General features: G+C 31.4%; 4 protein-coding genes and 2 long non-coding RNA genes across 11 annotated transcripts; 3 read left to right on the top strand and 3 right to left on the bottom strand.

The window, feature by feature from the left end:
- Positions 1 to 20760: 20760 nt before the first annotated feature.
- Positions 20761 to 23993, bottom strand: LOC112293961 (uncharacterized). 2 transcript variants are annotated; one of them, XM_024544003.3, is made up of 6 exons: positions 23253 to 23993; positions 22875 to 23012; positions 21985 to 22464; positions 21794 to 21869; positions 21390 to 21611; positions 20761 to 21192 (listed from the first exon to the last, which is right to left on the bottom strand). In XM_024544003.3, the coding sequence occupies exons 2-6, from the start codon at positions 22931 to 22933 to the stop codon at positions 20938 to 20940; spliced, it is 1092 nt and encodes a 363-aa protein (XP_024399771.1). In that variant the 5' UTR covers positions 22934 to 23012; positions 23253 to 23993; the 3' UTR covers positions 20761 to 20937. The 2 variants fall into 2 exon arrangements, with proteins under 2 accessions (XP_024399771.1, XP_024399762.1); XM_024543994.3 differs by lacking the exon at positions 23253 to 23993 and having other exon boundaries at positions 22875 to 23237.
- Positions 23994 to 34031: 10038 nt separating this feature from the next.
- On the top strand, positions 34032 to 36751 carry LOC112294265 (uncharacterized). Its single transcript, XM_024544562.3, has 4 exons — positions 34032 to 34766; positions 35270 to 35463; positions 35722 to 36052; positions 36316 to 36751. Exons 1-4 carry the CDS (start codon positions 34683 to 34685, stop codon positions 36379 to 36381), a joined length of 675 nt encoding a protein of 224 aa, XP_024400330.1. The 5' UTR covers positions 34032 to 34682; the 3' UTR covers positions 36382 to 36751.
- A 584-nt stretch (positions 36752 to 37335) lies between these two features.
- On the top strand, positions 37336 to 38077 carry LOC141046508 (uncharacterized). 2 transcript variants are annotated; one of them, XR_016497908.1, is made up of 2 exons: positions 37336 to 37457; positions 37698 to 38077. It is a non-coding gene; the product is annotated as an uncharacterized LOC141046508 (long non-coding RNA). The 2 variants fall into 2 exon arrangements; XR_012219557.2 differs by having other exon boundaries at positions 37737 to 38077.
- A 10523-nt stretch (positions 38078 to 48600) lies between these two features.
- On the bottom strand, positions 48601 to 49048 carry LOC141044845 (uncharacterized). The gene is made up of 2 exons (XR_012216578.2): positions 48911 to 49048; positions 48601 to 48720 (listed from the first exon to the last, which is right to left on the bottom strand). It is a non-coding gene; the product is annotated as an uncharacterized LOC141044845 (long non-coding RNA).
- A 461-nt stretch (positions 49049 to 49509) lies between these two features.
- LOC112295297 (uncharacterized) lies at positions 49510 to 51886 on the top strand. 4 transcript variants are annotated; one of them, XM_024546684.3, is made up of 4 exons: positions 49510 to 49641; positions 50934 to 51090; positions 51197 to 51385; positions 51561 to 51886. In XM_024546684.3, the coding sequence occupies exons 2-4, from the start codon at positions 50941 to 50943 to the stop codon at positions 51657 to 51659; spliced, it is 438 nt and encodes a 145-aa protein (XP_024402452.1). In that variant the 5' UTR covers positions 49510 to 49641; positions 50934 to 50940; the 3' UTR covers positions 51660 to 51886. The 4 variants fall into 4 exon arrangements, with proteins under 4 accessions (XP_024402452.1, XP_024402460.1, XP_024402444.1 ...); XM_024546692.3 differs by having other exon boundaries at positions 49623 to 49839; XM_024546676.2 differs by having other exon boundaries at positions 49623 to 49703.
- A 10769-nt stretch (positions 51887 to 62655) lies between these two features.
- On the bottom strand, positions 62656 to 65723 carry LOC112278897 (THO complex subunit 1). The gene is made up of 2 exons (XM_024512784.3): positions 63565 to 65723; positions 62656 to 63355 (listed from the first exon to the last, which is right to left on the bottom strand). The coding sequence occupies exons 1-2, from the start codon at positions 65170 to 65172 to the stop codon at positions 62984 to 62986; spliced, it is 1980 nt and encodes a 659-aa protein (XP_024368552.1). The 5' UTR covers positions 65173 to 65723; the 3' UTR covers positions 62656 to 62983.
- Between the last annotated feature and the right edge of the window lie 6366 nt (positions 65724 to 72089).

Genomic DNA, 72089 nt, shown 5'->3' on the forward strand with positions numbered 1-72089 from the left:
AAGATGGCTTCACTCTTATCTCTATATATATAATTTGACTAAGAGTTACGTGGCGATGTTCTATAGGACCTCCAATATGTGTTGACTTTATAGGACACATGCTTTGACTTACAAGACAAGTTTTTCTATGTGTAGGTGACATAGTTAGCTTGGTCTTCAATCTAACACCATGTATGAGACATGGCCAACTTATTGACCAAATTTCTAACCTAAAAATTAATAATGGACACCTATAAAGTCAAAGTAAAGTCTATGAAGCTTCTATGAAACTTCCATGTCAAATATTATAAAATTAACTTATTTTTACCTACTTTTACTTACTTCTACCTATTTATACATGTAATTATTGACTTACATGCATATGTCTGTGACATGGAGGAGTTTATACAATAGCTTACAACAACCTTGCAAGAACCATGACACTACCTTTTTATGGCATAGAATTGACAAAAATAATATGCAGATAATTATTGACAATATGAAACCTTCCAAGAGGGTGATTAGGTATTCCTCTCTAATGCCAACTTTTTATTTGTTACATCAACTTAAATCCGTAAGTTGGCACCTTGGTGGCTTGGATCTTTCTGCATTTCTGTAATGATTTTTGATATTGTATATTATCTTGAGCCTTTGCCACATATTCAAGTCGATTCGGTCTTCTATATTTTAAAATTCAAGTAGTTTTATAGTGAACTAAGGCACTTTTTGGAACAACATCAACTACCACCACTACCACCAATTGTAATTGATGACCAACAAGAGTATGAAATGTACAACATTTTGGAACATTGTTACCTTTGTTGTAGCAAAGACATCCATAACTTTAGTACAAAGTTGTTTCGAAAGATTATTCCATCTACGATGTAATGTGAGAACCTACACAAAATCTCATCCATTGTCAAGAAATAATTTGGAGATACCATTATGAAGGAAATGAAGATGTTTTGCATTAATGGAGAAGAATTAACTATAACAAGATATAGATAAGATATTTGTATTATTGACTCATAGAAAGAGGTAATTGGAGCCATATTTGAAAAGTTTTTAGTAGTTTTTAGAAGTTTTTAAAATTAAAATTAAGTTGGTGGTTTATATAGGATCTACTATAAAATATTTTAAAAATAACTTAAGATGGTTATTAAGATAGGATCTATCTTTAAGAATATTTTAAAAAATTCCAAGATGATTGGACAAAGTATAAATAGGACTAGCTAGGACCATTTGGATATCCAATTAATTATGGCTTTGATGCCTTTTCTTAGTAAAGTTTGGTTTTGCCTGTTTCATTATTTCTTAGTTCTTAATAGAATTGGCTTATAAGAACTTCTTTATTCTAATTAATATTTTAAGCCAATTGTCTAAAATCAAATGAATAAACTGATGTAAAGCATGATCCTTGATGTAATGAGTGAATCTTTGTTATTGTCTATTAAGCCTTGTCATGTTCTTCAAATGCTTTTGCAAATACTTTTTAAAAAGATTCAAAGTTATTAAGATTAGAGATGTTTTTTCAAATAAAAGAGTAAATTAAGATAAGGCTTGCCATATGAGTAAGGTTCCAACTAAACTAACTCATGACTCCTTTGTTCAATAGTACTCAAATTATAGAAAAGTTGTCAATGAAATTTGATTAAAAAATCCTTGAAACTTGAAGCATTATCGAGCTAAAAAGTAGCACAATATATAAAAATAATATGAAATTTTATAAAAATTAAAATTTTAATAAAAATAAATAATAATAAAAATAATAAAAAATAAAAAATAAAATAGAATACTTTTTAATTTATTTAAATTTTTAGTTTAAATTTTGTAATTAAAGATAGAAGTTGTAAGATTTATTGATAAGTAGTTAGATTAGCTTTCATGTTAAAAGTATAATATTTTTACTTCTAGGCCATTTCATGTGGATAGATAAGGCAAATTGATAGAGGACTTCATTCCTATTGATTGAAGGTCATACCTAATGACACTTCAAGATATTGTTTAAGACCATATTAGACTTTGTGGCCTCTTCAAAGTAGCCATTCAAAGTTCAAAGGTTAGAATGTGTTAGATTTTATTGAAAGCTATAATTTTTGTACAAAAATCAAGGAATTTGGAATTTTTATGAGGAAAAAATGGATGCTTGAAGTTATAATCTTGAAATTGTACCTACTACCGTCTTCTTTTGTAAATACAAAAAATTGTGTAAGTTCTTTTGGAGATTGAAAAATGAGATTCAAAAGTTGACTTAAAGAACTATATTTTGTTTGAAGGAATTTATAAATTCTGATTTGAAATTTAAATAAATAAATAAATAAATAAAATAAAATAAAATAAACTATTGAAAGTCAGTGCTTCAAAATTGGAATTTAAAAGTGAATTCTTTTTATGGAGGTTTCAATTTGAGCCATATCTTGAATTTTAGATAAAATTTTGGTTCAAAATTTTTACAACTATAGATAACTATATTAAAAAGTTGTATATAAAATTTTATAATATTTGAGTATTGAATTTTTGAGATATGGTGGATTTAGTGCATAGGTATTTAAAAATTGGCATGTTTAGCATGTATTAGAAATTAGGTGATATCTAAAGAATTGTAATGAATCTATAATTGATTTTTTTTGTGGAGATAATTAAGGATATAAGTTGATCTATAAAAAAAATTGGGTCTAATTAAACAATTAAATTGGGAGTTATTAGGTGATACTAATCCAAAAAGAATTTTCATAAGAATAGAAGTGATTTTAGAATATCTAATTGCATCTTGAAACCTCTTATGCATCCAAGACTTCTATATTTGATATTCTTATTTTCATGAGGATAAGCTATAAAAAAAAAATTGTTTTATAAAATTACAGCTTCTTTGAGCAATTAGTAGTAGCTAGAGGTCTAATGCTTTCTTGAAGCAAATTCTCTCTTCTACAATAGCATGTATCATCAAATTTTTTGGAATATTAATCCAAGGCTCCTTATTTAGTTGAATATGTAAATATTCTCATTGAGATATATGTATCATTGCTTCCTTGGATATAAAAGCTTAAAAAAATAGTTGCATCACAAGCTAAATTGCTTTAGGTCTAGCATCATGTCACGGCCATAATCATGTAAGCTAATAATTACATATAGAAATAGGTAGAAGTAAGTAAAAGTAGATAAAAGTAAGTTAATTCTATAATATTTAATATAGAAGCTTCCTAGAAACTTCTTAGATGCTGCTTTGACTTCATAGGTGTCTTTAATTCACTTTTTGGATTAGAAACGTAGTCAACAAGTTGGCCATGTGCCACACATGTTGTTAGCTTGAAGATCAAGCTAACTATGTGGCCCACACGTAGAAAAACTTGCCTTGTAAGTCAAGGCATGTGTCCTACAAAGTCAACACATATTGGAGGTCCTATAGAACATCGCCACGTAGCCCCTAGTTAGATAGTATATATAGAGACAAGAGTGAAGGCTTCTTCAGTCTTGTCAACTCCTTTCTTGCTTCTAGTCCAGGTTCAAGAGTCTTTAGTTTCTTGTCTTGTGGCAATAGCCATTCCACTTTTCTTTTAATATACCTACTTGTTTATATTTTGACTTATTATATCGAGATAGCCTTTTTGTGTATATTTTCCCTCATCGAGTCTTTGTCCTTGACAGATTGACAAGAGTACACTTACAATATCAGAGCTTTGTTTTTTCTTGAGTAAGAGTGGATTACCCCTTTCTCTTGACAAGACATAAGCGTATTAGAAGTTTGTGGATTACCCACTTCTAAACTGATATTGTTCTTAGTATCTTCTTTCTTATCAAGTCTTTCTTTTCCTTTGTCTTGAGCAATATCAAACAAATTTTTCTTCTTAGTGTCATTATGGCAGAGCTTGTTGAAATGAAGAGTACAATGGCACAAATGCAAGAGCAAATGAGGGAGTTAATGCTTGCGATGCATCAACTCAATTCACCAACACAGAAAAAAACAAGAATAGCAGAAAGTGGGAATATAGAGATGATCGGAGCTGCTTCAACATCTACAACAAATCACGTTCGTTCTCCAATTGTACAACACCCTGTAAGCACTAGAGAACCAAGAATTGCCTTACCCGAGAAATTTGATGGTACGAGATCAAAGTTTCGAGGATTCATCAATCAAGTACAATTGGCAATTGAACTTCAACCGCAAAGCTATCCAACTCCAGAATCACAAGTCAGGTTTATTGGCACTCTACTTTCTGGTTCTGCATTATCGTGGTTTTTGTCTTTTCTTGAACAACAAAATCCAATATTGGACAATTTGGAAGCTTTTTTGGTGGAGTTTCGATCTATGTATGGTGAACACGATGCAACTTGTGTTGCAACAAATAAGATCCGAATTCTGCGACAAGAAAATCGCTCAGTAACAGTGTATGCTTCACAATTTTGACAACTTACAATTGACATCAAGTGGGATGATGCTGCACTCATCAGTCAATTTCTTTATGGATTGCAATACGAAGTAAAGAAATTGATGCTCAACTTACCTGATCCTCAAACTTTGAGTCAAGCAATCGATTTTGCGGTAAAATGTGATAATCGATTTTTCAAATTTCGATCCGAGAATCATTCACGAGAACCTCAACGTTATTACTCAATGACAACATCAACATCTTCGCCAAACGTACATTCGGAAGTAGAAGACATGCAAATTGACGAGGTACGTTTTAAACTCCTAACTGAGCAAAAAAAGATTCGTCGTCGTCAAGAAGGATTATGTTTATATTGTGGAGAACCTAAGCACACTGCTCAATATTGTCCAAAGAAACAACGCAACTATAAAATGAGGGGTACGACGGTCAAAGAAGACAACATGTCAAAAAACGGATTCGTCCAGCTACAATAGGGACCGTGCAGCTGGAACCTTGTACAATTCCTAATAAAGGTCCTATCCTCTCCTCAAAACCCTCTCCTTGTTTTATAATAGACTTATATTTAGGACCAAAGAATTACAAAGCCTTTGCTTTATTAGATTCGGGAGCCTCAGCATGTTTTTTAGATGAACAATTTGTTAAAAGTCGTAAAATACCTTTTGTATGGAAACCTAAACCAGTACATATAGAAGTCATAGATGGTCGTCCTTTGTCTTCTGGAGATGTCACTCATGAAACTCATCCTATAAAAGTAATAATAGACGGTCATGATAGCTACATAGCTTTTAACATAATTAAATCCCCGTCCAATCCAATTATTTTAGGTTTATTTTGGCTAGAAAAATATAACCCTCGAATAGATTGGAATTCGCGTAAACTTGACTTTTTCCAGAGCATTATTAATAGTTCTACCAACCAAGTAAAAAATTATAAGTCTAGTATAGTAAAACCCGTACTGATAGGTGCAAAAACATTTATATACGCAGCAAAAGAAGGATCAACTTTTGCTATTTATGCTGCACCTATTTCTGAAAACGTAAAGACTTCAAGTGGCATTCCAAGTCAATATCAGGAGTATCAAGACGTTTTTGAGAAAAAGAATGCAGATATTCTTCCTGAGCATCGCCCATATGATTGTTCAATCGACCTCAAGGAAGGAACTCAGCCACCATTTGGACCAATTTATAGTTTATCGCAAGATGAGATGGCTGAACTCAAGACATATATTGACGAGAATTTAGTGAAGAATTTCATATGCCATTCAAAATCTCCAACAGGAGCTCCAATTCTATTCGTAAAGAAAAAAGATGGATCTTTACGAATGTGTGTTGATTATCGAGGACTCAACAAGATCACAATCAAGAACAGGTATCCATTACCTTTGATATCAAGACTCCTTGACCAGTTGAATCAAGCTAAGATCTATACAAAAATAGATCTAAGAGGAGCATATAACCCTAATATGGATCAAAGAAGGAGATGAATGGAAGACTACGTTTCGAACCAGGTATGGACATTTCGAATACAATGTCATGCCCTTTGGACTCACGAATGCACCAGCTGCTTTTCAACATCTCATGAATGATGTATTTCGTGAATTCTTAGACAATTTTGTCGTCTGCTATCTAGACGATATCCTGATCTATTCTAAGAAAATCGAAGAACATGAAATACATGTTCGTCAAGTATTACAAAAACTTAGAGATGCAAGATTGTACGCCAAGATGGAAAAGTGTGTATTTCACACTACTCAAGTTGACTTTTTAGGATACATCATTTCAAATGATGGTCTTATGATGGATTCTAAGAAAGTCCAAACAATTATGGATTGGAAGATTCCAAGGACAATAAGAGATGTCCAATGTTTCTTGGGATTTGCCAATTACTATCAGATCTTCATCAAAGATTTCTCATGAGTTGCAGCTCCACTTACACGCTTGACTAGTAAAGATAAATTCCAATGGAATCAAGAAGCGGAAGCAGCATTTGAAGCCTTGAAGACATCGTTTGTCTCTGCACCAGTCTTATATCGTGTTGACTTTTCTAAGGCATTTTTTATGGAAACAGATGCATCAGATTTTGCCTTGAGTGCAGTTTTATCACAAATGGGAACAGATGACAAACTTCATCCAATAGCTTTTCATTCAAGAAAATTCTCAGCAGCCGAGATCAATTATGAGATCCACGATAAAGAACTTCTTGCGATCATGGATTCCTTTCAAGAATGGCGTCATTATCTAGAAGGCGCTTCTAGTCCAGTCACTGTGTATACAGATCACAAGAACCTCGAGTATTTCATGTCAGCACGCGTGTTGAATCGTTGTCAAGCTCGTTGGAGTATGTCTTTGTCAAGATTCGAGTTCATTATCACTTATCGGCCAGGAAAACAACAAGGTTTATCCAATGCCCTATCTAGACGTTCTTATTTTGTACCAAAAGAAGGAGATGCAGCTTTTGAGCAACAAAGAACGGTCCTCTTGAAATAGGAGCAATTTCATCTCCGAGTAATGAAATCAACATTGACTGTTGATTCAACTTTTCTTAAGCAAATCCAGTCCAGTATGTCCTCAGACCCTCTTGTTCATGATATCGAGAATAATTCTTCCAAGTCTCATGATCCTTCTAAGTTCGAGTTCAAGAATAATCTATTATATTTTGAAGGACACCTATATGTTCCAGAAGGAGAAGCACGTTTACGTGTTCTTCAAGCACGTCATGACTTTCCAGCAGCAGGGCACTTTGGATATAATAAGACTTTGGAACTCATATCAAGAGATTTTTGGTGGCCACAAATGTGGAAGTCAGTCAAAGACTTTGTACAATCATGTGATATTTGTTCAAGATCAAAAATTCCTCGTCATCGACCTTACGAACTTCTTCAGCCATTACCTATACCAGAATAACCATGGTCTTCTGTTTCTATGGATTTCATCACAGATCTTCCAAGCTCAAGATCTTATGATTCTATATTTGTGATAGTAGATCGTTTCACCAAGATGGCACATTTTGTGCCATGTACAAAATCTATCACAGGTGAAGAAACAGCTAAGCTTTTCATTGATAATATCTATCGCTATTATGGATTACCTAAAGATATCATATCAGATAGGGGAACTCAATTTGTGTCAAGATTCTGGAGGACCCTTTTCAAGATTTTAAAAGTGGACATAAAGCTATCTTCGGCTTTCCATCCTCAAACTGATGGACAAACAGAGCGCGTAAACCAAGTCTTGGAGCAATATTTAAGGTGTAATATCAACTATTAACAAGATGATTGGACAACCCTTCTGCCATTGGTAGAGTTTGCTTATAATAATACGGTACATTCTTCCACGCAACAAACACCTTTCTTTGCCAATTATAGCTATCATCCACGACTTGATACTTTTGATTTTTCAAAAGTTGATAATCTTGCAGCAGAAGATATGGCAAATCGGTTGTCAGAGTTACATGCAATAATGAAGACGCAATTGAAGGAAGCTCAAGAACAACAAAAGATAAATGCAGATCTATATCGTAAGGAGCAACCACAAATCAACGTGGGTGATAAGGTATGGCTACTTCGTCGCAATATCAAGACTACTCAACCTTGTGACAAGTTGGACTATCGTAGGCTTGGCCCCTTTTCTGTTTCTGAACAGATCAACCCAGTTGCATATCGGTTACATCTACCGGAGTCAATGAAGATCCAACCTGTATTCCACGTACCTCTTCTTGAACCATATAAGACAGTGAATATACAAGGAAGAAGACAAATGCCACCGCCTCCTATAGAAGTAGATAATAATGAAGAATTTGAGGTGGAAGAGATATTAGACTCAAGGCGGCGCCAAAATAAGCTGGAATATCTTGTTCATTGGCGCGGATATGATATTAGTGAACGCACATGGGAGCCATCCAGGAATCTAGCAAATGCATGAGCTAAAGTCAAAGTTTTTCATCAACGACATCCATCAAAATCAAGATGAAAATCTCTCTTATAAAAGAGACAAGATTGAGGCAAGATAACATTCAATTTCCTATCCTTGTTTGTAACTTCTTTGCATTTGTGACGCTAATTAGATGGAGAGCCAACAACCAGCGGATTCAACTCAAGAACCTTCGTTTGTTGACCTGTCGGACGAGATATTACGATTGTGACAACCTTCAAGACGACGCAATCGAGATGAAGACCCTCAAGAACGACATGTTCTTCCTCAAATAGATGGTGAGATACAACGCGTTTGGTATCACGACCTTGGAAGAGATTCTCGATGTTTGGTGATATTACTGGAGATAGGAACGACTGCTGATGGTGTTTCAAATGTATTATTTGAAAGAAATTATGAAGGCCTCAATAATGATCAAATAACAGGGTGGTCTTCTCGTCCTGGAATGGGACACTATCGATGGCTAAGAGGACCCATCAACTACCTTCGAAGAGAACAGAGATCAGAGTATGTAGCAAATACAATTCGTCGCATATTAGACTTTCTCAATATATAATCACCGCTCCTCCAGGAACTCATCCCTACAAGGGGAGGTAATGTCACGGATATACATATAATTACCTACAAGAGTCAATAAAAGTATATAAAAGTAGATAAAAGTAGGTTAATTGTATAATATCTTCTAGAGAAGCTTCATAGACGTTGCTTTGACCTTATAGGAGTCCATAGTTGACTTTTAGGTTAGAAACTTGGTCAACAAGTTAGCCATGTGCCACACATGTTGGTAGCTTGAAAGACAAGCTAACTACGTAGTCCTTTCATAGAAAACTTGCCTTGCAAGCAAAGACATGTGGCCTAGAAAGTCAATACATATTAGAGGTCTTATAGAATATTGCCATGTGGCTTCTAGTTAGATAGTATATATAGAGGCAAGAGTGAAGCTCTCTTCACTCTTGTCAACTCCTTTCTTGCTTCTAGTCTAGTTTCAAGGGTCTTTAGTTTTCCTGTCTTTTGGCAATAGCCATTCGAGTTTCTCTTTCAATATATATATTTGTTTATTTACCTCTCTTTGAGTGAAGGCTCACTTGTCTGAATTGTTTTTCATCGAGTTCTTGTCCTTGACAGTTGTATCCGAGTCTCTATCTAGGATTGCTTAATTATATCTCTTATATTGTAATTTTCTTATTGAATTTTGTTATTATAATGCCTTTTTCTTTTCCAACTGACTTCTTAAAAGTAACTCATAGTAGCTCCAAAACAGTACTTGATGTGACTATAATAATTAATTTCTAATTAAACAGTGGCTATCAATATACTACTAAAGAATAAACTAACACTTACTTTGATATCAATAAAATGAGACTAGATTATCTTGAAGATCTAACACCTTTCCAATTCATAGCAATATAAATTCCATCACAATATAAGATCATATAGACTAGAATAAAATTGAACATAACTAAAAAAATAAAATATGAAAGGCAAAATAGAGCAAAAGAAAAGAAAATAGAATTAAAAAAAAGATGCAAAATCAAGCTTTATTGAGAGAAAGGGACCAAAGCCATACCTAATTGGTTATCAAAATGGCCCTGGTCAATTTTATTTATATTTTATTCAACCATCTTGGAACTTTCTAGAATGTTCTTAATTATAGATCCTACCTAGATAACTGTCTTAAGTCTTTTTTAGAATGTTCTATTGTAGATCCTACATAGACCACCAACTTAGCTCTAATTCTAAAAACTTCTAAAAACTTCTCAAATATGGCTCCAACTACCTATTCTTATGTATTGATAATATAATAATCTTATCTATATTCTATTGTATACAATATAAAAGACCTATTATTATCATAATTTCATCTTGAAATACTCGATGAAGCCATCAATCTAATTGTGAAGTATAATAATTGATTATTTTAATGCTGTTAAGATGAATGCTCATAAAATTTGACAAAATAATACATTGGAAATTTATACTCTATTACTTCAACAAATGTATTGCTTCCACACTCCAAAGCTAAAGATATGTAAATTGATGCAGTACAATTCAAACCTCTTATAGCAGAAGAAAAGAACTACAAATTTGAATAAAGTCTATGTTTGTATTATAGTGAAGAAGACTACAAATTTATGAACCATTTGAAGAAACAATGTATACTTAGGACTAAAAGCACAATCATTGAAGAAAACAAAGAAGGCCAACTACAATAGGAATCGTGTGGCTAGACATTCCAACACCTTAAGTTCATTAAGGTCCTTCTCTTTTTATCCAACTTGCTGGTTGTTTGATTATATTTTTATTTCTTTGTCCACAAAAACTCCAAAAAAAATGTCTTATTAGATTTAGAAGCATGTACTTGCATTATTAATGAGGAGTCCTTTAAACTTCATAAAATTCTTCTAGTACAAAAGTCAAAACCTATATATATATAAAAGTAATAGATGTTTGATATTTATCTTTAGGCAATATTACTCATGAGACCATACGACTAGAAATATCATTATAGGCCATAGTAGTAAAATAGTATTCGATATTATTAGAACCTCATTCAATCCTATTATTCTAAGTTTTTTGTAGTTGAAAAGATATAATCCATTTATAGACTGGAGGTTGCATAAGATTGAATTTTCTATAAAATCTCTTTAGACAAAACCTATCAAGAAGTCATCAATAACAAAGGCTTTATTTTTTGGAGCAAAGAATTTTATAAAGATTATTAAAAAAGAAATGTCATTTTTTATTATGAAATTTCAGCTCATGAAGAAACAAGCTTAGTAATAGCTATCTTAGAGCAATATAAAGAGTTTCAAGCTGTCTTCAAAAAAAAATATTGATATATTGCTAGAGCATTGACTATATGATTGCGCCATCAATCTTCAAGAAAGGGCTCAATCACTATTTGGCCTTATCTACAATCTATTACAAAACAAGTTTTTAGTATGAAAGAATTATATTGACAAAAATCTTACAAAGAACTTCATTTTTCATTTCAAATTTCCACCAAGTACACTCATATTTTTTTTGAAGAAAAAAGATAGATCTTTGTAAATGTATGTTGATTATTGCAATGTCAAAAAAATAATGGTGAAGAATCATTACCTATTACCATTGATATCAAGGCTTTTGGAACAACTCAATCAAGCCAAGAACTACACCAAAATAGATCTTTGTAGAGCATATAATTTTATGTGGATTAAAAAAAGAGATGAATTGAAGATAGTATTTTAGATAAAGTATAGTAATTTTAAATATAATGTCATGTCTTTTGGATTGAAAAATACTCTAGTTATATTCTAAAATTTGATAAATAATATTTTTTAAGAATTTTTAGGTAAATTTGTTGTTTTTTATCTTAATGATATCTTAATCTACTTAAAGATTCTTGAAGAACATGAACATGTTAGATTAGTCTTGCAAAAGTTATAAGATATAAGATTATATGCCAATTTTAAAAAATATATATTCTATGAATAAAAAGTAGAATTTTTTGGATATATTATATCCAATGAAGACTTATTGACGGATTCAAAGAAAGTTTAAGTTGTAATAAAGTAAGCAACTTCAAAGATAATACAAAATATATAATTTTTTTTATAGAATATTAATTTTTATTAGATATTTATCAAGATTTATTCCCAAGTTATTAATCTTTTTACTCGATTGACATCTAAAGACAAATTGGAATGGAAATCTCGAGCACAAAAGGCTTTTTAGGATTTGAAGGCAACTTTTACTATAGCTCTAATCTTAATGTATCTCAATTTTACAAAGGCCTTGTATTTGGAGATTGTTACTTTTGACTTTGCATTAAGAGTTGTATCATTACACATGAAAAAAGATAGAAAGCTCCATCTTATTATGTTCTATTTTAGAAAGGTTTTAGTTATAAAATTAATTATTAGATTCATAATAAAAAAACTTCTTGTAATTATAGACTGTTTCTAAGAATGGCATCAGTTGCTGGAAGGCACTACACATCTTGTAACTTTATATATATATCAACTATTCTAGCTCTTGTAACCTTTGTAAGAGCATCTTTAAGATGAATCTGGATTTTTTTCAAGAGAAGAAATGTCTATGCTACTATCAATTCAAATAAGAAAGCTTTGAAGATGATGTTCAAGTTTTAGAAAAAGAAGTAATATTACAAATATTCAATAAGAAGATTTTTAAAATATTATTAAAATATGCTATTAGATAAAAAAGATTCTAAAAGATTCTTAAGATTCCAATAAGAGATTTTAAAAAGATACTTAAAATATTCTAAAAAATTTTAGAAAGTTCTAGAAGATTAAAGAAGTTGTCCAAGAAGCTCTCTAAAATTGCTTTGTCTTCAAGTAGCATAAGAACTTCTCATGAAGCTTCCTAATATCTAGTATATATTAGAATTGAAGTTGAGGGGATTCTCAATGTCAACAATAATTCTCTTAGAGCTTTAGATCACAACTTTTGGTATTGATCTTGTACTCATTTGGTTTAATCAAGTTTTTGCTAACTTTTTTGTTGAAATTCTTTTGTTTCAACTTCTTGATTGGTCTCCTATATAAGTTATTTGTGGCAATTGAAGCAATGGTTCAAAATAGGATTTTTAATTTTAATTTTATTCTAATTAAATAGTTATTAAATAATTTAATTTATAAAAGAAGCTATTAAATTTCAATATCTTAATAAATTTTATGTACAAAAATATATTAGATTTCTAAGTAAAAGTTTATTAAGTAAAAATTTGATTGATTAAGTCTTAATTAATATCCCTCATTTATACAAATAGAGTTATTTTTTTATCTTGCAATTTTTTAGTTATTTTATTATTATCAAATTTTTGTAATCATCTATTATATCTCTTATTTATATCATTTTCAATTTATATTTTTTTCTTGTATTATTAAAAAATTACTAAATTTATATTTTTTTATTCATTTTAATAATTCTAATTTTAAAGACTTGGTTAGTTAGTTTTTTCTTTTCTTTTCTTCTTCTTCTTTTTCTTCTTCTTCTTCTAAGAGATCTATTTGTTTTATACATGTGCATTTCTTGTAATAAAGGTCTAAAAGAAAGAGCTGTATTTATTGTAATTTTCATTATTTTATTCTACAAATATAACTTTTTATACATATTTTTTAATTTTAGTTCAATTTTAGAACTTTTTGTCTCTTGCTACTACAAAGAAATCACCTCTTCTAATTGGACAGTCAAATTGTAATCTCTGGGGATACTATACTAACATGATCTTTTAAACCACAAATATTTTTTGATCATATTTGACTAAGTTGTTTTCTTCAAACCTTATCTAAAGTTCAAATTATAGCCAATCCTTCTTTCTTCTTTGAATTTGTGCTAACATTTTTTTTCTTTTAATCAAAAAATATGAATAAGTAATCTTGAATATTTTAATAGCATTATTTTTCTAATTTAATTATATTAATCTAAAATAAATTTTCACATTCAATACAACAGACAAACAAACCAAAAATTTAAAAATCATATCTAATAAACAAATAAAGAAAGATTAAGAAACAAAGTAAAAGCTGTACCTCTAAATGTGAATAACTGAAACCCAACTGCCTCCTTTTGACTACATTGTACTCCTCCAGAAAAACCCACACACACATAAACAAACAAACAATAAATAAATAAATAAATAAACAAACAAATGGTTCAGAGTGACAGAATCCACTGCGGTAAGGTAACTCAAAACAGCAGACCAAATAGCTCCGCTTGACTATACTGCGCTCCTAAAATAAATCTACATATAACACACACACTCTCTCTCTCTCTCTCTCGATATATATATATATATATTTGCATACATACACAGAGACACACACACGAGACAGACAAAACAACATACAACTCTCTCTCTCGATATATATATATATATATATATATACACTTACACACATATATTTATACACAGAGACACACAAACAGAGACGTTCAGACAGACACAGCGTGTGTGTAAATGTGAGTGAGTGAGTGACTGACTATGTGAGTCAGCGAGATGATTAATTATTTGATTAAATAATGGGGGTAAAGGCAGAGAATAGCTTTTGGTGATTGCCAGCCCCCAACAGGCGGCTGAAGGCAGAAGTGTCGGGGGAGGAGGAAAGGCCTGCAACACCTCCTCCTCCTCCGGATTCAGTGCCACTTTCACACTCTCACTCACACTCACTCACTCATTCACAATCCAGAGGGACTGCTTCTGAAAGCACCGCAGTGAGGGCCGTGATTGGGTCATCAATGTCGAGGTTTCACTCTTCATTGCCGCACTCACAATCACTGTAAGATCCGGGACAGTCCTTGCCTCTGCCACTCATCGATCCTTGCAGCTGGGGGCCACAAGCTCCCATATTTTTTCCTCTCGCGTACGCTCGTTCACAATCCAGTATTACATCATTATTATTATTATTGTGATGATTCATATTATTGTTTTTTTTGTTATTAATAATGTTCTTGCTTTATTAAAATGTGGGTCGTAGTCGGAAGACACTGGAGAAACCAGCACCCTATTTGCGGTAAGTGACTGTCTGCACAACTGAGAGAGAGGGGAGTGCTCAGTAGCTCAAACTGGGCAGTGACTGGCTGGCATCACCGTCTACATGACCCCGTGTTTTGCCATCAAACTTGTATAAGTTCTGAATGGTCAGGAATATACACATATATTTTATATATAAATGTGTATATATATATATATATATATATATATATATTTTTCTTTTTTCTTTTTGCTTTTTTCTTTTTTCTTTTTTCTTCTAGTAGCTGACAGTTTCCGATGCTGTGCGGCGGTCGACCTGAAGTGCTCCAGAAGACAACAGCCAAGGGGTATGACAACCACAACACGTGCATCTGCAGAAGTCACCTGCCAAAGTTTCTTCGCGGAGCAGAAAGAGTAATGGATCCATGGTGAAGTTGATTTAGAATGGACCATGAGTGACACGTACAAACGATCTCGCCTCTCAGTGGAGCGTGATCTTGTACACAGATGGCTTCCTGAGTTGCTAACATATCCTCTGCAATCTCAATAACCCTTTCTTTCCTGTCAAGCATGCCCTGTACTTCTGGGCTACCAACAAAATTCCAAGCCCAACAATCAAGGGGATTGCTATCGGAGAGAAGAGTTCCTCATTAGCTGGATACAAGTCCCTGGAGTGAAGAATAATTCTTCGTGACTCATGGTTGGGCGTGAGATGCCACATTGTTTTTGTGCAATGGTTTTTGACAGTTTCAAAGCGAGTGTTGTAGGTTAAAGGCTGCTTGAACTTTTGAATTCATAACTCAAGTTCGTCAGCTCTTTATGCATTATCCTCTGCACAAGGATTTATGTTCTGATATAATATGAACGGTATCTGGTAACCCAGTTGGGTTTGTTGTTTTAAGCTTGGAGAATTCGGCCTCCATGACCTCATTACCCAGCTCCACCACATCCAGCAGCGGAGGATCTTTACAAGGATGTAATGTCTATTGTGAATCTAGGCTGGGCGTGGACAGCAGGAGGAAACGAATTAACCAACTAAGGAACAAACCAGGGTGTTAAACCCGCAATAATTTGCAATAAGGTGGCATATCTGAACTCAGGAACAAGATGCTGGCAAGACGTTAGCAAGACGTTATAATGTGATTTGAAATTTGGTCCAAATAGAACTTCAAATGCTATGTCTCTCTCGAGTATCCACTTCAGTACTGACCCATAAAACTAATGCAACATGCACTCGCATCAAATTGAATGGGTTACTTTTCGAATTGATCCTTCTGATCTGGATTCTGACAAAGCCCTTGCATTCACGGAAGACAGAGTACAGCTTCACACTTTCGCGATCCACAATCGTATGCATAATTGCGGAAATAGGCCTCATACCATCGTGCAAGTGCTCATTGAAGCAAAGTGGTTCTAAATGCCATGTCATTCCTTTTGCAAATACCTTCTCAAAATCGCTCGATACTTTGAGAAAATCAATAAATGAGGGTGCTTACACAGCATTGAAATGCTGAATTGTAACATTATTTCATCCATCATTTTTTTGGCAAACCACTGAGTTATTTACGAGTTTCAGTATAAAAACACAATATTTTCAACTTATTTTTTTCCTGCAGAATTGTTGCAATCTTCGCCGGGAGGTTGGTGCTTTTGTTGCCATAAAAAAAAAAAAAAAAAAAAAAAAAAAGAATATCACTATACATATCCTGAAATACTTAAGGATGCATTTATTGAAATCCTATTGGGGACGTAAGTTTTTATTTTTCTGAAATCAGAATGTTGCATTAACAAAGAACAAGCTATGCTACAGCATGTGTTGTGCTATACAGCTCAACACAAAATTCTTGGATTTTGAAGAAGTTAATATTAAAAGCGTTGTCGACATCGTCAGTGATATCCGCCATAGCCGTTGACTGGTGAAACCTTCAATACCAGCAACGTGGGAAATGCTACGTTTCAGAATACGTTGATTAATGATGTAACCACTTGGCACTATAGCATACGAACATCTGGGCAGACATTCTGCAGGAAGCAAGTGCCCTGGAATTTGTAACTACCAGCACAGAGCCTCACATAGAAACTACTTAAGCTGGAGGATCCAGGATCTACTGGATTACCTTCAATGATATTTTTCTCTGGACCCAGTGGGTAGCTGATTTATATTAGATATATATATATATATATAGACACACACCATATTTGAGTTTTGATCTCTTCGGATGCCTTTTCCTTCAAATTTGAGTGATAACGGACCAGATTTCTTCAGGCTGGTACCAGCATCTTAGCCATGCAGAATTTCATCATCTGATCAGAGGAAGCCTTTCTCACCAAACTGTCACTTGGGCTATGCTAGTAACGAAGACAAGCTTGTCGTGAGATCTGATCATATAAAATTAATTCAATCAATTCTTTCTCCAAGAAGTAGTTTACGACCGAACATCAACTCTGAGCTTCGCCTTAAATGTTTTCACCCAGCAGTGCATAAGCATCTGTCTAATTTAACCAGCTCCAGGTCGGCAGAGGCATCCGCACGTCACATTAGGCGGGAAAACCATGAGTCAATGCTGTGTATTCTGGGTGCTCGGGGGATCACACCTCTCATATTTAGTGATACGATGCAAGAGTGATTTTCACTGCATGCAAGTTTTGAAAGATGTTGTGGCATGAATTGATTCTAATGGGAGATCGGAGCGCAGTATGTGATCTCAACACGTTATCCAGAATAGAAAATAGGTGAGAATCTAACCTTGCGTGAGAACCAGGTACGCGCTAAGGGGAAAATAAAAATAAATAACTCGTAGGAGTTTTGGACTGCAAAAAAGACTCGTCCACGTATCATCAGTTAGCATTGGGGACACACGTTTCTCTTGTTGACCATCCGAGACATAATCATCGGAGCACAAGTTCATCGGACTAAATCTCACATTTTAGGAAGCTTCGATGTTTCTAATAAGTCGGAACTCAGTGCTTTCAATTTTGCGGAACAGACCTTTGTCTGCACAGTTTGTCTGCACCCTGCTGTTCATACACAATCCTCATGGCTTCACTACAAGATATATACATCACAAGTTTATTATCATTCCAATCTCAGTCCAGAGTTGTATTTGTTATGGAAACGTTTCCTTATTCGTTTGTATTCAGGTTTGTGTGTTTTGTAGCGTTGTGGTGCACACCGGATTCATTCAGGGGATCATTTATTCCTTTTTAGCTAGTGTTACATCTATGCCATCCTGTCTGAGGTCCCCTCGTGAGAGGGCTTAGACAGGATGGCATGGGTGTAACACTAGGTAAAAGGATTAAATGATCTCTTATCATGTCAGTACACACTCAGGGATCTCAAAGCACTGATGCAGAGACATGAAGCCGCATGATGAGCTTTGAAGCTGGGAGGAGTTTATGTGCATTGTAGCGTTGTGGTGTACACCGTTTCATTTGAGGGATTATACCATTTTCTTTTAGCTAGTGTTGCATCCTTGCCCATCCTTTCTAAGATCCCCTGGTGGGAAGGCTGAGGATGCACACTATCTAAAAGAATATGGAATGATCACTTCAAAGATTATTACGCACTCTGGGATCTCAAAAAGCACCAATGCAGAGACATCAAGGCGCCCGAAGAGCTTTGAAACTGGGAGGAGTATATGTACATTGTAGCGTTGTGGTGCACACCGTTCCCATCAAGGAGATCATATCTTTTCTTTTAGCTATTGTTGCACGCATGCCCATCCTGTCAAAGGTCCCCTGGTGGGAAAGGCTGAGGATGCAACACTAGCTAGAAAAAATGGAATGATCACTTCATATACTGCTACGCACTCCTGGATCTCAAAGCAATAACGCAGACACAAGTAATCAGAGATTAAATTGTTCTGGTGGCCATCGTTCATCTCGTATTTTCCTTTTCCGCATTGAAGAGCGCTAACCATGCATACAAAGAGAATTTACTCATGTGTTACTGACATTTGTCATCATTGAAGTATTGGCCAGACTGTGGCAGCAACGAACATGCACGATGCTCAGACATCAATCGACAGTCAACTTCTGCGGGAGTTATCGGTCAGACTCGAACCATGTCCCAGACAAAAACAGAGACAAAGATGTGATAATAGGGCACTAATTTTACGAAAGATTGGTGAACCCAGATGTGCAGGTATACGTTACTGTTGTACGGAAACGTTCGAGGCAGTGTGGGATTGCGCGTAAGAGAGATCTACAGCAGAGGCTCCCCATATTCAAAGACAAACCTAATGCGCTCAACAAAACAAACCAGTGCTGAAGGATTAATTTCCAGCATTACCGTAATCGAGTCGGAAAACTTCCCCACCTACTCGGTACACGCACCCAGAACGTGAAAAGCTCGTAGACTGCGCAGAATTTTGCGTGCGGAGAAACTAAGACAGCCCCTACTCGCGCTCTTCATCACGGCTGCAGCATTTTCCGACACTCATTCAATAAACTAACTCCACCACAGCTGATTAGCTGTGATGGAGAATGTCCATGTGTGTAGGGATCGTGGCAAGGTCTGCAAAAATTGAGAAAAACACGGCCGCAAAACGTAACGTCTGATTGGAGGAGCTGTCCCCCAGATCTGCATCAGCTGGCAATTGCCTCGGCGTTGCGAGCGAGTGCAGGATTGCAAAATGTCGGACGGAATTTCCCACGAAAACATTCAGAATTCCGAAGGGAATCCCCGATACCCGCAACGAGCTCAAATCCGCGTCCGACCCCAGAAAATGCAACGAAAATTCGCACAGTCGGGGGGATTGGGGGGGATTGGGGGGGAGGGGGGGGGCAGACAAAAGAGCGCCGACGCGTTGCCGATCCTCTTGAGTTTGCAAGTTCGGCCGACGGACACTCACCGACCAATCGACGAACGAAAAACGGGACACGTTTTCGTTCGATGGTCAGAAAAGGACTTGTCAAAAGGTCAACGAACTCAGCAAGGAAATTAATCTGAGCTGAGCTGGACCAATCATGTGCGTCCACGTGGAATATAAAAACGCTTTGGTGGGTTTGCGGAGTTTGACAAATGTGTCAAATGTCTCTTTGGAATACAAAATTAAAGCATCCCTCCACATTCCATGCCCCCCTCTCTTTTCATACTGGGTTGACTTTGATACTTGCCACCACAAGTGGTGTGAGTTGGAATGTACTTATTGGGTGATACATGCTTTTTGCTTTTTTCACATGTTTTTATTTTTAATATATGCATATGTGTATTATCTGTTATATAAAATAGTTTAGGTGTATGATAAAGACATAAAGAAACCTTTTCATGGGTCAAACATAGATGAACAAGAGAATGAATAGATGACAGTACCATGTATTGCCAGGTTTTTTTTAGTAATTATATATTTATAGAGGAATGTTAAATTGTCCAAAATGATCCACCCGTCCTAACCATCATGAAAAGAAAAAAAATGAACTTTAGATTCATTTCTCCACTGTTGGATCTGCAACCAATAAAAACCAACCACATTCATCATAATTACCATGTTCTTCATCATAATTACCATGTTCTTCATCATAAGTGGTTCTGTTAAATAAAAGTATGGGTTTATTTCACATTCCCAAACATGTATAAATAAATATATATATAAAATGTATAGAAAATATGTACAAAAATTGGTAAAATTACATTCTTTTTGTTTGAAGTGGTGGTTGTCACATGTACAGGAGCTTTTTTGGAAGAACAAAACAACAAGAATTCAACATTGTCTGTAGTACTCTTTTTTCGAACTTAAGGAATTTGTTATAGTAACCATGAAAGAGAAAGTGGAACTCAATTCATTTTTATCATTTTTTTTTTGAGTGTAATGTTTTATAGATATCTATCAAATTGTATATTTGTGAGATTTTTTTGGATGTGTAGGTGTAGATGTATGTATGACATATGTTCATTTACTGTTGAGGATCCAAAAGGTTAAAATTAACAAGAATATAAGTAAAGAATAAACTTTAAGTCGGTTTTTGTATCTTACGATAATTAGAATTTTGTACAAAATAGTCTGCTGTGTACAGATTATATTGAATTGTATATATCAATTCACATGGCAAACAATTAGCAATGAATTGTTGACTAGCAGTGTTCAAACATTAGAAGTTTAGGTTGGAACTGGGAAATCACTGAGCTGGGCTGATCTTCGATGAGCTGCATGAGCAACCGAGGTCACGCGTTCAAACACTCGGAGAATGATTCGCACCACTCCTCTTGAACAAACTCCGGCACTCCATCGCTGAAGCTGACGTCGAACTGATCGAGATCGAATGGGTCAACTAGGTCTGCAGAGATGTCGGACTGCGGGTCGGTACTGGAGATGCTTCGCTGCTCGACATCGAAGTTTGTATTATCGCTATCGTGGCTGCTCTGAGGTGACATCTCAGAACCCACACTTTCGCCTGAAAGAGATTCGCCTTCATCGACCTGAATGACAGAAGAGATGTTTTTTTTCAGTCTAGGCGACGTGACCACAGGTTTCCAAGGCTTTTATTTTATTTTTTTCTTTCAATAGTCAATTTGATGGTTAAATAATAAAGAAAAAATTATTAATGAAGTAACGGTTATCTATCAAGTGGCCACGTCGCTTGATGCATTTGAACGGACAATCCATAAGACATTACCTTTTTGCAGAGGCCGGAGATGTGATTGCCATTTGGCAATGTTCCAGTTCCATAATAGGGTGACCCCTGCGCTCGTGCCTGTCGAGCCTGCTCCAGCTCCTTTCTCAGTTCCTCGACCTTCTTCGCCAGATCACTCTTTTCGACCTGGTATTTTTTGACTAGCTGTTCGGCCAAGATTGACTTGCGAGAGAGAGTTGAGTTCTCCAGCCGCAACTGAGCAGTCTGTAAGAGAGAGGAGTTGAAATCAGACAAAAGACGATCCATTAAGTATCCCCACAATAACATCACTGTTGAGTTCCCACTGTTCCTCCTTGACGTGATAGCTCGATGGGTATATAATTCGACCCAAATAACATGTAAATCTCGTGTCCAAATGTCCAATGGGTTTCAGAGAATTATCGCACCAAAATCTCAAGCTCGTCCAAACGCCCTTGCTTCCTCAGTCTAGATCTTTGAGCCGATGCACGATTCGAGGACATTCTGTGCCAACAACCATCAAAAAGATCTCAATTCCTCATTCATCGCTTTAGAGTTAGCTTAGAAACCTGTCGATACCTTCCCGAAAGGAACGAAGAAGGACAAGAAGAAGACGCACCTTCGTTTCCGTTTCTCGTCAATGAGAACAGGCGCCTCATCATCCATCTCGGAGTCATGTTGGGCATGGCCCTGGTCTTTGGAGGCAGATTTGCGAGCTTTTCTACTTTTTGGTAAAGACTCGACTGCATTGGAAACATTCTCGACGGTACCCTCACAAGACGTTTCGGATGCCACTGTTGCAGACTTCTTAGGTGTAGAGTCTTTTCCTGCGCAGAATCCATCCTTAGTGATATCAAGCCATGCCGAAAGGACTCCTGACGACCCAAGCGCGTCAGCCCCGGCATCGCCAACATCCTCAGGGTCAAGCTTCTTCACTGCCGAGGAATACTCTTTGACAATGTCAGCCAAGGCATCATCCGACAAGCTCGATGGCTCTGGCAGCAACTCATCGTCAACCATGGGTAGGTCGATGACATCGTCCACACTTGGATAGCTATCAACATATATATTGTAATCAGGCTCTTGATACGCAAGGTCCCTGATTGCAAAAGCAATGAACGGCCATTAGAGATGATACGCACAACCCTCTTCTTTCCAAGACTGTGGCTATGACCATAATGCAGATATAAATCAAGGGCAGCTCCAATCATTTGAACCGCTGCAAACAACTGAAGCAATATTGACCGAGACTAGGCTGGGGATGGAAGTAGGATCGAATGACAGGTGTGCTTGCGTTCATAGAAACCAGTGACATAGATCCTTCGAGCCATTTCTGAAACTTTCATGAAGTGCAAAGACCTCCAAGACTGCTTGCTCTAAGGCATTGAAAGACCACGAAAAGAACTCTTGTGTGAACTTTCTTCATAAACTTAGTATCTAACTTGTTTAAATAATGTGAACATGCACCGACATTACAGAACCAGCAAGAGTGTTGAGGGCCAGGCCAACCGAAGCAGATCGGGAATACATATCGTGGCCGGCCGTTGCTCAATCAAACCGTGACACATTGTGCTCGAACAAGCTCACGCTTCGCTTAACCTTTCCACCAATGTCCTCCACGCCTGGGCTTCCGTTCAAGTAGGGAAGCTATGCACAAGTGATAGCCAAGTATAAGACCAGGGAGCACCTTCTTACGATTGTTACACACTAGGAAGTAATCGTTCTTGCCATCACAGGAAAGAGACTACAATCAGTCACAACTCCAAACACGGGAACTACCCTCAGATATGCTCACAGCATTCCAATGTCCATACAATCACGACTGTACCAGACCTAGCCTATCCTCCCACTGTGACTGGAACCGCATGCCCAACAATCAAAACATACCTCGAAATTTTCGTCTGCAATAATAGACCTCGCACGCCCCTCTTCAACCCCCGCGTCTTTTTCAAACAAACAGATTATTTCTTTCAAGTCGTATTGAACATAACATATTCCAAGTTCTTTAATTCGCAGATGCTGACACAAATCCCTCTCATTCGTCCCCAACGAAACCCCGATGAGTCCGAATCCAGATTCTCTGCCTGAGTTCGTACCCTCAAGTGACTTGTGCTTCTCACCTTCAAGTTCAATTCAAGCGGATGAAGGTACAGTCCACCTATCAACTTTCATTTGTCAGTTCACTGAAAGTGTTCAATTCCTTTCCGAAAACCACAGGACTCATCCGAACAGGTGCGGTTGCAGGGGAATTTATACGTTTCCAGCCGTCCGTTCGGGAACTTCATCCGAGCCCTCCGTCCCGATCCAACGAATTCGCTGATGTGAGAAGTAATTATTAGACGATCCCATATCCGCTGCTAAAGTTACCAGAGCCCGTCGTCTAAATGTGCTAGACACTGTGCGCAACCATTTTATAAACACTTCAGTTCTGAAGTTCAAAAACACTGTTACAATGCACACGAGTTCTAGATCTCCACAGATGAGTTCTTAACCGCCAAATCCGGTGCTCAGAAGGGGTCACCTCTCATCGCCACAAGCAAATTCCTAGCGTTTGGTTCACCTCGAGGCTCACCTGCAAGTGAGGCAAAAATAAGGAATGGCCAAAACCAGGCAGCTAAGGTGGATTCCAGCAGATGGGTCGAGTCCAGCAGGTCGCCACCAGCGCCGAGGAGAGGGTTGCAGACGTGGTGGGGGGGAAGGGGGGGAGATCCAGAAATGAATGGCAGAGAAGGAGGACAAGTGGGGAGGTGGGCTCCACGGTGTCCTGACGCTGTCGTCCAGCTGCAACACAGTCCAAGGATCATTCTATTGTTAGCTTCCCCTGCTTCGCTCGCTCCCTCCCTTCGATGATTGTAGCATCTGGGAATTGGCGCTGTTGCAGCTGGTGCTCGGCACAAGTGGCCACACGCACCAGTCAAACCAAGACCCCCCCCCCCACCCACATTGTCCCATCTCCCTAAATATATCACAGTCTACCAACCCCGGAGAATACTGAACGAGGACCCGGTTCGAGCCAGCCAGGGTAGTGATATGTTGTGATCTGGTAGCGCGAAGCAGCAGTGCTATTGCGAGTGTGTCCCATGCCCGAACCTGCTTGGCAACTTGGCATGCAGTATAAAGCAAAAAAGTAGAATGAAAATGAGAAGGAAGAAGAAGAAGAAGGAGAAGAACTGGAGCAGTCTTCTTCCGAGCTTGGAAAAGCAATGGAGACAGTAATGCTTCGGTGGAGGAGGAACAATGGGTGGGTGTTGCGAAGACTGAGGAGACTGCGGAGTTTGTTTTGTCGGCATTACGGCGGCTTGTCTGCTTATCCCTGTTAGGAATTGGGGTTAGCCGGTGTCAGCAGACGGGTATTTTGAGTTTTTATTTTTTATTTTTTTTTATTTGTTTATTTTTTTACTTTGAATTTGTTTTTGGGAGAGTTAGAGAATTTGTGACATTTATGATATTCATGATATTTGATATTTGAGAATGATTTATTAAGATATCATAAATATCACAAATATCACAATAATTATGATATTTGTGATGTTTATGATATTTATAATATTTGTGATATTCATGATAGTTAATATTTGAGAATGATATTTTTTAGTGAAAAATAGAATAGATTTAAGATCCTTCAATTGTTCATAATTCTTTTTATCAAAATCACCATCTAAGAAGTATGTGCTAAATCTCCAACTAAAAATATAATTAATTTATGAAGAAAGAATATCTTACCTTTAATGTGGTTTAAGCTCCTTAATCTAAAGAAAATATATATAAGATTGATCATCTATTTGATAAAGATATGAATTTTTAAAATTATATTAATATTCTAAATTTAAGGTTTATTGATTCTAACATTTTTAAATTGTTTTTGGACTCAATACATTTATACAAATTATATTCTTTATAAATTATTATTAGTCTATTCAATAATTACCTTTAGGAGTTAAAGACTTGTGGCAAGCACATTATTTTAACATTGTAAGAAAAAAAAAATGAAATAAGTTTAAAATACATATTTGGATGTAGTTTTTTAAAAAATAAAACTTATATATTTATTAATATTTGATATTTTTAATTTTTTAGATTTTAAATAATATAAATATATTATATTATATATGTATAATAAATTGATAATTTGACTTTAATATTATCTACATATATTTTTAAAATTTTATCCAGCTAAAATCAATAAAATGATAGATGTAATATTTTTAGCTATAAAAAAATCTTCAACTATTTGGACTTTTTCTAATTTTCATATTAATTTTTTTAACTTTGCTATATTTGATAATTATTAATTAAAATCAAAATTTTAAATAAATTTTTAATTTTTAAGTTTTTTTTGATAAATACAAGATATTTTAAAATAACTTGCTAATCTAATACTTTGCAAAAAAATTAAAGAGTTACAATTCAAGTCATAGTGACAACTTCTAAGTTTCAAAAACTTATTCATCAAGGTCAATTATAATGTAAATTGATACAATATATATCAAAGCTTTCAATGAATAAGAAAAAACTCAACACTGTCAAGAAAGATTGTGCTTATATTGTAGAGAACCTAAGCCCACTGCTTAATATATAAAAGACATAAATGATTGTTTGTTGTCTTTTTGAGATATTATCCATTAAATTATTCCTTTAAATCTAATAGTTAATAGTTTTAATAGCTTTATAATATTTAATGTTATTAGATCTCTCTCTAATTTAATTATTTTACATTTTATTGTGGCTTGAAAAATATAACCCTTGAATAGATTGGATTTTTTGTAACTTTGATTTTTCTAATAATATAATCTAGACTTCTATTATCAAAGTAAAAATTTATAAGTCTAGAATAATTAAATCCTTCTTGGTAGGTGCAAGAACTTTCATGCATATTGCAAAAGATGAGTCACGTTTTGTTATTTATGCCACACTCATTTTTTATGGTAGAAAGACTTTAAGTGGTATTCTAAGCCAATATTAAAATTATTAAGATATATTTGAAAAGAAGAATGCAAATATTCTTCTAAAGCATTGTTTTTATGATTGTTCAATTGATTATTAAGAAAAATCTCAATTGCTATTTCTACCAATTTATTATTTATTACAAAAGAAGTTGGTTGTACTCAAAAAATATATTGATAAGAACCTAGCTAAAATCTTCATATGCCATTCAAAATCTCTAATAAGAATTTTTATCTTATTTATTAGCAAAAAAAATATACATAGATTATTAATGACTCAACTAGATTATCATCAAGTATAGGTATTTCTTATCTTTGATTTCAATACTTTTGGATCAATCAAATCAAGCCAAGATCTTTTTTTTTTTTAAAAAAAAAAAAAAAAAAAAAAAAAAAATCTGCAAAAAAGATACAACTTGGTATACATCAAAGAAGGAAGTGAATGAAAGATTTCATTTTGAACCAAGTATGATATTTTAAATATAATATCATATCTCTTGGATTTCAAAATATATTAGTTATTTTTTAATATCTAATGAATGATATTTTTTGAAAATTTTAGATAATTTTATAATTTATTATTTAAACTACATCTTAATATATTTTAAGAATGCAAAAGAGCACGAATTTCATGATTTTTGTATGTTATAAAAACTTAAAGATGTAGGATTATATGCAAAAGTAAAGAAGTCTGTATTTTATACAACTCAAGTTGACTTCTTGGAATACATCATTTCAAATGATGGCCTTATGATGAATTCTAAGAAAATTCAAACTATCAAGGATTAGAAGATTTATAAAACAATAAGAGATGACTAATATTTTTTTGCAATTTGCTTATTATTATTGAATCTTTATCAAAAACAATTCTCAAGTTGCAACTCTACTTACTCATTTGACTTATGAAGATAAACTTGAGTAAAGTAAAGAAGAAAAAGCATCATTTAAAGTTTTAAAGATAACTATTATTTTATACCAATCTTATATTGCCTGGACTTTTTTAAGGCATTTTTGATAGAAATAAATATATTAGACTTTGCATTAGATGTAATATTTTCATAAATAGGAGCAAATGACAAACTTCATCTAGCAGCTTTTTATTTGCATTTTTTTTCAACATCCAAAATCAACTACCAAATCCATGATAAAGAACTTCTTGTAATTATAGATTCATTTTAAGAATTGCATCATTATTTAGAAGGTGCTTCAAATCCAATTACAATATATATAAATCACAAGGACCTCAAGTATTTTATGTTAGTATGTATTTTAAATTATTGCTAAGCTTATTAGAGCATGATTTTGTTAAGATTTGAATTTAAGGTCACTTATTGATAAAAAAACAAAAAAAATTCGTATAATGTTCTTTTTAGATGTTCTTATTTTACACAAAAAAAGTGTAGCTTTTAATCAAAAAAAAAAAAAAAAAAAAAAAAAAAAATTGAAGTGTGAGCAATTTTGTCTTTGGACAATAAAATCAACGTTGATTGTTGATTCATTATTTATTTAGCAAATACAATCAAATAAATCTTTGGATCTTTATATTCATGATATTAAAAATAACCTATTTAAATCTTATGATACTTTATAGTTTTAATTTAAAAATAATCCATTTTATTTCAAAATATGCTTATATATTTCAAAATATGAAACACAATTATATACTCTTCAAGCTTATAACAACTTCCTAGTGGCAAAATATTTAGATACAATAAGACTTTTGAATATACATATATATATATATATTTTTGTGGTATCAAATGTAAATATTATTAAAGACTTTATATAATTATGTAATATTTATTGAAAAAAAAAATCATCATCAATCTTATGGTCTTTCTTAGCCATTATTTATATTAAAACAACCATACTCTTCTATTTCTATGGATTTGATTACAAATCTTTTATTTCAAGTTCATATGACTTTATATTTATGATAGTAGATTGTTCCTTTAAGATGGCATATTTTGTATTATATTCAAAAACTATCAAATATAGAAAAAAATTTAAACTTTTTTTAATAATATCTATCACTATTATGAATTGTCAAAAAATATTATATAAAGATATTATTTAAAGATTGAGTAAAAAAATATAATGAGGATGGAAATAAAACTATCTTTGACTCTCTATCTTTAAATTAATGGATAAATAAAATGGATTGATTAAATTTTGGACTAATATTTGAGGTGTACCATCAAATATCATCAATATGATTGGATAATTTTTTTATCATTAGCAAAATTTGCTTAAAATAATACAATATATTTTTCTACTCAATAAATATATTTTTTGTTGATTAAAGTTATCATCCATAATTTGATAGTTTTAACTTCTCCGAAGTCAATAATTCTATGGCAAAGGATTGGATGAATTATTTATCAAAGCTACATGTAACAATAAAAGGTCAATTAAAAAAAGTTTAAGAACAAAAAAATAGCAATAAAAATACTTATAAAAAGAAAAAAAATTAATTTCATGTTGTTTTATTATAATACAACCATTAGATAAAAAATTAAAAGAAAGATTATATTATAGAAGAGCTCAAATAAAAAATTTCTAGCAAATTATCTTAGAAATATAAATAATATATAAGAAATTATTAAAAATTAAAAAAAAATAATGTTGTTTTTTTATAAAATAGACTTCTATTTATTTTGAAGGACTATAAATAAGAGAAATAAAAGTGCATTAGAAAATATTTAATATAGAAATCTTTAAAAAGGAGTTAAAAGTGATATTTACTTTCAAAAATTATCTTAAGAAACTTAGAATTACTACTTGAAGACGACCGGTTATGAATCTAGATCAAAATCAAACCTTGAGGCACAAAATTGCATACATATAGCAATTTTAAAATTTTTTAGTTGATTGAAGAGTGAAATTAAAAATAAAATAAAATAAAATAAAAACTTCTAAAATATTTTTTAGGTATTTATATTGAGTGATCTGAGTTTGTATTGACTTTACTAAGCCTTTGGTAAGTTAAGGTTTTTTTGGAAGTGACTTTGAATGTTAAAAAATACAAAGGGTTCATATTTTATATAATTTTACATAATTGTGTGAGATTGGTAGATGATCTACTAGTAAAAATTTGTGATTGTGTGATAAGTGTTGTTTTAAACTTGTATTATAAGTTTAAGCTTGACCTGATGATTTATTGGAAGTTTATCAAAGTTAAAATATACTAGGAGCTTAAGAATTAGAATTTAGAAGACTAGTAAGGATTTCTAAGATATTCAACAATGTACCAATTGGATTAATTTATTTTTAAAAAAATTAATAATTTAATTAATTTTTTAAAAATTTAATAATTTTGAAAGAAATTAAACAATTAAATTAAAAGATATTAGTGGTGGGAGTTTGACATCAAGATTAGAAAAAGAGACTAGCCAATATCTGAGCAGATTTTAGGATTTATCTTTTATTTGGTATATTTAATCTTTTTTAAATTGGTTGTATATATTATCAAATTATTAATTAAGAGGTGTGTAAATTTTGAGTTGAATTAATAGTTAAATTATTAATTATTAAAGTTTCAATCTATTGTAGGATTAATTAAGATTTAAGATTTGATTAGAATTTGAATTAATATTTAGGATTTTATTAGAATTTAGCTTAAGATTTTATATTTGAGATTTGATTAAAATTAATTTAAGATTTTATTGGGATTTTTTTAGGATTACATTAGAATTTTATTATGACTCAATAGATATGATATTTTCACTATTTTTTGAAGATTTTTTTTGATATTTTTGATATTTTTTATTATATTATTTCTTTAGGATTTTTTCGTATATATTTTTAAAATTTTAATTTATGATTTTTTTATGATTTATTTGTGATTTTTTAAATATTTTTTTAAAGTTCAATTAAAATATGATTAATAATATTAAGATTTAATTAGAATTTTGTTAAGATTCTATTAGAATTATTAGGACTTTATTATTATAATTTCTATTTCATCTTCTATAGTCAAGTATCCAATGCAATCTTAAGCAAACTTTAAAGAATACAATATGATTAATAAAGTATGGTTATTTTGTTGTAATATAAAGATTAGTTGCCCTTGTGATAAGTTGAATTATTGTAGACTTGAACTATTTCTTATTTGTGAAAAAATCAATCTAATTGCTTTTTGATTACACATATTGAAATTTATGAAGATCCACCTTGTGTTTTACTTTTTTTTTTTTTTTTTTTTTTTTTTTTGAGTCATACAAGATAGTGGATGTACTAAGAAGAAGGCAATATCACCTCCTCTTGTAGAAGAAGATAATAATCAAGAATTTAAGATTGATAAAGTCTTAGATTTAAGGTATCATTAATATAAGTTGAAATATCTTATACATTGGCACATATGTCATATTAATAAATGCACTTAGAAGCCAATAAAAAATCTTGTAAATGCAATAAGAAAGATTAATGTATTTTGTTGACAACATCTAGCAAAATTAAGATGAAGACTGAAACAATTATTGCTATAAAAGAAACAAAGTTTAGTGAAGAATATATTCTATCATCTATCTTTATTTATAGTTTTAGTACATTTATAGAAATAAGAAGATAAAAAATCAATACCTAGCATATTCAATTCATGAATTATTTTTTGTTGAGTTATCGAACAATGCATTAAGATTGTCACAACCTTTAAGAAGAGATAATAGAAATAAAAATCTTCAAAAATGACATATTCTGCTTTGAATAGATTGTAAGATATAATATGATTGGTATCACAAGCTTAAAAGAGACTTTAATGTTTGGTAATCTTACAAGAGGTAAAAACCACCTTCAATGGTATTTCTATTGTTCTTTTTTGAAAAAAAGTTGTGAAGGCCTTAACAATGATCAAATATCAAGGTGGTTCTCTTGTCTTGATCTAAGACACTATTGATGGCAAAAAAGATCTATCAACTATCTTTAAAGGAAATAAAGATCAAAATATATGATAAATATAATTTATTATATGTTGGACTTTCTTAATATATGATGATTGCTCTTTGTAGAACTTGGTTCTAGAAAGAAAGGAAATTTTATTGATGTATAATTACTTAAATAAAAAATATTAGGTAGAAAATAAATGAGATTAGATTTTATAATATCTTATAGATAAGCTTTTTATAAGCTTCATATATGCTCATTTGACTTTATATGGCTTGGTAGTTTATTGGTTAAAAGCTTAGTTAACAAGTTGGCTACATGTTGTATATATTGACAACTTATGGTACAAGTTGGCCATGTAATACATATAAGAAAAGTCTCTAGTCTTCTTATCTTTGGTACTTTTAGACTATTTAATCAACAATTCTACTTAAAATTATTTCTTTTGATGAAGTTTGTTTAATTATGTCAACAAACATTCTTATTAGTGATGTTAAAATTTATATTTATAATGAATCTAGAAAAATTAAATTCAAAAAAATTCTTTTATTATAAATATATATATATATATATATATATATATTAAAGTAAGCCATTGTTTTACTAAAATGACCTACCTTCTTTTTTCCTAGTCCTACTTCCTTCATTTCCAACTTTCATTCCAATCTTCTTTATTCTTTGCCTCCACTTCTTCTATTTCAAACCTTCATTCCAACCTTCCTTGTTACTTGCCCTTATTCCCTTTATTTCCAATGCTCATCATGATCTCTTTTGTTTCCAATTTCAGTTGTCAATCTTGTCACTAATCCAATTATAATTTTAAGAGTCTATCTTAAATTTAAAGAAGAGGTCAAAGAGGAAGAAAAGATATGGTATAATAGAAAATGAAGATGACCTAAAAAATATATCAATTAGTCTAAATTCATCATCCAATGGCTCCACAATACTTAGTGCTTCATTTATAAACACCAACTAGGAATTCGGTTTCATCAAAAAAACATATTCTCAATCATTTGTAAATACTGATTGGTAATCTATATTTAACTTTTTAGCATATTCATATATCTTATTTTTTATGGAATAGAGACCAAATATCTACTTTTGAATACTTCATTGGCATCCTTGTATTATTTTCCAGATTCATCTTCAAGTAATATGATCCACCAATGCTCTTGTTCATCTTCATTATATATTATAGCACATCTTTTTTTCTTCTCTAATTCTTTCTTTTTTGAATTCACCACAAACTCTCAAAACTATAACAAAGTCAATGATGGGGCTAACAACTAGAATTGGGAATGGAAGAGATTAAGATGAGTATTAGGAATATGGAGCTAGGGCTGGGAATAGAAGAAGTAGGATTGAAAACAAGAAAGGTGGATTGATTTAATAAAATAATGGATTACTTTTATATTTTTGTATATATATATATATATAAAGAAAAAGTATAATTATGTATATAATAAGCACAACATGATTTTTTAATAGCATGCTATTTTGGAAATATAAAAATTTTAGAAGTAATTTCAAGATATTTTTGGTAGCCTTAAATACATAAAGAAGTAAAAACATTTGTTCAATCATGTGATATTTATTTTAAAGCAAAGACTCCATGTCATTGACTTTATGTAATTCTTCAATTCCTACCTATTTCAAAGTAGCCATGGTCATCTATTTTAATCCATCATGGATCTTTTAATTTTAAATTCTTATTACTCTATCTTTGTAATAGTAGATTATTTTACTAAAATAATATTTTTATACTATTTTCAAAAATAATTACTAGTAAAGAAATAACTAAATTCTTATTAGATAATATTTATTGATATCATAGACTTTTAAATGACATTATATTTGATTGTAGGTCTTAATTTATATCAAAATTTTAGAAGACACTTTTTAACATAATATAAGTTGATAATAAGTTATCTTCAACTTTTTATCATCAAATTAATGGAAAAATGAAATATGTGAAAAAAATATTGGAATAATATTTATAATGCACCATTAAGACAATTTGACAACTTTCTTGCCATTAGTAGAGTTTTCATATCATAATATAATATATTCTATTATTCTTTAAACTCTATTTTAAAAAAATTATGATTACCATCTACAATTTGATACTTTTGATTTTTAAAAGATAAAAATCTATAAACAAAGGATTTAGCAAATAGAATGAAGGAGCTTCAAATTTAACAATTAGCTCTCTCATTTCATCATTTTTCAAGGTTCCATATTGAAAGTAGAGGCTTCACTATTATAATAAAAATACAAATCCTCTTACCACACATATAAATTCTCTTTGCTTCATATGATACCCAGTATTTAATTAATTAATTATTATATTTATGTATATAAATTTAATTGATTTAATTTAAAATTATTCATTACTTTTATAAAGCACATGAAACTCTCTTTGTTTAATAAAAAACCTAATTTTTATAATAAGGAAGATTAGGTATAAAGACAGAGAAGCCTTGTCATTGGTAAAGATCAAATCTACAACCACTAGCAAAAAGCTTTGCATAATCTGCAAAAAGACCTCTAATTTATTACCTATAAATATCTTTTCCATGTCCAACTGCACAAATTTCTGGTAGTATTATACAAAGACATACATACATAGAAAATAAAAATAAATAAAAATTATCATTTTTGTTATTCTATATAGAAAGATAATTAAACGAATTTCCGACAAACAAGAATCGTAGAACAAGAGTAGAGCAACCAGGGAAACTTTCACAGACTGCCCGAAGGCAGGAGGAGAAGAAAAGTTTTTTCTCCGGGCTGCCCGCGCGGGGTCTACTCGCGCGGGGAGTGGGAAGGACGTTACCGCAGCAGAAGCAGCAGAACCAGCAGCAGCGTAGTAGTAGTAGCAGTGGGATTGATTGCGCAACGGTCGAAAAATCCCCCTCCCCCGCGCACTCTCTTGCGCAATTTGCGTCTCAATATCGTTGCATCCCCCTCCCGTTTTCCTCTTTCGAACGCACTGCTTCTCCATTTTCTTGTTTATTGATTTATTTGTCCCATAGCAACTTTCTGTTTGTGATCCCAACCTCCGACATTCTCCAATCCGTCGTTCTTGTAAGTCGGTGTCGTTCTCACACCACTCGATTCCTCCGCGAACTGACTGCGCATTCCTCACTATGAGATTCCGAAGCTTGGCTCGTAATGTGGGTTATCGAGTTGTTTTAGAGATTCAGCTTGCAGGTTGATTGTCGCGGCATTGGCACTTTCAGAGGATACAATTCTGGTGTGATTTTGTGCAGCGGAGTGGTTACTCTTGTTGGGTCCATGGATTAGGTTTTTGGTTGCGGGTGCCGGTGCCGGTGGTGAAAGAAAGAGGCGTTGAGGGAATTGGGGTGAACGCGTGTTGGTGACGTTGATTCTTGTAGTGGGATGTTGTCGCTGGATATTGCGTTTTGGAGATTGGGATTTTGAGATTTGTGGTGCGTGTTTTCGTGAATGAGATTCGGGGGGTGGAGTAAGCATGCCACGATGCTCAGGGGCTACGGCGTGGTGTGATCATTACGATGTTTTGCAAACATGCGCAGTCGTGCTCCTTTATATGCAGGTTCATTTTCCCTTCCTTGGATCTGCTGCTTGTGCTTTTGCCCCTTTCATGTTGGGGTTTGAGTGTCTGAGCTCTGGAGTGTGAGTGCGTCATTTCAATCCAAGCAACAATTGATGGCCATGAATGTGTAAATGTAGTAGCCTTTCAGTCCTGCGGCTGAATAGTTAAATGATTTCCATTTTTCCATGTTTTGTATATTCGGTTGAGTATTTTCTGCATGTGCCCGGATATACATATCATACGTCGGTATCCACATCCTCTATGTGTTTCCCATTGTAGTTTCTAGCATCGGGTTACGAGGACTAATTTCTCAGGGTGGATTGCAGTAGGTAGAGTCTGTCATTTAAGTCACGACGTCATTGTTTCAGCTTATACACACTCGTTTGGGGACGATGTAGGTGATTTTCTTCATCCTTTTATGCAATTGTCTCTTACCAATCATGAGTTGATACTTGTTCTGAGAGCCAGATACTTGGCTGATCTGGAAGTGACTGTGGGTGTAGGTGGGTTGTGCATTTGTCGGATCGTTGGGGGTTGTTCATACAGGAATTGTGTTGGCCAACTTGGCACTTGCATTATTCGCCTTGATTGCTATCGAAAGTGGTAGTCAAAGCCTAGGTCGGGCTTATGCTGGGTTTTTGTCTCTTTCTCTCCTCCTTGACATCGTTTGGTTCTGCTTATTCGCCAACGAAATCAGGTGTGTATCCTCGTACAAGTGTCCACGTTCGCTGCTTCTATCTCTGCACTATGCTAGTGGTCGATTTCAGATTTATGTCGTAAGTTGATTTAGCTTGTCTGTCTTGCAGATAGCATGTGACTTGACATTCAGGAAAATCTTTTGTGCTGATGGCTAATATTAATATCGTTACAGTCAGGTGGTTGGCCAGCTGTCTTTGTCATTAAGTAATCTGTTTTCCTTTAATGAACTATGCTTCGTGGTTGTGAGAAACTGCAGGGACTTCTGGAATGATACTCAGTTGGGAAAATTTGGAGCCCTCTCTGTAAAGCTAACGTTCTGGATGCAAGTTTCTGGAAGCGGACTACGCCTGATTTCCTCCTTTCTGTGGTGCCAGATGTACAGACTTGGTACAGATTCAGAGACATTGGGTCCACAGGGGCCCGTCGATTTTGGTAGAAGAACTCCAATATTCGCTTCTTTTAATCTGGATGATCCAACACTAGGGGACGACACAGAGTCTGAAGTGCTTGGAGGTTCGATTTATGACACAGCTACCTTTTCGTCTCTTTTCGAGAATTTCAGTCGTCAGGATTACCCTGACATCGAGGTGAGCATCGAACATAATGCCTTGTTACGAAATTTAAGCCATGTCGATTTATTTTCATAACAGCACTTTAGTAGAATTGCTGTCCAACTTCCCATCGGACAATTTTGCTTGTGTTTGTGTAGTATTCTGCATACTACCTAATGGGCTCAAAGTCTTTAACTACTAGATAAGGTTCACTCAATTTCATTCGGAAAATGTTATTGAGAGCTTTAGTGGGCCAATAACTTACCTCTTTGTGTGCAAATGACTACGTTGTGTTGTAGAACAACGGCCATATGTCAGAGGACGAGAGCTCACTCCAAAAACCGCTGATATATTGTGGATCCTGATTACGGGATTGATCATCTCCATTCAAATTTGTAAGAGACATTCTTTTCAGACGGGGATAAGGATAACTGCCGTGTATCAATTATAGCACATTAGATCATCTATTATGTTGACTTCGCATGTACTTTTCTTGGGATGGGCCTATTATGTTCAGCTATCCATGTTTTCAGCTGACTTGATTTTCCACAAGTGATTCACTATGAAGTGGGTTCTGGTGGTCTGTGTCGAATAGATGTAACATAGTTTTCTTCTTACAATCAAAGGGAAACTTCATAGAGGAATTGGGTGTTCTTTTCTTTCTTTTTTTATTCCCCAATTTGTGATAAAACTACTGCAATAGCAAAATGTGAACCTTTTGTCTTCACGGAAAAAGACTTCCTGAAAAATGCATGATGAAAAATGTGAGAATTGGAATCCAAATGATTTTCAAAGTTAAAAAGCTATATCCCGGTTTAGATGAAAAGAAAATTTCACACAATGATGAATGTGCACAGAGATGCTAGAATTGTTTTGCTTACATAGGGTAATGAAGGAATATGACCTCCGCTTTCCACCTCCCTCGTAAAAACCTTCAAAATATTCTCTGAGCTTTTAAATAGTATGATCTTTATTTTTTGGCCTAGCTGTAGATGTTCAATTAAGGCAATAGAAAGCTAATCTAATTCCACAAAGATCACTTAGTACCAGATTCTCAATTGGAAAATTTGTGATCAGACAGAATTTCAGACTGAAGGGAATATCTGTTGCTCATGCTCCACGCTACTTAGAAGAGTTAGGCCTCTGGCAGTTGCATGTGGCACACTCAAGGCGATAATCCTTCGCATAACATTTTCAACGTCTCTTTTACTTATGGTCACAAGCTATCCCTATAAAAACTTATCAATTACTTCAACGTTGAGTACCTTCAGGAGAATCGAAAGTGCGAGCCATTTTCTCCCTATTCCTTTTGCTGTTGATTTTTTTTTTTTTTTTTTTTTTTTTTTAATATTCTTGTGCAACAGAACCCAAGTGCAGAAGACTAAAAGAAGATTTCCAAGATATTATAACTCAGGAACTTATAAACAAGCATTTGAAGAAGGTGAGGCAGCTTACTCCATTGTCAACCACCCTCCATTTCTTTTAGACTTATAGGATGGGATATTTTTGATAAGCCAGTGATCTATTGTTGACCAATTTTGACATTTTGTAGTTGGAAATAGGGCTTGGTCTATGATTTTAAACTGCAAGCAATATAAACAATTCTACATACTCAAAATTGATAAGTGCAAACTATCAAAAATCAGTTTTTGCATTAATAAGAGTTGTACATATGTTGTAGTTGATTGTGCATCAATAAATTAGAGAATTATTGGAGTAGGATTGGAAGATGGAGGATGTGTGATATTCTTTGAAAGATGAACAAAAACAAGGCAGAATGGTGGAAAAAATCCAACTTGAACATGGTGGATTACTTACAATAGGATGTTTGAATTTTTTACATCCATAAATTGTAAAAAATTAGATAAAGTTTGATAGCATAATTAGGTGCCACACATCATAGTTTTACAATAGTTGGATTCTTGGTTCTATAACCTACGAGCAATCAAAATTAGATTGGTTTATATGTTGGAAATGGATTGAAGAGAATCTTCAGCTAAAGCATTTATTTAAATTCCATTTATGAGCCAAATTATTTGAAAATACTTAGAATCCTCCTAATTTCTATTTTTCTATATAGAGGTATTTATTTTGATTTTTATACCTATTAATTATATATTATAATTCTTAAATTATATGAAATAGGTTATCTATCTTAGATAAACTAGGCTCAAGTGAGGTGGTACAACTTTGAAAGTCTCTTTAGGAATCATGTCAAAAACACCAAGTCCATCTTGGTAGAAATTCATTTATTTATTTTATTTTAATGTATAATTTTTTAAAATATGTAATGAACTCATAGTACTAAAACAATACAATAGTATTATAAACATTTTTGTTTCTCAAACAAACATGCTTAATCTCTCTTCTTTCTATTTGAAGTATCAATGTAAGCTTTATTACAAGGATTTTTTTTTTGGATGTGCCATGCTATTTTACAACAATTCCAAAATTGTTCTACTTAGATTCATTGTATTATGATTTAAATATTGATTTTTATTGTAAGAATAATTATTCACCAACTACATTCATAAAGTGTTAGAAATATAGTATCATTTATTATCAAATTCATATCCATCTATTAGATGAAGTCTATAAATAAATACATGTCAAACTATTGTATTGAAATCCTATACTCTTGAATCTCAATCTATTTATTTATACGTATTGCATCTAGAGTGGTAATAAGTTAAATATTTTATTATTTCATGTTTCTTCAATCGTTCCTTTGATTCATCTTATTATTTCTATTTGATATCAAAGTAGATATTTTTGCCTTGTGTATGTATTTATTTTATTTTATTTTATTTTTTTAAGCATTATTGTTTTATTAATTTATTTTTTTACTTCTTTGTTATTAAAAAAAATTGACTTATTTCTTTGTTCATCAAAGTTTTTCTTTTATAATACAATAGCATCTATAGACACTATCTTTGTTTCTCATTTCTATCCAAATTCTCTTCCTACTTATGATAAGCTCTTATATAAAAGGTTGTTTTTTTTTTTTTTTTTTTTTTTTTTTTTAATCGAATTTCCATCTTTTTTTTTTCTTCTCTTCAATGCTTTTACCTCTATTACTTTTTGAACATTTTGTATTGCATCTTTATATCTACAAAACAACACAAAATGATTATTTATAAGAGTACAAATTCAAATGAAACTATGTTGAAAGGATCCAAAAACTACAAACATTAGACCATAACAAAACAAAGTATTTTTGAAAAAAAAAAATCTATGAGATTTTACTGAATCTAAACACAACTTTTTTACAAATAATAATAATAAAGAAAAGGATGTAGGAGCAAAAGACTTCACTTCTATTTTAGAAGAATTTGGTGTTGATTACAAAGAAAAGACATGAACCAAGGTTTTTTTACAACTTTTCATTATTCTAAATCTATACAATATCATCTTCAATATTCAAGATTCCAAAATTACTTGGAATCACTTCAAAACATGTTTTTAACCAACACTATTTTTGTTACCATGGTTATACTAAATCAATAAGATCACTTATAAATGAGTAAACAATAAGATATTACTTCTATTATGTAATATATTAATGATATTATTAGTGATCTAAAAGCTATAAACTTAATGCAACCTCTAGTAGTCATAGTTCATAAAATACTAAATTTTTTATCAAAATATTTTGAAAAACTTGTGATTCACTTATAAAATAAAATAGTCTTACTTTCTTTAGAAGACATGGAATTATTTGAATATGAAAGAAATCTTACTTAGTAAATCTCAAGAACTTGTTAATAAAGCTTTTATAGTACAAATTTGAAATCTCTATCATAATAAACACCAATAAGGTGTCAAGGACATGAACTAAAAGATGATGCATAAACCAATGAAATCTATATCAGAGAAAAAGTCACAAAATAGAAATAAAGAAGTACATATATTAAAAAGAAACTAGAATGGCTTATTGCCAAAAGAGAAGAAAACTTGAGACTCTTGAAACTAGATTAGAAGCAAGAAAGAAGTTGACAACAGTGAAGAGGGCTTCATTCTTGTCTCTATATATACTATCTAACTAAGGACTACGTGGCAATGTTCTATAGGACCTTCAATATGTGTTGACTTTGTAAGATACATGCCTTGACTTATAAGGCAAGTTTTTCTATAAATTTGCCACATAGTTAACTTGTTCTTTAAGCTACCAATATGTATGGTACATGATTAATTTATTGACCAAGTTTCTAACCTAAAAGTCAACAATGGACATCTATAAAGTCAAAGCAATGTCTAAAATTCTAGGAAGCTTTCTTAAAAGTTATTATAGAATTAACTTATTTTTACCTATTTTTATCTACTTCTACCTATTTATATAGATAATTATTGGCTTACATGCATATGTCTGTGACATTATCTCTCTTTCTAGGAACAAATTCTATGAGAAGCAGTCATCATATGTTGAAAAAATCTATGATGCAATGAATTATATTTGCCACATACTTAGATCTTTATTCTCTTCAAAGATGGTTGATAGGGCCTTTCAACCATCGATAGTGTCACATATCAAGGCAGGAAGACCACCTTATTATTTGGTCATTGTTGATGCTTTTATAACTCCCTTCAAATAAAATATTTAAAATACCATCAAGAGTTGTTCCTACCTCTAATAAAATTACCATTTATTGGGAGTCTCTTCCAAAATCATGATACCAAATGTGTTGTATCTGACCATCTATTTGAAGAAAAATATGTCGTTCTTGAGGATCTTCATCTTGATCATGTCATCTTGAAAGTTGTGACAATCGTAATGTCTTCTTCAACAAGTCAACAAATGAAGGCTCTTCAGTCAAATTTGCTAGTTATTGGTTTTCCATCTCTTCAATGTCACAAATATAAAGAAGCTACAAATAAGGATTAAAAATAGAATGTTATTTTATATAAATCTTATTTCTTTTATAAGAAAGGTCTTCATCTTAATTTTGATGGATGTCGTTGATAAAAAGCCTCCACTTTCTTTGTTGCATTTGTAAGATTCTTTGTTGGCTTCCATGTGTGTTCACTAATATTGTATCCATGCCAATGAATAAAATATTTCAACTTATTTTGGCATTGCCTTGAGTCTAAGACTTCTTTCACTTTAAATTCTTCATTATTGTCTACTTCTATAGGAGGAAGTGGTACTTGTCTTCTTCTTGATATGTCCACTATATTGTATGGTTCAAGAAGAGATACATGGAATATTAGATAGATTTTCATTAACTCTAGTAGATATAAATGATATACAACTGGATTAATTTGTACAGAAATAAGAAATAGTCCAAGCCATGATAGTCTAACTTATCACAAGGATGAGTAGTCCTGATATTGTGACAAAGTAACTATACCTTGTCATCCATGTCGAATGGTAGTTGTTCCTTTTGATAGACATCTATTTTGATCTTTTGTTGATTTTGAGCTTTTTTTAACTGTGCCTTTATTGTTGCATGTAGCTTTGATAAATAATTTTTTAAATCTTCCATCGTAGGATTATCAGCTTTTAAAAAGTCAAAAGTATCCAGTTGTGGATGATAACCATGATTGGCAAAGAAAAGTGGTTCTTTTATAGAAGAATATATTATGTTATTATAAGCAAACTCTACCAATGGCAAAAGAGTTGTCCAATCATCTTGTTGGTAGTTGATGATATATCTTAAATAATATTCCAAAACTTGATTAATACACTCCATTTTTCCATTAGTTTGAAGTTAAAATACCAAAGATAATTTTATATCCACTTTTAAAATCTTAAAAAGAATCCACCAAAATCTTGATACAAATTGAGTTTCTATATTTGATATGATATCTTTAGATAATCCATGATAGCGATAGATATTTTCAAGAAAGAGTTTAGCTATTTCTTTACCTATGATAGATTTTGTATAAGGTACAAAATGTATCATCTTAGTAAAACAATCTACTATCATGAATATAGAATCATAAGAACCTAAGATTGGAAGATCCATGATGAAATCCATAGAAACAGAAGACCATAGTTGTTCTAGAATGAATAATGATTGAAGAAGTCCATAAGGTCGATGACAAGGAGTTTTTGAACTTGAAAAAATTTTACATGACTAAAAAAAGTCTTTCACACCTTTCCACATTTGTGGCCACTAAAAATCTCTAAATATAAGTTTCAAAGTCTTGTTGTATCTAAAATATCCTGCTACTGGAAAGTCGTGACATATTTGAAGAACACGTAATCATGCTTCTCTTTTTAGAACATATAATCGACCTTCAAAATAGAATAAGTTATTTTTGAACTCAAACTTAGAAGTATCTTGGGATTTAGAAGAAGGATTTTTGATATTATGAATAAGATGATCAAAAGATATACTTGATTGGATTTGTTTCACAAGGGTGGAATTAATAATCAATGTTGATTTCATTACTCAAAGATGAAAATACTTTGGTTTCAAGAAAAATCATTTTTTGTTGATCAAAAGATGCATCTCCTTTTTTTGGTGCAATATAAGAACGTCTAGAAAGGGCATTTGATAAACCTTGTTGTTTTTCGAGTGGATATGTGATCTTGAAATCAAATCATGATAAAGACATGTTCCAAAAAGCTTAGCGATGATTCAAAACATGTGCTAACATAAAGTACTCAAGATTCTTGTGGTCTGTATATATAGTGACTGGATTGGAAGTGCCTTCTAAATGATGACATCATTCTTGAAATGAATCCATGATTGCAAGAAGTTCTTTGTTGTGGATTTCATAGTTAATCTCGACTGTTGAATTTTTTTTGGAATGAAAAGCTATTAGATGAAGTTTATCTTGTGTTCTCATTTGTGATAATATGGCACCCAAAGCAAAGTTTGATGCCTTTGTTTCCATAAAAAATGCCTTAGAAAAAATGATGCAATACAAGATTGGCACAAAAATAAAAGTTGATTTTAAAGCTTCAAAAGATGTTTCAGCTTCTCTACTCTACTCAAGTTTGTTATTGCAAGTCAAATGTGCAAGTGGGGCTATAATTCGAGAAAAGTCTTTAATAAAGATTTGATAATAGTTGATAAAGCCTAAAAAGTATTGAACATCTCTTATCATTTTTGGAATCTTCTAATCTATAATAGTTTGAACTTTCTCAAGATCCATCACAAGTCCATCATTTGAAATGATGTATCCTAAGAAGTCGACTTGAGTAGTGTAGAATATATACTTTTCTATCTTGGCATAGAGTCCCCCATCTCTTAATTTTTGTAATACACAATAAATATGAAGTTCATGTTCATTTGTATTTTCAAAATAGATTAAGATATTGTCTAGATAATAAATAAAAAAATTGTTCAAAAATTCTCAAATAACATTATTCATTAGATGTTGAAAATTTGCCAATGCATTTGTAAGTCCAAAAAGCATGACATTGTATTCAAAATATCCATACTTAGTTTAAAACATAGTCTTCTATTCATCTCATTCTTTAATATGTACTAGATTGTATGCTCCATGTAGATCTATTTTTGTATAGATCTTAGCTTGATTGAGTTGATCGAGAAGTCCAGATATCAAAGGTAGAAGCTATCTATTTTTAATGGTGATCTTGTTGAGTCCTCAATAATCAACACACATCCACAATGATCTATTTTACTTCTTCACAAATAAGATTGGAGCTCCTACTGGCAATTCGGAATGACGTATGAAATTCTTAGCCAAATTCTCTTCAATATATTCCTTAAGTTCAGTTAATTCATTTTGTGATAAATTATAGATTGGTCCAAATGGTAGTTGTGTTTCTTCTTGAAGGTCAATTGAGTAGTCATAGAGATGATGTTTTGGAAGAGTATCCACATTCTTCTTTTCAAATACATCTTGAAACTCTTGATATTGGCTTAGAATGCCACTTGAAGTCTTTGCATCATTAGAAATAGGTGTGGCATAAATGACACAAGATAATCCTTCTTTTGCACTATGCAAAAAAGCTCTTACATCTACAAACATATGTTTTATTGTTCTAGACTTATGAATTTCTACTGGATTAATTTCACTCTTAATTATACTTTTAGAAAAGTCAAGAGTACAAGAAATCCAATCTATGGAAGGATTATACTTTTTTAACCATGATAAATCTAAAATGAATAGATTAGAAGGAGATCTAATTATATTAAAGATTATGCAACTACTATGACTATGTATTGCTACATCTATAGGAAGTGTTTCATAAGTAATATCTCCAAAAGATAATGGATGACCATCTATAACTTGTACATGAATAAGTTTAGTTTTTTGTACTAATAGTATTTTATGACTTTTAACAAATTTTACGTCTAAGAAACAAGCTGAGGCTCTTGAATCTATCAAAGTAGAGGCTTTATAATTATTAGGTTCTAAATATACATCTATTATAAAATAAGAAGAAGGTTTTGAAGAGAAGATATGATCTTCATTAGAAATTATATGAGATTTCAGCTTCACAGTCTTTATTGTAGCTAGACAAATTTGTTTTCAGATACATTGTCTTCTTTGACAACCATGTTCTTTATTTTGTGGTTTTGTCACTTTTTTGGATAATGTTGAGCACTGTATTTAGATTCTCTATAATATAAGCACAATCTTTTTTAATGGCGATAAGTCTTTTCTTGCTCAGTAAGAGGTTTAAAATGTATCACATTAATTTGTATATCCTCTACTTCTAAATGTATGTGTTGGAGAGATATTGGTGTTGCCATCAAATTGTAGTAACATTGAGACTCACTTATGTGATTCTCAAATCGAAATTTAAAAAGTTGATTATCGCACTTCAAAGCAAAGTCAATTGCTTGACTCAATGTTTGAGGATCAAGTAAGTTGAGCATCAATTTCTTTACTTCATATTATAATCTATAGAAAAATTGGCTAATAAATGCAACATCATCCCATTTGATATCAATTACAAGTTGTCAAAATTGTGAAGCATATAATGTTATAGATTAATTGTCTTATTATAAAATATAGATATTGTTGATTGCAATACAAGTTGTATCATGTTCTCTATACATGGACCAAAATTCTATCAAAAATTCCTCCAGATTATCCAATATTGGATCTTGTTAGTCAAAAAAAGATGAAAACCATGATAGTGCTGAATCTGAGAGAAGTGTACCAATGAATCTAACTTGTGATCTTAGAGTTGGATAGCTTTGAGATTGAAGTTCAATCACAATTTTTACTTCATTGATAAATCTTCAAAATTTAGATCTTGTACCATCAAACTTCTCTAATAAGGCAATTCTTGGTTCTTTAACACTTGAAAGATGTTCCATTATGGATAGAAGGACATGATTTGGTGCAAATGTTGAAGCAACTCTAATCAAATTTAATATCCTCACTTCCTATCACTCTTCTTGATCGTTGTGGTAGTAAGCTAAGTTGATGCATTGCAAGCATAAACTCCTTGAATTGTTCTTGCATTTGTACCATTGCACTCTTTATTTCAACAAGCTCTATTATAATAATACTCAGAATAATATCTAATACTACTCAAGATAAATAGAAGAAAGGACTTGAGGACAAAGAAAATACTAAGAATAATATTAGTTTACAAGAAGATAATCTGCAACTTCTAACAGACTTATGTCTTATTATGAAAAAGGGATAATCCACTCTTAATTAAGATAAGATAAAGTATTGATTTTGTAAATATACTCTTCTCAATCTATTAAAGAAATGAATTAAAAGATGATGCATAAATCAATGAAATCCATGTCAAAAAAAAAGTGATAAAATAGAAATAAGAAAGTGTGTATATTAAAAAGAAATTGGAATGGCTTATTGCCAAAAGACAAGAAAACTTGAGACTATTAAAATTGGACTAGAAGCAAAAAAGGAATTGATAAGAGTGAAGTCGGCTTCATTCTTGTCTCTATATATACTATCTAACTAGGAGCTAGGTGGCGATATTCTATAGGACCTCCAATATATGTTGACTTTATAGGACACATGCCTTTACTTACAAGGCAAGTTTTTCTATAAGTTCACCACATAGTTAGCTTGTTCTTCAAGCTACCAATATGTGTGGCACATAGTTAACTTGTTGATCAAGTTTCTAACCTAAAAGTCAATAATAGACAATTATATAGTCAAAGTAGCATCTGAAGCTTCTATAAAGTTTCTTTAGAAGATATTATAGAATTAACTTACTTTTATTTACTTCTATCTACTTCTATCTATTTATATAGATAATTATTGGCTTATATGCATGACACAAGGACATTTGCATCACCAAGGTTGGAATTGAGGTGGAGCAAATGGACTTCAATAATCTTGCTACTACCAATAGAGACTATGACAAGGCTCATGCATTTGTTGTTGATGTAGAAAAGAAAGACACACATCAAATATCTATCATTCATCAATTAATATAATTTTTTACCAAGGCTATATAAACTCCAACTTCAATGCTTGCCAAAATATTGAGAATCTAAATTGGTTCTCTTTTACATCAACAATCCAAACAATTATAGTATCAATATTACTAAAGAATTCTATAGAGATCCTACTTTATTTGATCTATAAAGTAATGAAAGTATCATTGAAGCCTTTGAATTATTAAAAATTAATAATAAAGATGATAGTGAATGGATTCTAGACCTCCATGCTTCAAAACACTTTATTGGAGACTATTTTGCTTTTGATTAGATAAATCACACTCATAGTAACACAATAAATTTAATTGGAGACAATATCTATGTAATTGCATGACAAAGGTTCGTAAATTTATCTATGCTTATTAAAGAAATAAAAATCCTCAAAAAAGTTTGCTATGTCTATAGTCTTAGAAATTTATATAGAAAAAATAATCTATATTACATAGAAGAAACAATCTATCTTCTATATAATAATCTATCTATGATACAAATCACAAATATTAGCTATTTTTATATTTCGGACTCAAATAATGCATTGTTACATGTGCCAATAAACCACATAGAATCATAAGCAAAGATAGAAGGAATTATAAAAATAAAATATATAAATTTGAAAAATTACCTATACATAACTTTAATACTAATGCTGAAATAAAACTAATAGAGGTACCTAGGCAAAATGAAAAATTCTTTAAACTTGAAATACCTCACAAATCTGTTAATTCTCTTATCTATCTTTGGTACTTGTATTTGAGGTGCTTGTACTACAACATCCTTGAATATTTAAAAAAAAAAAAATAGTTTGAGGAATTCTTTGTTTTTCAACAAAAACTCAAACATGTAGTTATTGTTATTACAAAAAACAAACTAGAATCCAAATTTCTAAGGTAGCAACAACTAAGGCTACAAAACCTCTACAACTTATACTTATTGATATGTGTGATTTTCTTCCAATCAAATCCTTAACTCACTAATATAATTTTATTGTATTTATTGATGACTTCTTTAAAGTAAATTGAATCTATTTTATAATCACAATGGATGAATTTCTTGAAATGTTCAAGAAATTGCATATGTTGGTTGAGAGAAAAATCTCCAATCGCATTTAGTCACTTTGATCTATTCAAAGAAATAAGTTTATGTTGTAGGAATTCACTAAGTACCTACAAGAATAAGTTATTATGCATCAGCTATTTGTTGCTTGGACATTCCAACAAAACAAAGTATCAAAAAAGAAAAATAGAACTATCTTAAATAAGGTACAAACCATGTTGATAAATTAGAGCATATATTTATTTCTCTGGACTAAAGTTGCCTATAGTATTGTTCAACTTCTAAATTACAACCCTATCCAAGCAAACCAAGATATGCCTCTTAACTATCTTTTCTACTAAATAAAGTTAAATATTAGCTCAATAAAAATATTTGGGTGTTTCTACTTCATAGGAAAGAATAATATACAAAGATACAAACTTGAGTCTAGATCAAAATTCAAAATCTATCTAAGAATTGATGAAGAATCAAAAGTTTATAAAGTATATTTTTTTACCTTTTGTAAAATCTAAGTCACTCTTAATGACTTCTTTGATAAAACTAGTTTTGCAAGGTTAGGTCCCACAACAACAATCTTTAGTGTTGAATCCCTCCAAATACTTTATTTCTAAGGGACGACACTTAGTCACACTAGTGACAACAAAGATGCTAGAGTTGAAGGCATATTATTCTCCACTATCACTATACTACTCTATGACAACCACAAAGATTAAGGATCTTCTATATTCACTTCAAACTCTACTTCACCAAATCCTCCAACATCAAATTTGGGCCTCCTATCTATCTCTTAAAACACTCCTATACCATCTCCAATATTGTACTTTATGACCTATCATATGAAATTTAAAAACATTGGTAATTTATTTGATTAAAAGAAAGTGAAGTAATCATAATCCTATTTACATTTAAAATAGTATGTATAAATTCCTACAACCTTTAATAACTTTGGATATAACATAATGCAACATTTCACAAATTTTACTTAGATCATAAATATTAATGTTTAAAATTGTTGAAAAAATTGTTAAAAAATTAATAATAATGAATTCTAAATTGAAGTATCTTTTTATCCACTTCATTAGCACTTTGCTAGCAACCTTGTAGTATTCTTTCATATCCAAACCAATCCAATCTTCAATCCAACAGTGGCTATAATATTATTTATTTGAAAAAAATCACTTCATGAAATTACCACCGTTGCTCTCTATTAAATTTCAGATTTGATACAAAAATTATAAATACAGGTTTGACTGTCACTCTTGATTTTCTTTAACAGATTTCAATTTCATTCACTGAGTTCTGCACCAGAATACCACTTTGTTATTATTATTACTTTTGTATTTACATTCTGCAAAAGCCACCTCCATATCCTCGAGGCTAAATGAATTGCTTTGATTCAGATGTTTTAGTTTCTAAATAACTTGCATATCCACTCTCACATACACACATACACACAATTGAAGTGATAAAAGGTTAAGAAATACGTAACTGGACTTCAAGCGTTTGTGAATCTCGCCGCAGCAACTTCACATCTCCAGTGCGAAGCGCTTGAATCACTTGCTCGCATGACACAAGCAAACACAAAAGTTAGTATCACATTAGATCATGAGAGTATCCTGAATCATGTTGTATGGATAGCATTACAACCTGCGAGAGAGCTTGAGAGGAACCCCGTTCTTTGGTCTCATCTTGCAATCACAACGAGAGAGAGATCGAGAAAGAGAGAGCGAGAGAGCGAGAGCGATCACTGAGACACATGTATTTTGTCGAAATGAAGCCTTGAAAGAAACCATAAATAACTGTGTTGAACAACTGATGCAGATTCTTCGACAGCCTCTGCAGAAAAGCGCGGACACCTGCTACAACAATTCGAGAACTAAAGCCTTCCAAGCGCCAAGAGTCATCGATATGAACCTTTTGCCGAAGTGGGGTCGAAAATTTAAAATTGGAACGAACTTCGACCGGTGGTGAAAAGATTTGAAAGTGACAAATCAAGAGATGCGGTATCTTTTCAAGTATTCTTAGGGAGTCTGGAACAATATCCACTTCTCAAGCATGGTGTCCCTTGACAAATTGGGCGACGAATGAGGATGAACAGGCTCCCGGGCCTACACCGAATCTTTTTGAAGCCGGGTACCAGGGAGGCAACTCCTCTGCTTCACTCACACTTGGTGGCCAAGGCTAAGATAATTCAATCGCGCTCTGCGGAGGAAGAAGCACGTGAGCGTTTCCACTGCCATTTCTCTCCGGTTTGGTGATTAGAAGCGTCTGTCGGTCACCAGGTGGGCAGTCTTATGTACTTGATCTTCGAGCCAGAATTGAAAGGGAGTTGGCTTAGATTTTGGCAGTGTATTATGCATTTAATTTTTCGGTGCAATTCTGATTCGAGTTTCGCTCGGTTCCAGCTACATGGAGTTGGTATGATTACAGTGTACAGCGGAACTGTGTCGAAGTTGTTTTGAATTTGGTTAGAGGAGGAGAATAAGTGTGCGTGTCTTTCGTGGGGTTAATTATAAACCCGGTGTGGTCATCTAGAGGAGGAAATTGTCATCGGAATACGGGATTGAAATGAGAGCAATTTCTGAGCAGTTAGCCTGTGGATGTCTTCACCGCGCGAGAGGCTCAGATTTTCGTGGGTTTTGGTGAAAGTGAGAGTATTCGGGATTGGGTGGGATTGTTTCGATTCGCATTTACGCATGCCCTCGCCGCGTTTATGCCTCTAGCTTGCCCGTCTTATGAATAGGTATCAACTGTGATGTCTTCTATTTCAGATAACTATGTCGAGTTTGTTAACGCGTGTATGAACTCCCAATTTAAGAATACACGCGAGGTTTTATAAAGGGTTCTCAAGTATATTGTCACATTTTTTAGTTGGTTCAAGTAGAGTTGTACTCCTGCACTCTGTTCCTGTATTTGTCAGCCTCTCTGCTAGGGGTATTTACAGAGTGTACCTGGTCAAATTTTGCGCCATGAACGAGTAGATGACGGTAGCGTCGGAAGCACAGCCACATCACACTAAGTCCTGAATCTCAACGCAAAGTAGATTCCCAAGTTAATAAATACTTCACAAATTATTTTGAAAGGAAAAGGGTGATTCTTGTTTCAATTTGGGTTGCAAATCGTGAGGAACTCAACCCTTAGCAAAGTTTCGACTCTTAGATTACGGAAGAACAAATATGTTTTTATGTGAATGGAGCCTTTGAAATTGAAGTGCAATGTGATGCTATTACTCTAAGTTAATTAGAGATATATAATGAGGCGGGACTTGGGACTTGCTGTAATGCTGCCCTTACGGCTATGTATTGTCACATTCCCTTGTGCTCATCTTCCATTTCTTATTTTTTCTCACCTGCGATAGACGTCTTCACGTTTTCTAATGACAAGAAGGTTCTAGCTTATTCATGCTTTGCTTGACAGCGATTGGTGCCTAAGAAAACACGAGATTCATTCTCTAATGCTTTTTACCGGCTATCCTCTGATCCACAACATAATATATTTTTATACTTTCACAGCACCAGAATGGCAGCCAACAGTGCAAAGTCAGCTAGACCTGTCGAGGGAAGGAAAGGCGCTAAAGATGAAAGTATCGCCAAGGCTGCAGGCGTTGTTGTTGCTAGCGGCATAGCTTGGAGCTTGTTCAGATCGATCACCAGTAGGGGGGAACAGCAGGTGCATATTCATTAACACGCCACACTGCAGCCTTTCAAGAACTGTCCTAATAATTGTAATGTACCCAGCCCCTAACGAGATTCGAACCGAATTGTTGTGGTCACAGAATAACGGTGACACATTGAGCAAAGAGGTGAAGCTGAATGCCGGAGATGCTGCGCTTGGGGTAAGTAGTACAAGGGGCACATCAGATCCTGCTGGAAGAAAAATTTCAAATTTCGGGTATAAGGCAGCCGGAAAGACTGTTCAAGTGCATGATGGCGATACTCTGTGGGGGCTTGCGATGAAGCATAATGTGCGCTCTCTTCCAAATCTCTCTTTTCTGATGGGATTTAATTAGCATTTTTGTTGACCTTTGCATGTTGTCTTTCGCTCAGTTGTGGTGAAGCACACGAAGTGTATTTTGCCAGTTCATACATTGAATTTGATTGAGATTTGTTGAGTGTGTTTTGCCATGATTCTGAATTCAGGTTTCGGTGGATGCGTTGATAGCGATTAACGGAATCAAAGACGGAGACAGTATAATTGTTGGGGACACGATCATCCTTCCAAAAGCTCTAAAACCTTGAGCTTGTTATGGCACAGAAAGGCTTTAAATACTTCATTAAATTCTGTCATTCGGGATAGCAACTTTTCTGGTGGATGTTATCATGTTGTTGCATCCTTTTGGTATTGTCCTCTATGTGGCTTTACGATAATCGGCAATATTTTAGTTCATCTGCATTGTTCTCAGTAGGTGTTGTATTAAGGATTCCTTTTGAAACTGTTGTACAATAAAAAGAAGTGTTTATGAGTACTTCGTCGTCTTCAACGCTGTCTGGTCACTCTAAAACTCTTCGTATTATTTATGAGGCTACTCTAAAACTCTTCATGTTGTTTATGAGTACTAGTGGGGTTGGAATCTTTGACCGTGTTATCAAATTATCCTTGAGGTGAATCTCAATTATGAATACTAATTTTTTTCTTCTTAATTTTTTATTCGTTATAGTATCATTATGATAACCCAAAATATTTTTTTTAGTATCATTTGAAAGATAAAAGAATTATCTTTACAAATTTTTATTTTTAGAATTTATCTTTTTTATTTAATAAGTAAAAATATAAAAAATTTAATGTACCTTTTTTTAGATGTATTCTTCTTTTGTTGTTATTCTTATGTTTCTTATTTCTTTAATTTCTTTTATAATTATGATTCTTAACCACAACACTGATTGTAAATAATTCTTCAATGATGCCACTTTGAAATTTAGATAAAGAGATGAATCTTGCCTTTACACTTGGTTATCCTTATTTTTATCTAAATTTCATACTTCTAGCTTGTCTCGTTTTCAAAAAAGATGGATGTTAATAGAATTTCTTAGTTTTTTTTTTTTTTTTTTTTTTTTATAATTTTATTTTAAGTACTTGATTTTCTTTTAATTTGTTTATTCTTCCAATCTAATCAAAAGATTAATGAAAGTTGCAATAAGAGGCCATAATAATGACTTTTAATGATTTTGTAGGCAATAATCGTACTTAGAAATAAGAAAATCTTAATGAACTAAGAGCAACTGGAATTTAAGTGATTTTTAAGAACAAAGAGTTATTTTCAGCTTTAATAGTAAGTCCTAGCTTTAGCAGTAGCTTTAATTGATACTTTTAACTTTGGTTTCAGTTTTGATCTAGAACAATGTGGAACACTATTGTATTCTTGACTTGAATAAAAGAATTCATAATCTTTAAAACACATTATTTTTATACTTTTTTATATGTTTATTTCTATTATATATTTCTTCTTTTTTAGTTATTTTTTAATATATAGATTTAATTATATCATCAATAGAAAAATATAGAAGTAAAAGAATTGTCAATTTATAAGTTAAGATTTTTATACTCTTTATTATTGCTAGTATGTATTTGTTTATATTATAAGATTTCTTATTTTTATTTTTTGTGAGTATTTTATTTGAATAATATTAAGAATTTGTTGTTTAAGTAGGTGCAAAATAAATATCTATTAAAAAGTGGAAATATAAGAGAATTCTAACCAAAAAATGATATTTATAGGAGAAGAATCAAATCCCTAGTATACCAAAGTGCATGACAACTAAAAAAGCCATTTAAAGGTAGTTATATAGGAATTATTATAAACTTTTAGAAAATAGTAAATTTTAAATAAAAAAAATCTTAAAACTAAAAAATAGAAAAATAAAAAATAAAAATTTAAAATAAAAATTCATAAATTTTACTTGATGGAGAAGAAATAAATAAAAAAATGATATACATATTTAATACAATTGAAAAAAGATGTCTTCGAATTACAATAGATGGAAGTGATTAGATAAGATAAATTTAAAGATAATAAAATAGAACAAATCAAACTATTAGACTTATTAATTGATATAGATGTTGATAAGAATTAATTTTTAATTAAAAGTCAAATAAATTTTGGCTTATTGCAGAGAAAAATGTAATTAAAAAAATAACACTAAATCTTAGAATTTAAAAGAAAAAAAGAAAAACTCCTCTTTTACCAATATTTTAGACTTGTTTAATTTATAATAGAATCAACTATCTAGTTTTTGACTAAAGAGACTAAGGACTATAGACAATAGCAAGAATCTTTTTAAAACACAAATACAAGATATCAAGTAGAGCTTATAAGTTGAAGTAGTTGATTGCACATTCTACTATTGAATAAAAATCTATTATGCCATATAAATTGCACAAGACTTGGCATAATGGTGGATTAAAGCTTAGAAGACTATATTCTTAAATCTATTCATTTTTTAAAATAAATATTAATTTTAATTATAATATAATCTTTTAAATATAAATAATAAGAATTAAAATTAGTTATTAGAAGGTAATTTTAAATAAAACTAATTTTAGATATAATTTAATATTATTAAATTTAAATAATTTATTAAAAAATTGTTATAGATATCTAATGAGAAGATTCTAAAAATATTCTTAGAATATTCTATTAGATTCTAAAAGGTTCTATAATATTTTAGAAAGATTTTAAAAATATTTTAAAAGATTTTAGATGGTTTTTAGAATATTCTAGAAAATTCTAAAAAGTTCTGGGAAGATTAAGGAAGTTGTTTGAAAAGCTTCTTATAATTGCTTCATCATCAAGTAATATGGAAACTTCTTGAGAAGCTTCCTAATACCTAGTATATATTGGAGTCAAGACTGAGGAGATCCTCAAACTTGACATCACATCTTTTAAAGTTTTAGCTTGCTTCTTTTTGTATTGCTCTTATATTCATTTGATTTAATCTAATAGAAGTTTTTTTCAGCTTTCTTATTAACTTTCTTATTGAAACTCTTCTATTTAACTTCTTGTTTAGTCTCTTGTATCATATATCTGTGATAGTTTGTCGAGATTGACTTTCTTATCAATACTAAAACTTAATCCATCTTGATAGAGAGTAGATTATCTCTCTTTTTGAAGACATCTAAGTACTTTAGAGGTTACGAAGTATCCTTCTCTAAACTGATATTATTTAAGAAACTCCTTTTATCTCTTTCATGATGGTTGGAAGTGAAGATGCTAATATGGTTGAGTCTCTCAAGTCCAAGTTAGATATTATTATGAATACACTGAATGCTTTAATTTCTAAAATTATTGAAATTAAGAGATTTTTTGCAAGATTTCATGATGATGCAAGATTTGGAGCAAGTCAACATGTAATGCAATCACTTTCTTAAGCTTCTACAACCAAAGAGGTGGTAGCACCTGTACTTCAACAAAAAAATTTATCTATTCAATAATATAAAGAGCCTCAGATTAGACTTCTAATAAAATTTAATGGCACATGCTCAAAGTTTCAAGGATTTATTAATCAAATTTGATTAATAACTTTTTTAGAATCTGAGCACTATCCAACAAAAGAGTTGTGAATTTTTTTAGTTGGAACCTTGCTTATAAGACAAGCCTTATCTTAATTTTTTCCTTTATTTTAAAAAAATCTCCAAACTTGAAAAAAATTTGGAGTCTTTTTAGAAGTATTTGTAAAGCATTTGGAGAACATGACAAGGCCTGATCAAAGACAACAAAGATTTGCTCATTACATCAAGAGTCACACTCTAAATCAGTTTATGCTTTTGATTTTAGGCAATTGGCTTATAACATTAATTTGGATAAATAAGCTTTTACAAGATAATTCTATTGAGAAGTAAGAGATGATGTAAAAAACCTATTTCTATCATTATTTAATTCTCAAAAACTCAATGAAGCTATTTTTGAAGTTGTAAGGTGTGATAATTGATTATTTCAATGTTGCTAAGATCAACAGTCATGGACTTTGACAAAACAATGTACTAAAAATTTGTACTTTGTTGTTTCAACAAATACATTACTTCCACACTTTGGAGCCAAAGATATAAAAATTGATGTGATATGATTTAATCTTCTTATACCAATGAAAAAAAAACATCAATTTCAAGAAGTTGTATGCTTATATTATAGTAAAGAAGATAACAAATCTAAGAATTGTCTAAAGAAACAACATATAATCAAGACTAATAGTGCAATTATTTAGAAAAATGAGGAAGCCCAACTACAATAAGAACCAAGTGGCTAAACATTTCAACACCTCAAATTCATCAAGTTCCATCTTTTTCTATCCAACTTACTTGTTGTTTTACTATACCTTTATTTTTTGGCCCACAAAAACTTCAAAGAAATACCTTATTTGATTTAAGAGCATTATCTTGTTTTTTAGATGAGGAATTTTTTAAACTTCATAAAATTCTTCTAATACAGAAGTCAAAACCTATATATGTAGAAGTAATAGATAGTCGACCTTTATCTTTAAATAATATTATTCATGAGATCATACTACTAGAAATATCATTTGAGGGCCATAGTAGCAAAATAATATTTAATATTATTAAAACCTCATCCAATCCTATCATTTTAGAACTTTCATAGTTTAAAAAATATAATCTATTTATAGATTAAAGATTTAATAAGATTGGATTTCTTATGGAATTCCTTCAAGTAAAACCTATCAAAAAGTCATGAACAATGAAGCCCTTATTTTTTAGAGCAAAGACATTTATGAAGATGGCTAAGAAAGAAATGCCATTTTTTATTTAAGCAATTCTAGCTCACAAAGAAACAAGCTTGCTAATAGTTATTTTAGAATAATATATAAAAAATTCAAGATGTTTTCAAAAAAAAAATGCTAATATATTACTAAAGCATTGACTGTATGATTATATCATCAATCCTCAAGAAGGGATTCAACTACTATTTGGCCCAATCTACAACCTACAATAGAATAAGCTTTTGGCATTGAAAGATTATATCAAATAAATCTTACAAAGAACTTTATTTAATATTTTAAATCTCTAAATGGTGCACCAATACTTTTTATAAAGAAAAACGATGGAACTTTTCAAATATCTATTAATTATTGTCACCTCAATAAAATAACAAAGAAGAATCATTATCCATTATCATTAACATTAAGGCTTTTGGAACAACTCGGTCAAACTAAGATCTATAACAAAATAGATCTCTTTGGAGTATATAATTTGGTATAGATTAAAGAAGGAGATGAATGGAAGATAGTATTTTGGATAAGATATGGACATTTCAGATATAATGTTATGCTTTTTAGATTGACAAATGCTCCACCTATATTCAAGCATTTAATGAATAATATTTTTTGAGAATTTTTAAATAAGTTTATTATCTATTACCTTGATGATATCTTAATCTACTCAAAGACTTTTAAAGAACATAAAGAATATGTGAAAATAATCTTGAAAATTTATAAGATATAAGATTGTATACCAAATTGGAAAAATATGTATTCCATCAACAAAAAATGGAATTTTTTGGATATATTATATCCAATGAAGGCTTATTGATGGACTCAAAGAAAGTTTAAGTTGAAATAGAATGAAAAATTCTAAAGATAATATAGAATATATAATGTTTCTTTAGATTTGCTAAATATTATTAAATATTTATTAAGAATTAGTCCTAAGTTGTTATTCTTCTCACTTAGTTGACATCCAAAAATAAATTAGAATAGGCACTTCAAGCATAAAGGACTTTTCAAGATTTAAAGTAGTTTTTATCATAGTTCCAATCTTATTGCATGCAGATTTTACAAAGGCCTTCTATTTAAAATTGATGCTTTTGACTTTGTATTGAGAGCTATACTATCACAGATGGAAAAGAATGGGAAGTTCCACCCAATTGCATTCTATACTAAAAAGTTTTCAACTCAGAAGATCAATTATGAGATTCATGATAAAGAACTTCTTGTAATTGTAGATTTTTTTTTAATAACGGCATTACTTATTAGAAGGTACTATACATCCTATGACTTTAAATACAGATTATAAAAATGTGGAGTATTTTATATTAACTTAGATTTTGAATTTCCACCAAATTCATTGAAATATTTCATTATCTTGTTTTGAATTTGTGATTACAATTTGGCCAAGAAAGCAACAAGGACTACTAGATACTTTATCAAAGTGATCATATCTTCATTCAAAGGCCAAAGAAGTAATATTTGATCAGCAATATACTACTTTCTTGAAGCAAAAATAATTTTGTCTTTAAGCTACTTCTATGGTTATATGTTTTGATTCAAGTTTTCTTGAATAAATTTGTATAGCATAAGTGAAGGACTCATTAATTTGAAATATCAAGTAGAGTACTAAGAATGACAAATTCAAATTTATAGAAGATCTTTTGTATTTTGAGTATCATTTACATATTCTAGAAGAATTGATGTAACTTCGTATTCTACAATCTCAACATGATTTTCTAGCTACAAGATATTTTGGATTTAATATTGGAGCTTGTCTTTCAAGATTTTTGGTGGTCTCAAATGTAGAAGATCATGAAAGACTTTGTCTTCTTGTATAATATTTGTTCAAGATCCAAAAATTTCCAATATTATTCTTATAGACTTCTATAGATACTATCAATTCCAAAGCAACCATGGTCTTTAGTATCAATAGATTTCATCATTAGTATGTTGCCATTAGCTATATTTGATGCTATCTACGTTTTTGTAGATGAACTTACAAAGATGGCAAATTTTATTCCATACAAAAAAATAATTTTTGAAGAAAAAATAGAAAGTTTCTTTCTTATATATATATATATATATATATACATTGATATCATGGCTTACTTGATAACATCATTTTTTATCAAGGAACTTAATTTATATCAAAGTTTTAAAAATCATTTTTTAAAATATTCAAGGTAGATACTAAACTTTCTTTTGTCTTTTATCTTCAAATAGATAGTCAAACAAAATGAGTCAATGAAGTTTTGGAGTAGCATTTAAAATGTACCATCAACTATCAACAAGATAATTAGACCTTGTATTTATTTGTAGTAGAGTTTCTTTATAATAATACTCTTCATGCTTCAACTCATCAAATATAATTTTATTTCAATTATGATTATCATCCGAAGCTTGATTTGTTAGGTACATCAAAAGATGAAAATTTAGCAACTAAAGATCTTACAAAAAAATTGTTATAGCTCTGGACAACTTTGAAGCTCCATTTACAAGCAGCATAAGATTCTTACAAAGTATCTTCAAATAAATTTAGAAAAGAATTCCTTACTTTTTAAATTAAAGATAAAGTATGCCTTCTTTAAAAAAATATCAAGACCAATCAATCTTAGAATAAGTTTGACTATCAAAAACTAAGGCCATTTTGTATTCAAAAACAAGTCAATCTAGTCACTTATCTGTTGGAATTACTTGTATCTATGAAGGTACATCCAATCTTTCATGTTTTTTTTTTAGAAGCTTATTCAAAATTAACTATTACAAGAAAAATACAACTATCACTACTTTGCATTGAAATAGATTATCATATGGATTATGAGGTAGAAAAGATCTTTGATTCTTGACAAAGAAGAAGTAAGTTAAAATATTTTATTCATTGGCACAGCTATGATATCAATGAGTATATGTGGAAATCAGCAAAAAATATAATTAATGCACTACAATAATATAAGAACATCATTGATACTATCTTCAAAAACCTAAACATATTTTAAGATGACTTTTTTATAAAGTTATTTTTAGAATATTATATGTAATAAAGAAAACAGATATGAAATCAATACTCCTTGTGGAACTTGGAATTAGAAGAAGTGATATTAAAGACATCTAGTAAGAAGATTTTAAGAATATTCTTAGAATATCATATTAGATTTTAGAAGATTTTATAAGATTCTAAAAATATCTTTAAAATATTTTGAACAATTTTAGGTGGTTTTTAAAATATTTGAGCAAATTCTAGGAAGTTTTATGAGGATTAAAGAATTCTAAAAAGCTTTTTAGGATTGCTTCAAGCAATATGAAAACTTCTCGAGAAGCTTTCTATGGTTGCTTCATCTTTAAACAATATAGAAACTTTTTAAGAAGCTTCCAAATACCTAGTATACATTGGAATCAAGGTTGAGGGGATTCTCACTCTTGAGAATACATCTTTTGAAGCTCTAGCTCACCTCTTTTGGTATTGATCTTATATTCATTTGATTCAATCAAGTTCTTGTTAGCTTTTTTGTTGAAACTCTTCCATTCAACTTCTTGTTTGGTTTCTTATATAGTGTATCCATGACAAAAAGAATCTAATATATGCTTATATTAATTTAAAAAACTAACAACATTCACATGGATGCTTATTTATATAGTAATATCTACCAAAGTTATAGTAGCTATCCAATATAAATAATTATCTTAACATATTTATAAGAAAAATTAAAATAAATGAGGCTGAATAATAATTATTAGATAATAACCATCCTAAAGCTTTTATTATTATAGGTTTTTAATGGTCAAAAAACTACTATAGATAAAATCAAATAGATAATATGGTAGCTTAGATTGTACGGTAGATAATATTATTGACTTTTATTAGGAAGAAAAAAAATAAAAAAACATATTATTGTGTCTTATTAAAATAATAATTTTAAAGACAAAAGATATCCTTTGCATATTACTAAGGCCAACTCAAAAGTAGACAATAGTTTAAAACAATCATCTTGTAAGGACTAATTAAAAGATGATAAGATATTAAGATAAGATATTATAAGGACTAATAATAAGACACCTTATAATATATCTACTACCTATAAATAATGATTATTAGAAGCAAAAGCCATCCTACTCCATACATTCTTTTATACATGCATCTAAGGGTCTTTCTTATATTGATACTTATATCTATTATGTTTCTTCAATATATATATATATATATATATATATATATATAATTTAATAAAATAAAAAATAAAAAATTTATAGATTATTTTTAAATTTTAAAGAAATAACCTTAAATTTTGGATATAAAATATTTTTTAAAAAATAATACTACTAATTTGGAAATTCTTACATTCATTATAATGGATGTATTTTGAGACTAAAAATCTAAATTTGTCCTATTTTAGATTTTAGTAATAAGATCTGAATATGCTTGCTAATATTAAAATTAATGGTCTTTATTATTATATTTTGTAGGCATATTTCATTAGAAAAGGTGAGTTTTGAAGGAAATAAATTCTATTATACTTAATCTAAGATATTTAGAGCATTAAAGAGAGTTTTAGAAAATTCAAGTGCATATTGAATGTAAATAGTTTTGTAAAGATTTATAAAACTTAGACAAACTTATTGAATGAAGTAAAGCTATAAAAATAGCTTTTCAGTTATTGAGAACTAACTTTGAGTTTTTGTAAGAATTTGAAGGTAAAAAAGTTCAAAAGAGAATTTTTTCTATTCTATCTTTTAAATTAGATTCTAATCACTTTAGACTCCCTTATTTGTTAATTATTAGTGAATAAGAATGGTTTTAATGCTTAAGATAGCTTTTAATGAAGGAAATAATTTAAAAGTAATTTGAAAGTCTTTTACAAGTTACTTATATCAATGGAAGGTTAGAATGGAATCTAATACAATAAAACAAAGTAATGATGAATAAAATATAAATCATGTGAAATAAGTTATTAAAAGATAAAATTTGTTGATGTTAATTTTTTAAATTAGATTTTATTTGAATTATGTTGATACAAAATTATGATAAAATAAATATTTAAAAAAAATACTAATCTAGGATGACATTAACAAAATACGCATACTTGCTAGTTAGAATCCAAATAAAATAAAAAATTAATTTGTAAGATAATATTTTATTAATATCTTCTTTATGCCATGGTTTTATTTTATTTTATTCTTTATTTTAGAATTATGGTCATTTCTAAAGCATTATAGATAATTAAAATTATTTGGAATAAAATGCATTAGATTTAAAATACTAAAATACATTAGTAAAAATCTATAATACTATTATTTTCTTTTAGAAGTCAAAACCACCTAGAACTTGGTATAAAAGATGATTGCTTTAAGATGAGTTTATCTTTGAATATTTTTTTATTTTTTATTTTTTTATCTTAATTCAATCAATAGAAATAATTTTTATTTTAATAAAAATAATTAAGAAATTAAATTCTAAAGCACCATAATATATATATATATATATATATATATATTAAAAATAAAAATAGGAAATTACAGGTTGGTAGAAGTCAAAACCATTAGTGACTAATTACTTAAAAATAAGGTGGAATTTTTTCTTTATAAACACTTACTCTTTATTATTAATCTCTATTATTATAAAAGTATACTAAAAGAAATTATTCATTATAAATGCAAATTCTTTAAGAAAAAATGTAGGAGCTAGTTTCTTTGCAAACAAAATAATAAAAGCTATAAGTAAATTTTTTTCAATACAAGCAAAAAATTATCTAATTTTAGAAAATTATTGGATTATACCAAATCCAACATAACAATAGCATATTAAATATTTTTATTTATTAATGGACCTGAAACATTGCAGGCAATAAATCAAAAGTGTTGACCTTATAAGCAACCACAAATTCTTTTAACATATGTAAGTTACTTGATAAAGCTGAACTAATTACTAAACACACACTTCGTGCACCTAGTCATCTTCCTTTAATCCTAGTGTTCAAATAACATAAATCTAGAGAAACCATCAAGCGGTCTGGCACCATATGAGTGGAATATCTATGGACTCCAAATGGAATGGTATTTCTTCCTAAATCAACGTTTTGAGTAGGTCTCAGATGCTATCAATCGATCGGGCATACATCCAACTCTCTCCCACCCACAGAAAGACAAAAATACATACCAATAAGTATGTGGGATCCTGTTAATTTCATGAACTTATGTCCGATGTTACCGACAATAAATCAACAACTTACACTGTACTCGTAGCCTTGCTCTACATTGAAACAGTACTCTTCAAATAAAGCCAACATTGTCAACGAGTCTTAATTCTATACCACCAGAATTCAGATGATGGACAATAGCGAAAACGAAAAAGACAAAGCTACAGTGTGTGTAGTCCATGGCATTTCAATGAAACTGTATCGTTACCTTAAAATTCTTGACATTAAAGAGTATTTCCTGGAGAAAAAAATCTCCACTTTCATACAGAGTCCGCACAACACGATGTAGACACCTATGTGTGGGCGGAATGTTCAATTTACAACTGTGCTCATTTGTAAGTCCCAAGGAGGGCCACCTTAATCATGGTTTCCAATGTTTTGCTATGTGCAAGCATCGCCAGGTAGAATTGACCTCCAGGCTCACCCACAGATGAAAGTAGCGCAGAAACATTGCAAGGCCCGTACAACTTTTATTTTTGGAAAAATTTCACCCCAAACTTGATTTCCTAGACCTCAATTTAGTCTCGTGGGGTCTCTAAATGAACACACAAGCATTGTCTCATCCACCTTCATCCGAAGGAATTCCTGGGTGAACGTGGGGGTGGGTTGGTTCTTCCAGGTCCAAGCAACTACTCTACACTACCCTTTAAGCACCTATTAGTCGTCAGGGTGAGCCCTTTTTTTACCACTTCTAGCTTCTGACTTTAGAGGACTTGGAGATTGATTTCCTACTGGCGGAGGTTCGGAGACTACTTTAGATGAAGAAGGTTCAGCTTCTACCGGCGTTTGAACTGTTTCTGGTTTTGCGTCTGACAGATCAGTTAGTGGCACCGGTTCTACCACCGGCTCCGGTTCTGGCTCTGGCTCCGCTTCCGCTTCCGGTTCTGGGTCTGCTTCAGGCTCTACGTCTGCTACTGCCGGACCATCTGCGTCCATAGCAGTAGCTTCCTCTGGATCTCGAGCAAGCGTCGTGGCATCCAACTCCATCAAGCTCACACTGGTGGGTGCACTTCCTGATGCATCCTCCGTCTGAAAACCAGGTAATTTAAGTAGAAAGAAGAAAAAAAAAAGCCATATACACGACAAGTAGTATACTCTAAGATAACTACATAAGTATGAACCTTAAAAAAATCACAAGAGCTCCGTTAGATGAAACTAGTCAAATCTACGGGGACGACGCGAAAGGGCATGGAATTACACGAGTTGGAACACAAAATGAGTGATAATAGTAAGGCCACCTGAGTAAGATTGGGAGTGTATTCTTCATCTTTTTTCACCCCCTTTGCCTTAGGTCGGTCTGTAGGCTTGTAAAGTGAACTCCGCACCTCAGGGGTGAGGAGATCTGGAGGTACGACACCCATGATTTTCATGTCCGAGTACCTTGACAATGCATCGAGATCTTGTCTTGCAGCAAATCTAAGGCCCTTCCAGCAGTAGACCTTGTTATTCTTGTGATGGTACTCTTCCTCTATTCCTGCTTCAGGGTCCATATCTTCAGCAAGAGGCTTGAAGTACTCGGCCAAGGGAGGCATTTTGACTCTTTTGGCATGAGTAATGGCGTTGGGATTATCATCAGACCACTTCCAAAGGCGAGAAAGCTCTCTATTTCCAAGTCGCCATCTAGGTCTTCTCTTTGGAGGGTCTGAAGGTATTTTCTTCTCCTGCACAAAACGCTCGAACGGAATACACCCATCACGCTTCCACCAGACCCAATTTTTGTCGCGCTCAAGAATGTGCTCAATGGAAGCAAGAAACTCTCTTCCCTTCGGAGGAGTTGTCCTCAGCAGCTTCTTCACACGATCTTCATGCACCTTGAGCTCCTCACGAACACCCTCCCGTGGCCCATCTTTCTCTGCCTTTCCAGGAGTCTTCATGTAATCAAATATAATTAGACACTGAACTAAGACATGCCTACGGAAACCAGGGTCCTTCAGTTCCAAGCTCATGAGATTACTGCTCGTAAGGTACTTAATGTTGAATGTTGAGTCATCATCGCCATCTAGACTTAAGCTTTCGTCTTCCTCACCTATAGGCTGCATTTCAAAGGTCTCCAGCACTATTCCTAAATTTGAAGAAAAGGTCTGCCACTTTGAGGGGTGAGTTAGGGTAGTAGGGTTGGAGAAGTATTCTTGAAGGCTCCAGAAGGTTTTGTAGAACGTAAAATCAATGGCTGGACTATCCCCAGGCGGCTCTTTCTCGTACTTGGTTTCATTCGAGGTGTTAAATACTCCTTTAATGTTCACGGCCGATCTCTCAGAGAGGGGGAAAAAATGAGCCAGAAACATTAAGATCCTGCCACAAAAGACGACATCATTTGTCTTGGACAACCGGCGAAGGAGCTGGTTGCAAGTCCGTAACATAACAAGCTTGCCCCTACTGAAAAGCTCCGACTTTCCAAGAGTCTCTTGCTTCCCCTCTATGTATCCAAAAACTTCCTTACAATCCTTAATAGTGGAAACCTCTGTTAGATCCTCAAGTAATTGGAAAATCATGCCCCCTTCGACATTGCCTTTCTCACACAAGTACAAGACAATGTCAAGAAGTCTTGTGAGAAGACCATTCCCATCATCTTCGGGACCCTCTGCTCGACCATATTGCATGACCGACTTGCCATTTGCAACTGCTGCACCGACAAGCTCTTCAAGAAGGGTTCTCAAGCCATTCTCCAAGAGCTGGTTCTCGTCCTGTACTAGAACAGTCTGCTTTTGGGGTTTCACGGCTTCAACCATGGTAGCAACTGCAGTCTGAGATGCAGGCAAAGGCTTGGCGATGGCAACTCGAAAGACCTCAAGCAGGCGCTGTCGGTCAGCATGGCAAGCAGCTGCAACAGAATCTTGGATTTCCATAGCTATCAAAACATACACCAACTCCAAGCCTAAAATCACAAGTGACGACAATTTACAGGGTTCCTAACAGATGTATGAATTTTTCTCAAAACCTATTGCAGAGCTACCCCCTGTTCTTAAAGTACACATTGTAATGCACAATACTATGCCACAGCGATTCTAGCCAATAAGAGCTAGCTTCATGCTGCACATCTTCCCTCACAAACACATAACAAAACGGAGGCGCAACATAGTCTCCCCAAAAGAACTCGTAGCTGCAGAACCCATCGACCAAAAACAAGGGCGGATAACTACTGCTCAAGTATGACTAATACTGCACGTGAAGTATCGTATGCAACGGAGAGCTCCCGAGCCCCACCCATTGCAGAGGTCGCCCTGCGCAAGGCGACGGGACGGGCCATCGCCGAACTGAAGCATCGAAGCTATGGCAAAACCCTAATGCGACAATGTCGTTCAGTTGGAGTTCCTTTGCGCGGTACTGTGCGTGCAGATGGGGCTTCGATAGGCAAGAGTAATGCGTCGTATGGCAGGCAAAGCGTCGACTCTGCAACTCAAAAGTGGGAGGAGGTCCTTTCGAATAGCAGTAACTTTATTCTAATTTTAGGGTTAGGGTTTTAAACAGAAAATCCGACACCACATGTAGATTGTAAATTGCAACATAAACCTAAGAGACATAATGATGTTTGAAGCTACACAATATTTATGCAACATCTATTGTTCGTATTTAATAGGAATTGGCACAAAGTTGCAACAAGTGTAAAAATGTTTAATTTTCAAAGTGGTTATTAGTTATTCTTTATTTATTTTATTAAAAGGGTCATAAGCAAGAAGCATCCAAATGGGTACAAAAGATGGATACACAAGAGATTTCACTAGGTTACAAATTATTAACATTGATAAAAATAAATTTAAAATAAAATATAATAATATAATTAGAAATGGATCTTCTTTACAAAGACTTATTAATAATTTGCTATACTAAAGGTAATTCATCTTTAACCTAATTTGAATAATGGCTAAAAAAATAATTTTAAAATAAAAAGAGTCATTTGAGGATCTTCCTATTACATAGAAATACTTATATTTGAAAACAACCTAAGAAATATACTATATATTTATATATTTTCTTTGAATGCCATATTCTAAAAGATATGTACAATTTTTGATTTTGAATGCCAAATCTTGATTCATAATCTTTGTGAAATTTGGATGTTATTAATAATGAATTAGTCTTGATTAAAATTCTAACTTGAAGAATTTTGCAAAGTAATTTATTAAATTGTAAATTGCATCAATCAAGTATTAAAAAAAGGATACCAATATATATATATATATATATATATATATATCAATAACATTATTAAAAATTACCAATGACATTATTCTTTAATTTTAATCTTAATCTATTATCAAAAGGATTTAATCTAAGGCAAGATTTTATATTTCCTCATATAAAATATTATTGATAAATAATATATATGTCTTTGTGCATGTAGAAGATATATCTTTAATTTGGCAAATCCATTTTGATTTATAAAATAATATGCATTATGAAGAAGAAAAAATAAGTAGCAATTTGCACTTAGTGCATATAGCATACCTAATTATAATGAAAGCAAGTCAAAATTATAATCAATAAGAAAGAGTATTTTCTTTTTTATTTTGTAATTGTCAATTCAAGTGAATAAGAAGGAAAAGATAGTGATGTAGCAATGAGCTTTGGTAGAGCTATAGAATAAAGTACAATATTAAATTTTGGTATATTATCAATAAAATCTATATATAAATATATAACTAATAGTAGAGGATTTGTTCAAGGTGTGATTAATAGATTAGATGGTGATTAATTAAATAGATAAAAAAAAAAGTTTAAGCAATCAAAGAATATAAGATAATATTAGAATTTGACAAGATGTGAAATTAAGAGCAAAATTAATATAAGAAGAAGTTTTAAAAAAATTTAAAAGAAAAAAGCAAAAGTTATTATATATATATATATATATATATATATATATATATATAGTATGAATTGAATAATATTAAAGGTATAGAAAGATGATTATGTGTAAAGAGACATTCTTTAAGCAAAAATTCAATTAATTATCATAAAAGAAATTGATTTTGAATTTAATTAAAGATAGTATAATCTAAGAAAAGGTAAGAAAAATTCATCCACAAATGTATTAGGTACATGGCAAGTTTTGGCCATTAACAATGTAAACAACACAATAAGAAATGAAGTATGCAAAAAGAAATTTAAATCTTAGTATTACAATAAGGGCAATTTAGTAATTAGAATAACAAGAAGGCAAGATTTGAGGCTACAAACAAATTTTGTAAGTTCAAAATAAAATCTAATAAGATATTCTATTAAAAAACATAAATTCTACTAAATGGGAAAAAAAATATAATAAAATAATCTAAACCACCAATTACAAAAGTAATAAATCAAAGAAACAACAAAGTCTAAGAAGAGCAATTAATAAATAATTTCAGCAAAGTAGCAATTAGCAAAAATAAACAATAACAACAAATAAAAGAAGAAAACAACATTGAACAATTAAGACAAGTGAAATTGTTGCATCAAAAAGGAGGTTAAAAAAAATAATCTACTATGGATAGCAAGATAATCATAGATGCAAAGAATTACAAGATAAATTCAAAAATTAATAATTTATTGCATATAAATTAAAAATCAATCTGCAGTGATTTTGTAAGAAATAGGTTAGCAAAGGTGTTTCATAAGAAGAGTGGTCACAAGGAAATTCAAAGCAACAAGGTCATTACTAGTGTGTAGTTGTAAGAAAGTAATAAACATAATAGATTAATAAGAAAAATCAATAAGAACTATAAGGAATAAAAAAATATATAATTGGTCAAATTATTAAAAACTTATATTATTATTATTATTATTATTATTATTATTTTATTTATTGCTTCTTTGATTGATTTTAAGTGTCATTCTTTTATTCTTGTTAAATAAATAATTTATTTTTATAAGTAATTATAGTTTTTTTTAAAGATTTTACAATTTGCTTATCTTTTAAAAGCATTGAAGTTGCAACTAAGAATACTATATTTGCCAAAAGAGATATTTTTTTATAACATTGAAATCAAATATATCTACAAATTATAGAAATTTCTATGAATATTATTAATTATTATTAAAAATAAGTTTGACAAGTTAAAAAAATTTGAAGCAATAACTATTGCAAACATCTAATAAGAAGATTTTAAGAATATTTTAAGAATACTCTATTAGGTTTTAAAAGATTTTAAAAGATTCTTAGAAGATTTTTAGAATATTTTAGTAGATTTTAGAAAGTTTAAAATGGATTAAGAAAGTTACTTGAGAAGCTTTCTAAAATTGCTATATCTTCAAGTAACATGGAAACTTCTTAGGGAATTTCTTAAGGTTGCTTCAACTTTAAGCAACATTGAAATTTCTTGAAAAGCTTCCTAATACCTAGTATATATTGGAATTAAAGTTAAAGATATCTTTAGTCCCGATAATACATTTCTTAGAGCTCTAATTCATCTTTCTTAATGTTGATCTTGAACTCATCATGTTTAATTAAGACCTTGTTAGTTTTTTTTGTTAAAATTCATTTGTTCAACATCTTGTTTGGTTTCTTGTATAGTGAATTTGTGAGAGTTTGTCAAGACTACCTTCTAATTAAAACTATAGCTTAAACTTTTCTGATTCAAAGTAGATTATCCCTCTTCTTGAAGGCATTTAAGAGCTTTAGAAGATGCATAGTACCTTCTTCTAAACTAATATTGTTTTGGATTTTTATTTATTTATTTATTTATTTTCTTTCTAAAATGATTGGAAGTGAAGATAATAATATAGTTGAGTCTCTGGAGTCTAAGTTAGATGTTATTATAAACACATTGAACACTTTAGCTTATAGGACTACTAAAATTGAGAAATATATTATAAGATTTCATAGTGATGTAAGACCTAGAGCATATCAGCCTATGATGCAATTACTTTTTCAAGCTTCTACATCCAAGGAGGTAGTGGCACTTGTACCTCAACAAGAAAATTTACTTATTCAATAAGATAAGGTGCCTTAGATTAGTCTTCCAAAAACATTTGATGGCACTTGCTCAAAGTTTCGAGGGTTTGTTAATCGAATTTGATTGATAACTTTTTTACAACCTAAGTGATATTGAACAAAAGAGTCATAAGTTGGTTTAATTATAATCTTGCGCACAAAACAAACTATCATAGACATACATATTTATTCCATTATTTATCTATATGATTAAGTAGAAGTAGGTAAAATTAAATTTATTTCATAATATTTTCTAGAGATGCTTCTTAGAAGCTTCATAGATGCTACTTTGATTTTACATGAGTTTGTAGTTGATTTTTAGGTTAGAAACTTAGTCAATAAATTAATCATATTTTAATAGCTTAAAAAATAAGCTAATTATGTGGTGATGTCGTGTTGTAACATGACTATATGGTGAAAGATGATAATATGGATCTTATTATAGAAGAGCCAAGTTAAAAGATAAAATAAAAAAATATGAATAAAAGATAGGAAGGTAGTAAAACTTTTAGTAGTAATATTACTTTTTTAGAAAAATGACTTCTACTTACTTTGTAGGACCATAAATAAGTCAAATTAAAGGAGATCAAAAAAATAAACAATATAGACATCTTTTGAAAGAAGTTAAGAGTAAATTTTAGTAAAAATTACCTAGAAAAACTAGATATTGATACCTAGAGAGGGCTAGTTATGAACCAGGGTCAAAATCAGATCCCAAGTCACAAAACGAAGCCTCGATGATGATTCTCAGATTCTTTGGCAAATCAAAGAATAGGATTAGAGAGAAAACTTCATAAGATTTTGATAAGCATTGGATTTGGGTGATTTGGATTTGTATTGACTTTGTAAGAGCTTTGCGAAGTTGAGATTTGTTTTGGATGACTCTAGATTTGTGAAATAAAGTGGGTGATATTTTTTAGAGAATTTTGTAAGTTTAGCAAAAGATCTACAAATTAAATTTTGAGGATTTGTGGATTTATATGTGTTCAATATATTTTTTAAGTTTGAGCTAGATCGAAGGATTGGATCGAAGGTTATTGAGGTTTAAGTGGGTCAGAGTCTCAAAAAATAGAATTTTAGATCTAATGAGGGTTTCTAAGATGTCTTCAATCTTTTAGTTGGATTGAAGTGAAAATTATGTGCATGGATAGTAAACTTATTTTTCTACAATTGTAAGAAATTTGAGATCAATTGAATAGTTCAATAAAGAGATATTGGTACTGGAAATTCAACATTTAGATTGAAGAAGGAAGTTGACCAACATCCGTGCAAATATTAGAGTTGATCTTATTTTTGGTGTGTTCAATCTTCTTCAAAAAATTTGTGCTTGTTTTCAACTTAATTGTGAAGAGATGTGAAAAATTTGAATTAAAATCAAAGGTTCATTCATTAATTAATGAGGTTTAAATTTGCTATAGGAATTACTTGGAATTACTTAGGATTTATTTAGGATATGTTTAGGATTTGATTATGCTTCGGTTAAGGTTTATTTAGATTTTTTAGGATTTGGTTAAGATTTGAATAGGATTTGGTTAGATTTTATTGAGAGTTTGATTATAATTTGGTTAGGATTTGTTTAGGATTTGATTAGGTTTTGATAAAGGTTTATTAAGGATTTGGTTAGGATTTGTTTAGGGTTTTTTTTAGGATTTGACTAGGATTTGTTTATGATTTGACTAAGATTTATTTATAATTTGATTAGAATTTATTTAGGATTTGACTAGAGTTTGGTTAAGATTTGTTTAGAATTTGTTTAGAATTTGTTTAGGATTTGATTAGAGTTTGGTTAAGATTTGTTTAGAATTTGTTTAGAATTTATTTAGGATTTGATTAGGATTTGTTTAGGATTTGATTAGGATTTTTTTAGGATTTGATTAGGATTTTTTAGGATTTATTTAGGATTTAGTTAGGATTTATTTAGGATTTAGTTAGGATTTGATTAAGTTTTAATTAATATTTTTATTTTAATATTTTATTAAGATTTTTATTTTAATATAATTTTTGAATTTCTATATTATTTCTTTATGATTTCTTTAAAGGGTTTTTAGGAATACTTTATTTTTTTACATAATTTCTTTGTAATTTTGATTGAATTTGATTGATGTTTGATTATACTTGGTAATCTTTAATTATAATTTGTTTAAGAATCTATTAGAGTTGTTAAGACTTGTTGTTGCAACTTTTCTTTTAACTTCCAAAACCAAGTGTCCGGTGCATTTTCAAGCTAAATGTCACATATTATGACAATGCACATATAAAAAAATCATCTTACAAATTAAGATACATGTCTTGCAAAGTCAAAACATTTTGGAGGTCGTATAAGACATTGCCACATAACTTTAAGTTAAGAGTATGTATAGGTATAAGAGTGAAGTCTTCTTCACTCTTTTCAAATCCTTTTTAGTCTTTAGTCTTGTTTTAAGACTTTTTTAGTCTTCTCATCTTTGAGTGATTTTTTAGTTCTTTTGAGTAACACAAGAGTGTATTGACATTTTAGTTCTTTGAGGTTTATGTCCTTGATAATTTGACAAGAGTGCTAACTTATTATTCTTGACTTGTTTAAGAAGTGAATGGATTACTCTACTTCTATTTTTGTATTTTGAAGGTTGTAGATTATGTACCTTTAAATAAAATATTTAGTTTTCTATTACTATTTTTTTTAAAAAAAAAGTAGATTATCCGTCTTTGATAAAAATTTCATTTAATATTAGAGATTCTAGATTATTCTTTTCTAATTTGATTTATAAATTTGATAAGTTATTTCAAATAGAAATAAAAATTATAGATACTATATTTGATAGAAGTGAGAATAGATTTGTAACTATTACAGATTTTTTTTCAAATTTGTCATACTCT

This window comes from Physcomitrium patens, chromosome 2, assembly GCF_059467195.1.
Source record: "Physcomitrium patens ecotype Gransden chromosome 2, ASM5946719v1, whole genome shotgun sequence".
Lineage (NCBI taxonomy): Eukaryota > Viridiplantae > Streptophyta > Bryopsida > Funariales > Funariaceae > Physcomitrium > Physcomitrium patens.

What these genes read in the sequence shown, in the direction of transcription:
- LOC112293961 (XM_024544003.3), bottom strand. Translation starts at nt 22,933, where the DNA reads ATGTGTCACGGTTTGATTGAGCAACGGCCGGCCACGATATGTATTCCC. An exon ending in TGGACGAGCTTGAGATTTTG is followed by an intron (nt 21,612 to 21,793) that starts GTGCGATAATTC and finishes TCTCTCTTACAG; the next exon opens with ACTGCTCAGTTGCGGCTGGA. An exon ending in TCTCCGGCCTCTGCAAAAAG is followed by an intron (nt 21,193 to 21,389) that starts GTAATGTCTTAT and finishes TCTGTCATTCAG; the next exon opens with GTCGATGAAGGCGAATCTCT.
- LOC112294265 (XM_024544562.3), top strand. Translation starts at nt 34,683, where the DNA reads ATGCCACGATGCTCAGGGGCTACGGCGTGGTGTGATCATTACGATGTT. An exon ending in TTATTCGCCAACGAAATCAG is followed by an intron (nt 35,464 to 35,721) that starts GTGTGTATCCTC and finishes GAGAAACTGCAG; the next exon opens with GGACTTCTGGAATGATACTC. An exon ending in AGGATTACCCTGACATCGAG is followed by an intron (nt 36,053 to 36,315) that starts GTGAGCATCGAA and finishes GTTGTGTTGTAG; the next exon opens with AACAACGGCCATATGTCAGA.
- LOC112295297 (XM_024546684.3), top strand. Translation starts at nt 50,941, where the DNA reads ATGGCAGCCAACAGTGCAAAGTCAGCTAGACCTGTCGAGGGAAGGAAA. An exon ending in CCAGTAGGGGGGAACAGCAG is followed by an intron (nt 51,091 to 51,196) that starts GTGCATATTCAT and finishes TTGTGGTCACAG; the next exon opens with AATAACGGTGACACATTGAG. An exon ending in GGCTTGCGATGAAGCATAAT is followed by an intron (nt 51,386 to 51,560) that starts GTGCGCTCTCTT and finishes TTCTGAATTCAG; the next exon opens with GTTTCGGTGGATGCGTTGAT.
- LOC112278897 (XM_024512784.3), bottom strand. Translation starts at nt 65,172, where the DNA reads ATGGAAATCCAAGATTCTGTTGCAGCTGCTTGCCATGCTGACCGACAG. An exon ending in ACACTCCCAATCTTACTCAG is followed by an intron (nt 63,356 to 63,564) that starts GTGGCCTTACTA and finishes CCTGGTTTTCAG; the next exon opens with ACGGAGGATGCATCAGGAAG.